General features: G+C 38.2%; 1 protein-coding gene and 1 long non-coding RNA gene across 2 annotated transcripts; both read left to right on the forward strand.

Moving 5' to 3' along the window:
* The first annotated feature begins 10,997 nt into the window (after positions 1 to 10,997).
* Positions 10,998 to 54,396, forward strand: LOC134797081 (kinesin light chain). The gene is made up of 13 exons (XM_063769305.1): positions 10,998 to 11,141; positions 24,921 to 25,134; positions 35,666 to 35,868; positions 36,315 to 36,442; positions 37,270 to 37,498; positions 40,208 to 40,341; positions 40,859 to 40,983; positions 41,577 to 41,702; positions 42,518 to 42,596; positions 46,727 to 46,836; positions 48,073 to 48,189; positions 51,835 to 51,906; positions 53,829 to 54,396. Exons 1-13 carry the CDS (start codon positions 11,113 to 11,115, stop codon positions 53,910 to 53,912), a joined length of 1,650 nt encoding a protein of 549 aa, XP_063625375.1. The 5' UTR covers positions 10,998 to 11,112; the 3' UTR covers positions 53,913 to 54,396.
* Positions 54,397 to 56,668: 2,272 nt separating this feature from the next.
* LOC134797091 (uncharacterized) lies at positions 56,669 to 60,731 on the forward strand. Its single transcript, XR_010145036.1, has 2 exons — positions 56,669 to 56,983; positions 58,706 to 60,731. It is a non-coding gene; the product is annotated as an uncharacterized LOC134797091 (long non-coding RNA).
* The last annotated feature ends 217 nt before the right edge of the window (positions 60,732 to 60,948 follow it).

Raw genomic sequence — 60,948 nt, forward strand, 5'->3', positions numbered from 1 at the left:
TTTCTATGCGGATCAGATATAACTTAATATGAAATAAATCATTATCATAGCACCTTTTAAAAACATTTTCCATGGAACATAGATTGAACAACCATTTTGAATGTGTTAAAATTTAAAAACGGTAGCACTATAATTTATGCAACCCTTTATCAATTATCATACAATCGTCAGTAGAAGATCATAACCGAGATAACTATTCCCAAGTGTGAAGTCCGTAAAGATTCTAAAGATACTATCGTACGCATCAATGGAGTCAGGAGGATCCGAAGTGTGACTCACGCGGATCAGTGAGCACATTTGTTTATTGTTTTATTCAACTGGTCAAAAACTGCAATGCTTTTGATATCAGTGCACAGTGCACGATAATATACGAGTGTGATAAGATGCAATACAATTTACTTACAAAGGACCTTATGTTTATGATTAGAAAGACGTCCGTAGAAGTAAGCATGAGGTTCTAATCTGGCACTTGATGCGGTCGCCGGGCAATATAATAAGCGATATTATTTTATTGTTATACTTACTGCATAAAACGCCTGATAAAAGATTAAAAATCTTCATGCTTACTTCTGTCGAATAGTGTTCATAAGTAAGAGAAACAATGTAAACTGCCACTCAAGTCACATTCCGAAAGCTTTTGAGGGGATCGACAAAGAAATTAATGTCCACCTCTCTGCTCAAGATTCCACTTCTAGAAGACCCTTGGAATATTTCGCTTACTCAGCTTTTAATAAAATCATAAGGAGCAAACGGAGAAGTCGTGATATCTTCTTACAATCAGGCGAACTTTACGCCTATTTACATTCATCCTCTATAACAGACACACACAAATATGATTCCAAGCATGATACGGAACGAACTTACGTAACTATTTTCTTCAGACAGTTAAATAACGAGTATTTAAAAGCAAACGTACATTGCCTACTCCAAAACAAAACCTTTCTCGCAGTCTAATTAGTTTGTCGTAATTGGAATTACGCAATTACGGCAAATGAAGACATGCACGCGGTAGGAGTTTCCAACTGTTTAACTTAAATGTCCACTGAGAATCAACCTTTGTTTACTTAGTTTTAATATATTCTTTCGTTTGTTTTATCTTTATTTATTGTGCCGTTATAATTGGAGTAACTTTAAGAATTGATTTTTGATAGTGTCCACCATTTGTATAGTACCGTCAAGTGGGTTTACTGGGGAAAGATGGGGTTTTTTGACTATGAACTGGTAGTAGCTAGTTGAAAAATGTACCCTAGGACTGGTAAATTCCCGATTCAATCCTTCATAACAACACCGCGGTCAGCCACGTCCATATTAATCCGAGGAATATTTCTTTTGTCTAATGTTACTCCTCCTTTCACCAATTTCCCACCTGACGGTAACTTTAAAAAAGTATACTATGTTGTATAGGACTCATTAGGATACAAGATAATTCATTTAATAGCAAGGAAAGACGGCGGATGAAACAACGAAACTGTCTACAGAAGTCAATTCAATTAAATGCAAGGTTTTTTTCCTTTTGCTCGAGCACGGCGTGAACCCAATCAAGATTTCCACCATTGTACTGATTACGCGATTCGATAGTGAAAGTTTTCTATTGTTACGTTGGCAAATGTAGTTTTTGATTCAATTTTCTTTCATCGATAGTGGTCCAATAATGCATTAGCTGTTTTAAACGAGTATCTAAAGCGATTAATATCTTTTGTAGAGTAGCAAATGATTAAAAGCCGTAATTTGAAAATAAATTGATTTCGTAATTACAATTATTAATTTTCGTTTAGAAACAACTAACAATAACATTATCTTGTCTCCAAGTTTGATCTCTTGTTATTTAATTGCAATGTCTAATAACTTTCAAGTACCTCCTTTCGTGTACAGAATAGCAGATTAAAGTGAGTAATAGCGCTACGTCAGACAAAGAAAATAAGGTCTAGACTACACCACAGTGCAGATGATGAATCACCCTCTCTAATGAATGAAAGTACCAGTACAGTTGCTGGAAGTAATCCCAAAGATTGCTATTCTCTCAGTACCTAAATAGAAAAGATATTTCAATTTTTCGGTACCTATTGAGGATTAACGATTCTAGAGTTTTCTTGATGGTATATCGGTATAGCAGCAGGCATGAAAAATGATACGGCATTTCCAGTTCTAATTTTTTACACTAGTCGCTTTGATATAGCAAATGTGATACTGATATTGATATAAGCAAAAGAAAAGCCTTTTCAGCCAATTCGAACGTATACTGATATCGAACGTATATTGATTGGATTAATTAAATTAACTTCGACATTTCATTATAATATTCTTCAAGCCCAAACTTGATGCGGCAGGAATGAAACATGACAAATTACATGCACTAAACTGCACCTAAGTTATTTTTATTTTTGAAGTGAAAACTTCTTTAGCGGCGCTGTGCACTTTTTGTGATAGGGAAAAAATTTTAAACTCGTAACAGGTGTCACGTGACCGTAAGACGTAAGACGGACACGTGTCCTGATCGAAAAACTGTTACAATGAGTTTTTCTTTATTGATTTAAATGCCATCTAGTGAGTTTCCCTCTAACTGGTACTAATTAATATAACTCGAGTACTAACAACAGTGATGTGCTTAGGGGTTTCAAGTAATGCGACGAAATAACGCTAGATGGCGTTAACCTCAATTATACATAGCTGCAGACATTCATTGAGTTTTCACTTCTGCCGGCACTCCCGGAGTGCAACCCGTTGTTTTTATACTTAGCAAAACAATAAGTGTTTTTAAAAGCGAAGGCCAGTTTTTGTATGTCAATCTACCAACCCTGTATAGTAGAAGAGTTCTCCAATTATTCTCCGTCCCTGACATTGATTGCTTTTCATTTAATTAACTTTCGACATCTCATCTGGTAAAATGTCCTTTAGAGCAGACTTGGTGGCGTCTATCGATTTGGCCGACCTTGTGCTTTATGTAACTACATTTGAAGGTTTCTGCGGCTTATCCCACTGGTTAGTAGCCTTAGTAAGGTTTATTTATACCTACTTTTATTGTATATATGTAAATATGTACGTCCATTTGATTATTATAATTTATAAGATTTGAACGTGTATGATTATTTTTTTCTAAATTTAATTTAACTGGCGTAAAATGACGAAACCTTTGCTACATAATTACATATATAATATCTACATAGTATGTAGTAATATCTCACGGAAGATAAGACTTAGTGAAATTCATTTTGCTCTATATTATTTTTAGGGTTCCGTACCCAAAGGGTAAAAAACGGGACCCTATTACTAAGACTTCGCTGTCCGTCCGTCCGTCCGTCCGTCCGTCCGTCCGTCCGTCCGTCCGTCCGTCCGTCCGTCCGTCCGTCCGTCTGTCACCAGGCTGTATCTCACGAACCGTGATAGCTAGACAGTTGAAATTTTCACAGATGATGTATTTCTGTTGCCGCTATAACAACAAATACTAAAAACAGAATAAAATAAAGATTTAAATGGGGCTCCCATACAACAAACGTGATTTTTGACCAAAGTTAAGCAACGTCGGGAGTGGTCAGTATTTGGATGGGTGACCGTTTTTTTTTTGCTTTTTTTTTGTTTTTTTATTGCATTATGGTACGGAACCCTTCGTGCGCGAGTCCGACTCGCACTTGCCCGGTTTTTTATTTAAGCATCTTTTTGTGGTTAATTTTGTAGTATGTAATTTTAACATACATATGTTATGCAACCGAATATAATAATAACCCCTATCGTAATCTATGAACTCAATAGTAAAATCCCGAATAATAAGCATAATTGAAGACCCATTATATACATGTAGAGAAAACTCAAATAAACTAGATTTCTTTTAGCTAGTTTTTGCAGACGAGTTTTGTGGACGGGCGCCAAATAAATGCGTATATTGTTAAGTATATTGTTAACTATCATCATAACCCCTACGTTAATTCATGTGCATGTCTTGCACAACTCTACTCCAAAAAACACAAGTTGTAAGTTTATATCAACTGTATTGTCCTTTACGCCATTTCGTTTTTATACTGCATTGCGCATGTGAAGAGGGTGGATCCACCCTCGGTTAAAGCGATTGGTAAACTAGGGCGGTTCTATTTCAGATTACAAATTTCATCGAGCTTTTTGTCACGACGGTTTCATGTTTTTTTGGATGACTTGGACGTGCACGTTTTTTGTTTGTGACGTAATGAAATGATACAGTTTAGTTAGGTAATCGTTTTGCGGCCGTTTTGATTGAGGTTTTTATGTTACTGGCTATAGTTGGTTATGAAATGATGTTTGTGGTTCTAAAGGTGTAAGCTGTTTGTTCAATTTTGATCATTGTTGTTGCTTGTCTTGTTCCGATATGAAATGAAATAGGAGTGTTTGTAAAACATATCCAAATTATAAAATACTCATAGGTCAAGATTCCAAAGCAGATGTCACCCCTACAAGTCTTACAACATAGTTAACATATTAACTTATTTGGCCAATGAAAACATCCTAATAAAATATTCACCGCCAACTTATTTATACACGATTGATAAGCAACCTTGACTAAAATATCCAACAACAACGTAGTGAATTAATCCGCTACATCATCACCATCGAATACACCTGTCTAAGCTATCGACTCGATTACTGGCGCTGCGTGCCCCGCACTATTCCACCCCGTCCCTACTCTGTCACTAGCCAGTACGCATACGGCAGCGGCCACCTCTGGACGTTTGCTCCTCGCTCCCGAAAATTAAAAAAAAATCAAGCCGCGTCCATAGTACCGCGATACCGTCCGGTTTATAGTGTCAGTGGTATATTTATTTTGCCTTGGAGGACCACGCTATCGACAGAGATTAGATTCCGATACCGTGAATTTTATTTCCACCGGTGTGTCGGTGTATTTATTTGTTTCTGTGTTGAATATATACGTAATCGCGTGTTTATGAACTAGGTCTTGTATATTTATCGATCTTGATGTTGGTTTTTTGTTGTTTGGTGTAAATATTGCTTGTATATCGTTAGAAGCCGCGTGATTCGAGTAACGGGGAAGTAAGGAATCCATTTCCTAACAATGTAAAATTCCAATAAAGATGACAAACATGTAATTCTAATAGGATTCGCATTCGTTACGCATCACCAACATTCATTCATTATCTCAACAAAATCAGTTGTAACAGCTACAGCCTACAGGTGTTTTAAGATGCTTCCATTGGGCTTTGCAATTACTTCCGAAATTAATTCCTTGCTCTCAACTGACATTCTTTATCTAATGAAGTAATTAGTCTGATTTCTCTACGGCAATTAAAATTCCTATCAACGCATCGATTGTCTCCCGTATCGACAGATTCAATCTTAATCATACGAAAGACACTAATAACATTTCACTTTTACTTTCATCTTTTAATATCAATGAAACTATTACACCCCTTATCTGAAGAGATATCCTACTTAGGATTTAATTCACCGATTACATCGCTTCTGATATCTATATTAGGTCTATAAATCTTCTTACAACATTTCTACTGTCATTAAACATGAGCCGGTCTATCCCTCCAGTCATTAATACGACTGCAGCACTATCCTGCATTTTTATGGACATCGTAATATCAACCAATTTTGAGTCTTCTGCAAACTACACCACGATCTAATTTAGCTTGATGCAGCTACGTGAAAAGTTTTAAGTCCTACCCATTTGCGTCAAAGTAAATTACTGACCAGCGAGTCGTGGTATTGGAATTATTGCTTTATAAGATACTCGGTTCCGGGGTATGAACGGCAAGAAACTCTTTAAGAAGTTTTTCCCCTAAACTAAGACAGAAATTCTAAATGAGATCTAAAGAACTCTCGTAAATTTTCCGGCTTGAACATGCTTCATAAAACTTCGAGGTTATAAAAGATAAACGAGATTTTTTTAAGAGCATTATAGATCGAGTTCAGCAACTATCACGCTGCAACTTTTAAAATTGCTCTTTTTACTGCACGTACTTAATCATATTCGTATTTACTTCCCACGAAATCACAAATTTAGTTGATCATCGCTGTGCAGATACTTGGCTGTTAGTAAAACTATTAACCTATTTCCAAAGGCTGATTTAACTTACCAATGCTAGACCTATCCTAGGCTTATACACGCATAGTGGATAAACCTGTTTGTAAGTTTACGTGTTGAAAGTTCCATCTCTTAAATCGCTACAATGGGAAACTTTGTCTTTACGTGCTCTTGGAGCATTCTCAGTTTTGCGAATGTTTTAAATTATTACTGGGATTGTAATCTCAATATCAATTTTACCTAAGTAAGCTGCTAAGCCTTAAAATATACACTGATGGAAGTGTTCAATGTATTTCTATTGTCAGTATTCCAGTCCACAATAACCAATGATTGAAGGAGTTTTGAAGCAAGGCGTACCTACATATGTTCTTTTTATTACAAAAATATATTTTCTTTTTATTTTCTTTCTTTGCTTTCTTATTTTTATAGAAATAATTTTAACAGCATCCAGCAATCCCTTAAATTTTTGACGTTTTCTTTCAACAAAGCCTTTCCAACAATCCTTTGTGTTCCATCGATTTTATGCAAACTGCATTCCCCTCTCACTTACAAAGAAAACTATCCCCAACATAAACCTCTTTAGACATCAAAGTGCTCTTTTCCAGGCTTCGCTGCAAAGCTCACTTGAGATTTCCCGCAGGACGCGTTCAAAGGATCTGTGTCATACAGTCGGTAGCAGAAGTTGTTAAGCGGGCGAGGTGTTCAAAATTACCTTGACACGCTCTTATTATCTTAACAATAAAGTCGCGTCAAGATAAATTTGAACAACTGGCCCGTTTAGCACCTGCTGCTGACTGTACATAGCCTTGTGGATTTGGTTTGAGGAATCCCCCATATTCCTCATACCAACAAGGCTTTTATAATAGGTGAATTTAAAGGATTCCAGTTTCATAATTATGAGCAAAATGTGAAGCGCGTTTTTTTTTACAAACAATATATAAAATATAAAAAATAGATGTAAATCAATATATAAGTATTCTTATAAAGAAATATAAATGTTTTTCAATGTTTGTACATTATCTGCGTAGGTAATAATTATTTATGTTTATTGTTCCCAATTCATTGAATTAGTTGTTTACCTATCAATAAGAACAAAACACAGTAGGTACATACTTAGAAAAACCTCTTATTTTTTTAAGGAAATCGTTAACATAGGTTCAATCTCCGAGCACAAAACTGTCGAAAATGTCATCGTGAAAACGAAGTTTTCGCATGTACTAAATGCCACATTTCCTCTTAAAGTTTCAGTGTGATCATTACGTTTATCGTTGCTATAACAGTAATGTTCGGTCCGTTTTCTCGGCGGTACCACACTTTTAACCGACACATCTTCGACCTTATTTCAAAGGTATAAGATCCATCGATGGTCAAAGACTTAATGAGAATTTTCGTAATTAGACCGTTGATGCGATTGAATTCGCTAGTTAGGCTATCGCGTGATTTCACACGGTACGCCTATACGCAATGCGCTTCCACATTGCTGGGGTTGAAAACAAAAACATTGACGCTATCCGGTTATTTTATTACTGCTGCATGATAGGATTGATTGATCATTGATTATACTAAGTTATTTTCAATTATTCTTTAGTAAAATTTACCTTCACGTTATTTATAGAAATGCCTACATAAACTCTAGAGCAAATCATATTGAAATGCATTTTTTTTTCTGTACATGAATATCGTCGCCCAACATCCATCGAGTATTTTCTTCGTTAGATTGTCCCCAAATCTCTTAAAGTAGTTTCTGTAATTTCGTTCTTTTACCACACAAGTTGTCACAACCAATTTCATCTCAGAAAACGGTATCTGGGATGAACACAGGATTGCAAATAGTAATCCGGGTTATAAATACCTAATTTCGTTCATATTCGATAAATTGTTTGTTGTAAAGTAACGCAACTTCGTTCCTCACAACTTTTCGCGTTTTGTATCAGAAGGGTCTTCCACATAAAGTCGTAAACACCTAAATGTAGGTTTAACCTGTTTTGTCAATGTTACCTTTACGTTTATGTCCTAGCGACTGGATCAATGAGGGCGGGATCCGAAAATAACCCGCACATACTTTTGTCGCCATGCTGTTGCGATCCCAGACACGATTCGCTTCGGAACATCGTTAGGGCATAATTAATTGTCAACGGAATGTATTGAATTCACAGTGTACATGATATGAATATGTGTGAGGAATTCAGAGCTAATTAAGTTCTACTCAATAACACGTGTTTGGTATGTTCAACTTGGATATTAGATGAAGACTGACATGAAAACGCTTAAATATGTAGATTATGTATATGCAGCACCAGTTTCATTTATATTCAAATTACATAATATGAATTAAATCAAGGAGATACCAAGATAATAACCCGCAGCTTACTGGACAAATGAAATTATCCTACTAAGATCGCAGGGAAGCCGTCTAAGGATGGTATTCCACTTATCCAATATCTTTGTCTAATGTGTTTTGCGTCTGATGCGTCTCACATTTTGCTTAATGAGAGAGTGAGACGTAATGATATAGGACAAAGAAATAGGACAGGTGGAATACCACACTAAACAGTGCACGTTTGTTCTAAAGATACCTGGCAAAGGCTTTCTCCAGCAGTTTATGTTCCGCTTTGTTGATAAGATCATGATGATTTCAAAGAAACTAACTTTTGATCGGGTTTAACGTCTGGCTTTTAAATCTATTCATTATACTCTTTCGAGCGACTCAACCAGACTTACAAAGACTAGACAGTTATTCCAATTGTTGGCCTGTAGTCTTATCAGATTGAAAACTTTCTCCTAGGAAATAAGCCAGTTCGACCAGCTGAAAGTGTAAAATAAATTTGCAAGATCATTTTCAGCACTGTAGCTCTCGAACGCTGAAAATGAGCCGTTTTAATTTACGAGTTTAGTTTATTTTGGACCGTAAATGAAATGAGTAATTGCTTTCACAACTGTAGGCTCAACAATATTACTGCGCAATGCGGCATCGCTTCAAGGAATTTGTGATAGCGGTCAACTCATACTTATATACTTTTGTTAAGTTTATACTAGTTAAATTCAACTGCATTTAATAACTACAGCTAGAATGAAACTCAGCTGAACATTCGGAAATATAATCTAAAAATAAATATCAATATGGTTTAGAAGTCTCATAATAAATTGACTTTCTACTGTCTGACTAATAGACAACTTGCTACTGAATCTGACACAATAAACAAAGTGGCTTCACAATTTAGTTCAATTTCGTATTTCCTAAGTCGTTTGTCACAAACCACTTCACAAATTATCTGCGTCCCAGACCCCTTTCAACGCGAAGGTTTTCCTCGCTTTGATTGATATGATATGATTGCTCAAAAACAAACAAACATCGATAACGGACGATCCAGGGATCAACGACACTCCAACCGCGTTGCGTAGGAGTCTCTATTTTAACATCGAGTTTGTACATCTCTCTTGCTCTGACACGCGCACATCACATATTGCTATCGCACACGTCGGAATTGAGCAAGAATTGGCAAGCGATATATTTTTCCTAATGTTATGTGCCAAAAACTACACGTGGATGACCTGAGGTAGATGGATAACTTTTACTTTTGAATTGTCAAGTTTATTTTTGATTAACAAGGGAATTGGCCTTGAGTATATATAAATTCTCTACCTCTTTTTTTATAATAGCTAAAAGCCTAAACAAATACTACTTGCACGCCTCAAAAACAGCAATGTCTGTTTTTCCAACAAATATATTCCGTCCTTTGTTAGCTAAACAAACATTGTCCTCGATTTCATTGATCAGGCTTTCAATACACTGTCCAAAAGTCGATAACAATATCGACAACCAATGGTTTTTCGTGTATTACTTTTGACTACAGACCCTGAGGGACCTGTGTGTTCAGTTTACCATGTTTAAATACTTAGTAAACTATTTTAAGAATAATTATCTACACGCACCAACACTTATAAAATAATCAAAAACATATCCATAAGTGACCTTCTCGGACGAAACTGTTTTGAATGTAATCGGGATTAGTCCTAAAATGAGAGACAAAAAGTCATTCATTGTGATTTTGAACGTAATACCAATAAAATAATCTAATAAAGAAGGATACTTTGCGAACTCTTGGTCTTTTTATGTTAAATCTTGAATGTCATTGTGCAAACTGCAAAATTCTCTTACTTTTCTTGCACCAAAGTAAACGAGGTTCTTCAAAGCTTTAACGAATCTAGTTTCCGTTGTCGACAATTTCGCTATTTCCTCGGTCAACTAGAGCACCGTCTATTAACCTCTATCTCTTAATCCTTGGCACGCTCGCTGCAGCCCGGTTTCGATCTCGTGACCTGAATGCAGTCCCAATGCTGTCAACGCTCGTTGAATAAAGCCAAAGGTACGATAGGAAATTCTAGCTTGGATCTTCAGGAAGCGAATTATAATCAGGAAATGACTTGGTAGATTTAGTTAGTTGGAAGGAATAGTTGCGGATTGATTTTATGGCGGAGATGTTCGTATCTTTTAATTTTAAGCGCTTTTGAAATTCGACATCCAGTCGCATAGGCTCTTAGAAATAACTCTGATCTTAACGAATAACTATCAAAAATACTGACAAAACAACCAATTAAGTATGCATTTTTGACTACATTAATAAAAATTCCAATTAGAGTGATCAGCCAACTAGCAATATTGCCAAGAGAAGATAAATTCTAAACATGTAAAATAACGTTAATTTCTACAAAATCTATAACGGCATTGTCATGCCCCAGCACTCTTACGTCACTTTTTAGAACGTAGTATATAAGTGAGTTACACAATTTTCACATACTCGGAATCATAACAAGTTATGCGTTGTCCTCCAAGGCCGTCAGTGCCGTTTCGTGACCAGTGCCTATTTACCTGGTTAACTATAACTACGGTATTTTCTTCCTCATGTTCTAAAAGAACGAGAACAAAATACCTTCGTTATTGTTAATGTCTGGTGCCTTATATTACAATACCCTTTCTTTTCAGTGTCTAGACGGGAATATTTAGATACTTTTTTTTTATTGTAGTAAGTGCTTGTGATACCAATACTCGTGTAGTGATGGGTGTGTAGTGGAATGGATATTTGTTGAAGCGGTTGATAATGTCGAAGACTCTCAACGCGTATAGAATGTAAGTATGAATATGAATTACTGAAGCATTTACATGTTTTCTTCCTCATTAGCAACTAAGTGCGATACGACAATGCTTGCATCAGGTCAACTTAGTGTGGGAAACGCAATGATTTTATATTATATTAACATATGCTGACCCCTTTTCTGTCACGTGCATAAATTAACAAAATCATGATGGCAGCGGTAATGTATTTTCTTGATTTGACTTCGTTTTTATACAAGATTGCCTATTTGGGGAACATCTATAATTAAATTGAAATCCTAAAAATAGAAATCCCATTTCCCAATACATCGGTTCGCGTTATTTTCGTCAAAGCTTTTAGATTTTCTCCATCATTAAGCTGTAAACTTTACTAACTGTGAGACCTTTCGGAAAGTTCCTGTCTATTTTAAGGTTCGTGATTGCCCAATTTGGCGGAAACATTTTCTACCTAAATTTTTTACCGAAAAAGAAGAGAAGTATATAGATAGATACTGGGTGCTTATGACCATGAGGCTGGATTTGGAGGATAAATTATACTTATCAACTGGACCACTGACACCACTGTGAATTGGTTTGGAAAAATATTTTAGAAGGAAGGAAGAAAGGAAGAATGTGTATGGTAGAAAAAGAAGTGGATCCTCTTAAATACAGCGGCCATGACCGCAAGTATTATAACGGATTACACTATTGCATGACGCAGTGTTAAAAAGGCTTCTGTGTAAAGAACCAGACCACTTTTACATCAACTTAAAACGTAGTGGGTTGAAGCTAGTTACTGCTGAAATAACAACCTTACTAGCTTACTTAGCCTTGCACGTTCTCGTGCAAAAATTGTCGGAACAATTTTGGACTTAGCTTTGTTTCGAGCAACCATGAATGACATTTAACTCCAGCCAATGCTCTTTTGACATTTAATTGATTAAAAGTCCATTTTAGTAAAATAGGGGTTTGATTTCTAGAAAGAAGTTAATTACGAATATGTCAGTGAAATTAAATTTTCAGTCAAAACTTTTGTCCTGAAAGTTTTCGCGTTTCGTTTAACCGCATTAAGATTTTCGTTTCAATGAAACTTTTTCTTTTACCGCCGTTTTTATTAGGTACATTTCTGGAGAATGAGACCATCCCTTTTTAACTGAGTACGTAGGTATCGACATCGGCAGCAGAGGAAACTTTTGTTTCAAAAGAGTATGTAGATTAATTTAAACATTTTGCACGCTTAGCCAGTTCTGCTGCTGACTGATAACGCCTAAAATTATTCACCAAAAACTCACTTACATTATGAGCATAATGCTTTCACAGCTACTCCATATTTATTGTGTACTTTCGCCGCCTCCCTAGTCCTACGTTATGATTATGGTTCATAATGACTTGTGGAATGTCTCATCATTAGTCTAAAATGTCGGTGATGTGACGAAATGGACGGAGATGTCGGAGATCTTGTCGTCATTTTTAAAATGAGTGGGATACATCAATTTTGATATGCTGTCTTTTGGAGCGCACTGTAATGAGTTGAAACAAAGATTATTCATTTTCAATCAGACATTTATTAATTAATATCAACTATATAGCATCGTTCGTTTTGGCAATACGAATCGTCAAGACGTTCGTATGTACAAGTACCTATACAATGCTATATTATACTGCTGGATTTAGGATTATCAACTATTTTGGTCAGCTTCTGACAGTCAAACCAGCAGTTTTGTGTCCTGCATTTACAGTTAAAGTATATTTCAGACGGCGACAGCCCTCTAAACAATACCCGTCCATGCTATATTTCTCCTCCTTTTATTATCTATTAAACTTCCCAGTTGTAAATGTCTCTTACACCAGATATCTACAGGTTTATAACCCACGTAAATCCCAATAAAGCCTTCAACCACATCTCCTAAGACAGTCCCGTAAGATCGATGTTCACTTGAAGCGTTATAATGAAATGCCTGCTTCAAGGTTGAGTTCCCTAACAAGTCTGAGCCGACAATTTCCCGGGAAAGTTCAAGGATGCCAGACCTTTTACCAAGGACTTTGGCGGTGAGGAAATATCGTTTTGTTAGAAATGCGGCGAGGTAATGAAGAATTTTCACATTAGTTTCTGTAATGTAATACTCATAGTATTTGCTTTTTTAAATGACTGATGATTTTAAATTACACTTGAATGCATTTAGTAGGATCCCTGAATTGAAGGAAAGTAAAGTTAAAAACCGGGCAAGTGCGAGTCGGACTCGCGCACGAAGGGTTCCGTACAATAATGCAAAAAACGGCAAAAATAAAAACGGTCACCCATCCAAGTACTGACCCCGCCCGACGTTGCTTAACTTCGGTCAAAAATCACGTTTGTTGTATGGGAGCCCCACTTAAATCTTTATTTTATTCTGTTTTTAGTATTCGTTATTACAGCGGCAACAGAAATACATCATCTGTGAAAATTTCAACTGTCTAGCTATCACGGTTCGTGAGATACAGCCTGGTGACAGACGGACGGACGGACAGCGGAGTCTTAGTAATAGGGTCCCGTTTTACCCTTTGGGTACGGAACCCTAAAAATGAACTGCGAACGGAATGTATATAGATATTTAAGACTTATTTAGAATTTTTTTAGAATTACGTATTCTATTATTACGAATTATTAAGGTTTCTTTATTTCTATATTATCTTATGTATTTTCTCCCAAATATAGCGAATGTGAAAGTCAAAAGGGTTCCTATTTTAGGTAGGCGGCGAATTAATTGATAGGTAAATCTTAATTTTATCCGCATTCGTTTTGTTAAAAAAAAACACGTATTTTGATGACATATTTCAAACTATCATGCATATCTCGATGATTTAAATTTCCAAATGATTTTTGCCAGTTATTTACGTTCTATTCTTTCCCAGACCCTTAATGGCTCCTCTACACGATGGGCCAACGCCGGCCACTCCAAGGGACGCATTTATGCGTTAGAGGGAGCAAGTGATATTGCTATCTCATTCTACCGCTTGGCGGCGTCCCTTGGAGTGGCCGGCGTTGGCCCATCGTGTAGAGGAGCCATAACAGTCGTTAAGGATTCACGAAAGAAAACCCCAACAAAATAAACTAAATCCTCCAAAATAGCTTTACAAATTGGCCGACCCTTACCGCTAACCATTTCCAAAGCCTGAAAGGCATAAACCAGCCGATATCCCGGCTGAGTAATGTTTAATGCTAGTCTGGCGTTGTCTAGACAGATCGATTCTCTGTCCACGCTTTAATTACGTTAGCTGTATCCTTTTACGATGATCCTAGCGAAGGGTCATTTGCCTGAATTGCCTGCTCATTCGCGACTCATTGGTTTTGAGACTTTTGAGTAATCGGTGATTGATACGATGATGCTTTACTTTAATCATTATTCAATAGTAGTCATACATAGACTATCGTTACGATTGTCTTTATCTTAGTGAGCATGAATCATTTTGTATGGACTAGATAATACATAACAACATTTTCCTTCCTAAAAACAACAGATGGACTTCGTAACTTCGTATTCTACTTTTGCATAAACTTTTTACTGGAAATTCCATGCCAAAATATATCTTCAAATTGTCGATCGCGTTTGCAATCCCGCAGATTCAATATAAACGTGTATTCTGTACACCTTTCTCTAACGTTGTTTCGCTGGCTCGTGTCCAAACGCGTTCCCTTATTCATAAAACCCACAAAAAACTGCGTCAGTAAACTCCTCTCTCCCCTAACCCTCGTTTTTCACGAGTTTCCATTTGTTACGTCTGGCTTTACCGGTAACATTTTGTTAATTGAAGTCTTGTGTTACAATTTACCTTCTCCCATTACACCGGTATTACTGTTGGGTGCAATAAACTACATTATACTTTTGAATGTACATTTTGCGGCTCATATTGCAGTCCGTGCAAAGTTTATAAATTCAGTTTCAAAATGCAGTTTCCGACTTTAGCTAACTTCTGTAAGGGGCAGTAAATCATCCTGATAAACAAGTGTGTTTTAGCGAAAACTGAAACGTGCAAGAGGGTTGTCGCCCCTCGTTGCCATGGGGACGGGTATTTTATGAGCTCCACGTCGCGCCCCCAAAGGGAGGATTCGGCGAGGCCCGTCCTAAGGCTGTTTGGGTGACTTCAGGGTTATGATAGCCGTGTTGACTTGATCTTTTATCGATATGAGGTCTCGTGTTTGTAGCTTTGTATATCCCTTGGCGTTGATTACATTTCGCCATGTTGTTTTTATAAGAATATGCGTTTGTTTTCTAAGCAATGTCGTTTATGCTTCATTTACATACTGCGCAGTTGTATTCACTTGGTTTTACTTAGCCTATTTTTGCTAGTTCAGTCCCGAATATCGAAAATGGAGAGTTCAAAGCGTGACGTGTTTTATTTTGAACATAAAAACTAAACATTAGATACTCCTACTTTTTTGACACCAAACCGTTTTTAAAAGCACTAGCAAATATGTAGAGCTTTCATGAATGAAAACAATTTAATTATTATCGGTTGTTGATAGATTTCCAACTAGCCCTATGCGTGCTCATGGCTGAAATAAAAATAGAGTTCTATACGCTAAGTGGCAGACTATTGACCCGACATTTAAATATTTTCTATAGTCGCGTGCCGCCGGCTCGGAAGCGACTAAAATTACTCTTTTGTCACGGTTTTCTCTAAGTGAAATAAGTTACTTCAATATTCTAGTACGTAGTAGTTTACTTACCGACTTAACTAGCTTAACTTACAATATTTTCTTGCTAAATTTAAGTTAATCGATATTGCTTTATTTTTGAGGTCACCTGCTATACCTATGGCCAATTATATGATAAATATATTATGTTCTGTTCCTATTTGACACGAATTAGTAACTTTAGCACATTGCTAGTGACATTGAAGACACATGAAGCCGATGGTCCTAGGTTCGAATCCCGGTTAGGGCATTTATTTGTGTGATGAGCACAGATATTTGTTCCTGAGTCATGCATGGGTGTTTTTGATGTACCAATTTAAGTATTTGAATATTACCCACAATAAAAACCTTCTTGAGCTTACTGTGGGGCTTAGTCAATTTGTGTCCTATAATATTTATTTAATATTTATCTATGATCGCTTGCAGAAATGTCGATATATCCGTCCTGACTTTATAATTCCTGTGTACTTTGATGTATTGTATCCTTCATCTATACCTTCAAGTCGTGATGTTTCAACCAGTTTTAAACCAGTATCTGTCCACCTGTCAATGTACCTGCTTGTTTTTACACAGCAGGTGCTAACTTAATCTTCCGTATGCATTCCCACTTCATTGTCGACTCTTGCTAGACAGGTGGTTACTCTATCTATACTAGTTTACTGAGAATATCTTTATATTGCTAATACTTGTCTTTCAAGGTTATTAGGTATTGAGTTTCTGTTCTATGGTGATGATGAAGATGGATATGGAATGAGAATGAGTTCTTTGCTCAAAACATGTTTTTAATGCAACGCATCTGTCTGTGTGGTATACTAATTATTGGTCTGCGATTAATGACATCTGTTGAAAGACTTGAAAGCCGCTGATTTTCTTGTCGATTATTTATAAAATTATTTGGAAATAGTCATTCCTTCACAATTTTCATACAGTAGAAATTACTTTGGTAAAATAACCTAATAAAAAGGCATACCTAAACTCAAGCCGCCGCCAAAGACGGAATTTTTAATTTACGTTGGCCCGAAGTTTTGCAAATACAAGATTTCATTTTGCTTCCAGACATGCTGAATAAAATATTAGGCGCTCAGAATATGAAAACAAATATTTCTATTCATATGTAAAATTTACAATTTAATTTTCATTTTGCTAAATTTATCGGTAATTCTTTAAAAAACAAAATGTATTAAGTGCTTTTGATGCAAAGGGTTATGTAGAATTTATTTTTGAAATAGATTGCAAAGATGTATTTGTTGTTTTGGCTGGATGCCTTATGTTCACAACGAAAAGTTACGCATTGAATGATTCATTAGGCTGTCTTGTTTTATATCCAGACTTGATATTCAAGTATAATTCCTCCCTTCCAAAGTCTGGACTTGTGTCGCCTAACTTGCTCAGAGCCTACATGTTTTATGTGGAGTTTATTCAATGCGAAAACAACTAGTAATATAGTTGGTCTCTTGTGTAAACGTCTGCTAACTTTTAATACATGGACGCAATGATATGTACTAATCTAATACGAATATAAGATGTTGCCATTACAAATATGCCTAAAAGCGGACAAGATGAGTCACTTGAAAAAACTAAAACAAATAAATATGAAAATGAGAAATCTTTCGTTTTATTATAATTTTGAAATATTTAAGGTCAATCCGAACACTTCAGTAAAACATACAAGAGCGCGGCTCTAGCTATGCTTTTTACCTGTAATTAGAGCTTCCAATACCGGGATCCCGAAATACCGGGATCCCGTCTTATTAAACGTATTTTTCAATACCGGTATTTTTAAATGCAATACCGGGATCCCGGTATTTTCAAAAACAAGGAAAATTTGCAGTATAAACCATTTATATCCATTAGAATGGCCATATTCGGCTGTATGAAGAAGCTTACTACACGTCAGACGCATCTGCCTTGCATCTAGCCCTTATTTTATTATTGAAATAAGATCGTTGCCTGAACGTCAGATAAATATTTGGTGGTTGGTGGTGGATGAATGACGGTTAATATAGTTAGTTCTTAAAATTTTATCAAAATATTTAAAGAAAAGAGCAAGGAACAAGGAACTGTAGTATGGCAAACTAATTTAGGCGGAAATTAGAAAAAAAGTTGGCTGGTGGGTTATTAGACTAAAAATGTGATTGGTGAAGTCAACAAGTTGGATAAAATTATTGCCAACCTGCGGGCTCAGCACGGTTCCATTTTTATCGACTATCACTATGTGCGTCCCTTTCGCACTTACATACTTGTTAGAAGGTGACAGGCATGGTGACAAGGGATAAAAACGCGACCGTGCTAAGCCGCCTGGAGTGTGAAATAAAATTAATGCAGATGGCGACATTGATTGTTTATTGTTCTAAAAGCTTTTAGGACATATCTGGTGGTACATTAACCCTTTTTAATTCCCCTTTTTAATAAACTATAATTTTTTAAGCGATTCATATTCAATACCGGGATCCCGGGATCCCGGTATTGATGAAGACAGTTTCGGTATTGTGAGAAGTCCGGTATTTGGAAGCCCTACCTGTAATACAATAGTAATCAACAATTATTTTTACTCATTTTCAGGGCTTAAAAACCGTCATCCTGAAATTCTCATCAACGTTGAAATATTCAAGTGGAATGCAAAATCACCGCGCAACGCCGGCTTCGTTATCTTGAAATATCCTCTATCTCGTAATGCTTCCTTTTTAACGTGCACCGCGCTATACGGAATTAGATTATACATTATTCAAATTCCATTCATTATTTCGCATATTACCAGTTAAATGACTCTGTGTGAACCCTTATGTCCCTTATTACAACATATTAAGGTCTACCATCGATCAGTCAAGTTGCTGTTACACCTTATTTGAAGTGCAAGCGGTTTGATCGGCCGCGAAACTATTAACTGTTTACTTTTTGTATATTTATAATGCGAACAACCTTGCCATATTCATTGTAACCGTTACCGCACGCGCGAAAATTATAAATATATAAGCAAATAGAATACTGATAAGATCGACAGGCAGAACGGCAGGAAGCACTATTGACCCCAATATTAGTGCGTTACAAAAACTGTTTGAATATTTATCACCTCTAAAATATGAGCACGTACGTTTTAGCATTTGCTATTCGTTCTGAATTTAAAGTACCAGGGCATCAGAGTGATTGACAGTAGTAAGTTATTAGCGCGAGATATTTCCATTACAACGGAAAATATCTTTAAGACAAGAAATAAACTGATGTGCGAATCAAGAAATGACTGAATGTCGTTTTTGTTTGTTCCTAAACTTCCAAAGTTGTATCAGTTTTATTCAATATTTGTTTTTACTCGTTAATCGAAAAACGCACCCGTTGTTTGTTGTTTATATTAGGAATTAATAAATAATAATTAATTAATATTTAAATTAACGAAACCATGTTTGTACATTAAGTTACTTAAATATGTATATTCAGTTAAAGCCCGGAAGCATAACATTAGTAACATTAAGTACGTTACGGATACTGTAGGGTAGGGCTCTACTAAATCGAGAGACGATCAACGTATCATTTAGTCCCGTTCTCACGGGGCGTTAGGGCTTTCGTAACATACATTTCCCCACCTATTTAGTGGAGTGATGAAACCGGGCGCAGCTCTTCCTGTGCTATTATGCTTTCCTGGTAGTATCATGATCGATCGTTCAAGTTTATCGATATTAAACTATAATTGATTTAGCTATGTACCATCGCTCACACTGTTATCTGACAGTTCGTAAACCTTATATTACAAAAGGCATAAGGTCTACGGTCTACCGATGGACAGTTTAGTGTTGCTGTTTGTACAAAGATATGGGTTGTCTTCAAAATATTCAAACCAGTTTTCGACCACCTAACAGCACTCGCACCATCCCACTAACCCGGGGTTAACCCGTTAAACCGGTAACCCAATGTCAAATTGTACTGGTAACCATGGTAACTCCAGGTTTAACCGGTTAACCCCGGGTTAGTCAATGGTACAAGTGGCCCCTAGTGTCCTAGTGGAATAGCACGCTTGCGTAAATGTTATGAGCATATGCTCTCAGTTCCTACGACCAAATGACTGACTTGTCACAATGAGTAGTATGACTAATTGTAACAATGATTAGTATGACTACCTCAAGAACTTCGAGGAAATTGACCAATCACAACTTCTTTCGCTTTATGTAACACAAAATCTATGCAACTAAACTATGCATGTTATCACGGAGGTTTACTACTAGTTTACTACTAGAACCGTTAATTGACGAAGTCAGAACTGAGATACAAATATTATATTCAGTTATATTTTATAGACGGCTATACTCATGAGCTCATGAGTCATATTTCAGAATGTGGAAAGCAAAATATAAATACAATATGTTCAATTTTAAAAGTTATTGGTTTATAGTAAAACTAATGTTTAATCGAGACTTGTCAACCTACTTAACAGTCAACAACTTTCTCCATTAGATAAATATCAAACTTAATAAAACCAATCTTGCTTAAATCAATTTGGGAACATATCTTTGACATTAATTTCTCCAAAACAATAGATCATCTATGATCGTGTCAGCGAATCATCGATAGTCCGACTCAAGATCTAAAAACAGTTTTTTTGTCGAATACCTACTGTTTATAATTAAATTATCTTTGATAAAGTTGACACTATAATACGACTTTCATGACGTTTCTTTTCATGTCTCATGCAATATTTCACACCGTATAAATTACAACATTAATGGACCCATCAACTTTCTCTATTAAACTTACTTATAAAGCCATCAACGTCTTACTTTGAAATCAATCTGACATTACAGTCAACAAGTCAACATCTGTTATATCGGAGCGGCGAAATGCTCAAAAATACATACGCACTCTAACGCCTTGACAATAGAGGCAGGCGTGTTCAGATATTTGTGAGCTTTGTGTGACTTTCTCTTCTTCGTGGTCGTGACCTCATGTATGAGGGACGTGACTCCTATGGGATATTCTTCCTACCACTGCTCTCCAGGCCTCTCGACTTTCGGCCATCTGCATCGTTACCTGGAGCGAAGTCTGGGTAATATTTTGGACCACATTTGACCATCTACTGAGCACTTTATTCGCTCCGATATATCTGATGGTGACTATACATTTGACATTGATTTCTACATAGAAGATCAATGCATCAGCGAGTCATCAAGCCGTCATTGGTTACAATGGACTGGGTTAATGTTGATGACGAGCGCTTTCGCAAATGCGTCTTTGCCTTTCTCTGTTCCGTTTTTTATAAATGGCGGTGAAATCTTAAAGTTATTATTAAACTAGTGTAATGCATTATACATTATAACATTTTTCTTTTATTTTACTATGTGTCTGAAGCGTAAAAATGTTCTTTATGGATGAAAAATATAAATAAGTACCATTGGCTCCGGTTAAAATCACGTCAGTCACAATACTGACTGTGGTACCTACAAAGTGTGGGATGTAGCTTAAATTCTAACGGCATCCTAGCTTAGTCGATTCGATTGGTAATCCTGCCTACGAATCGTGAGGTCCCGGGTTCGAAACCTGCTACGGGCATTTATTTGTGTATTTATTAATGTTTTCTATGTATTTAACTATTTACACAAGCCTTATTGAGCTTACTGAACAAGGTCGATTTGTGATTTGTGTAAGATTGTATTGTCCCATATTATTACTTAAATTAAATTTCGTGTCTATGCTATCGCTGGCTATAATTTATAAAGACAATAGAACTAACGTCTTTATATTGCGACCAAATGGAGTAGCCATCTCCGTCGTTCTATTTAAAGCCGTTTTGCACCAATTACAGCGTTAATCCGAACATCTGCGCAGCAGCACGTGCGCGTAGGCACTTACTGCCGGCACTAACCTAATACCACAGTTCTCTATGTGGCTTGTCGCGTTGTTTGGCTGCGTCACCTTTAATTGCAATATACAGTAGAATCCGCTTATAATTACATCGAAGAGAAGTGACAAACACGTCATACTAAGCGGATGTCATATAAAACATAGTTGTACAACTTCTTATTTTTGTTATGTTTTTAAATTATCCCTTTGTGAGAAATGAGTTTTATTAAACTTGTAACAAATATCAACTTGTCATTGAGAATCAAAACTAAAATACCTTACACGCTACGAACGCATTAAACGTCCTCGCAAGGTAAGACGTGGTGACGGCCACGAAAACCAGCGAATGTGTCAGTATAACCGGACATAATTTCATGGAAATAGGATTTTTAGGTCATAGTAAGCGATTTGTCACTATAAGCGAAGTCATCTTATCCGAATTTGTCACAAAGAATTTTATATGAAAACCAAACTTCGCACAGTAATTACGTCATAGTAAGCGGTTGGTCAGTATAAGCGGAGTCATAATAAACGGATTCTACTGTACGTTCCAAAATACATACCAGTCACAGTCTAAGGCTAAGGGTTATGCTGAGACGCAGGCGACGCAGTTCACGCAGCGCAGCGCAGAGCAGATTTTGTAAAGTATGCAACGTCCTTGCGTGCAGCGTGCGTAGCTAAAGGACAAGGACGTTCTATACTTTACAAAATCTGCTCTGCGCTGCGTGAACTGCGTCGCCTGCGTCTCAGCATACGCTTACATATACTCGTAGACACACATCTCTTTTTGTTAAATTATAAGAGAATATTATATAATACAGGATGATTCATGAGACGTGAGCAGGACTAATCCTGCACACTCAGTAACTGATAATTGATCGATCACCGTCGTATTTAGGAGAAACAACCACACTATTTCCTGTTTTTTTTACTTTTTGGTGAGGGCAAATTTAATTATCAACAATCATGGTCACCCTACAGGACCTAATTAATAAACATAAAACCTCTTTAACCGTAATGGCATTTTGATTACGAAGAAAATAAACTGTCAAACTTGAGTGAGATACGAGTTTTCAAAAGTAACCAGACCGTGATGACACTGATGACATTCAATTTGACACAGAATATCGGTAGTTTAGTATTCTAATTTTACTATACCATGCATGTCGTGAAAAAATTAATCACTTTTTTTTCAACACGACTAGAAAATTAACGTTAACCTCACTAATACTGATACGAAACAGTTGCTTATAATTAACGATATGCGCAGTGTTACTTCTGCTCACGTCTCCTGAATCACCCTGTATATCTACTTTTGATGCTGACTGTACCTAGTCTACAATAGTTTAATCTAAAATATTATTATTAACATAAACTTACGGCCTTTTGAATGTATGTTAATCTTGCGTAATCTACTCTGATCTTGTTTTTGGAAGTGATAAGCTTGTCATAGTAAGGATAAGGATTATCACATTTTTTTTACGTTACTACATGTGCTACGAAATTCGACTTTTTATATTCTGTGCTAAACGAAAAAAAAAGTTAAACATAAGGTTCAGTTTGTCATATTTGGCAGCCAAATTTTGGCTGCAGAAAACTGAAAATAGTTGAGTAGGTGAGTACTTTAAATTTAATTAAACAAAGTCGTATTTTGGCACAGATATGCAGCAGACAATTCGTAGCTGTAAAAAATGCAACAATTACCAGTCTGCTAGTCTAGTATATTATAATATAATAATTAAATATACGCGGAGAAAGGGAAACGTCGTTTCCCTTAAACGAGTTGTGTTGCGTTATGTTTACCAAGTGAGCACTTTCATACTTATTAGCCTAGACTAGAAAGGGATAATTATGTTTACTAACTACTTTTAACAACGCCTTAGCAATCTTCTTTTTTCAGCATAATCTTTCTTTAATGGCATTATCATTAAGCGAATATACCTATATGGTGTTATACCTAAATGAAAAATGTACCAAACATGTACAAAAATGTACATTTTAGGTACCAAAAATTGTAAGCCGATATAAAGTTCTCTCTATAATTTTATGGACTCTGATCATACGGTCACCGGCATAAATTGCACAACGTACCACGCAAAAGTATCTAATGAATTATTATTTGTGTAAAAGCTTATCAAGGCATTTTGCTTACTGTTGCTACAGTAGAAACTTAGAAAATGATCCTAGTTAGGAGATATTTGCCATTTTCAAAATTAAACCTCTTTCGAAGTTATCCTAATGCACCTTACACAGTGTAGGGTCAAGGCGGAAACAGTGGCTCAGTTCGAACATTGTCTGAATCGTATAAATATCGCCTCTCTCGTGTTGAAATTAGGTTGAGTCAGCCATTGTACCCGGCTTTTTTCTACCGAGCTACTACTGTTCCCTCCTTGTCTACCTATTATTAGTAATATTGTTATAGAAATTAATAAGCAATAAATATCAACTTCTGAAAGTGGATTGATCCAATTATTTACGAAACATTAAGATTTTCGAAGCGCACAATCTTTAATCGTAGATAAAGATAACACGTCTGCCTCCATTCCGCTCAATCGACCCCATGACAAGATTTATAACGTATCTAATTTGTTTTGTCAAATTACTCGGATCGCTCTTTGATTAGATCTAAGTGCAAACGAATGACTCATTCACTCACTCATTCGGTCATTGTAGTAAAATTGATGTCATCGTCGCTACGAAGGTTTGAACGATTGTGAATGTATATTGCCACACGCAATGTTGTTATAATTTAGGTTATATGAAGTTATGTCGTATTATACTTTTATCGTCATGCATGATTAGGTATCCTATTTACACGTTAAACTTGGAAGTTTTGCGCCAGGCCATTAACAAGTTTTTAGGTAATTATCGCCGAGCACAACCGAGGCGCCATTTATATTTAACGCGCTAACGCAACATATAAATAAAGCTTGATATTGAAAGTGTATTAACAAGGAATAGGAACAAACGTTTTTTACCACTTTTTACAGTTTTAGCAGTAATGTTGCGTCCTCAAATATTCGACATCTTTGTCAATTATAAGTAGATCTTTTTGACATTGCCCATACTATACGGTATGTGTATATAGGTACATGTTGAAACCAAGCAATCTACCTACCTATACCTACCTAAGCATCAAGGTTTACTCGCCTTGAACATTTTCCTTAGTCATTCGCTCTCAACAGAGTGGTCATGGATTCATGTTTCTGCAGTTAACATTTATTAGGAAACGCTTTTCAGCGACATAATAGGGCTACTAGTTAATCTTGACGTATTGGATTATTTTACTAAGCATTATTCTCTATTGTCCACAGAAAGAAGATCGAATCGCTCGGCAGGATGACGGCGATGTCGCAGGAGGAGATGGTCGCCGGCGCGCGCACCGTCGCCGCGGGGCTCGAGGCCCTCAGGGCTGAACACGCCCAGCTATTGGCTGGATTAGCGGCTAACACAGAGCATGAACATGAGAAGGCTGCGCTGGTGAGGAAGAGCATCGATGCTATCGAGCTCGGACTTGGAGAGGCACAGGTAAATACAATTTAAACAAGATTGAAGCGCTTAACAGGATTTAACGGTGGCGGGTAACGTCGCGGGATAGCTATTGACTGGGTTGGCGGCTAACACAGGGAGAATACGGCCCTCAGGGTTGAACACGCCCAGCTGTTGGCTGGACAAGTAGCCAATGCAGAGCATTAACATAAAAGACTGCGCTGGTTAGAAAACGCATCGGTAGGAACGATTGAAGCGCTCAGCTGGGTTCGTTTCGTAGTAGTCAGCGATTGATTGATTGATTTTGTATCAGTATTATGACGTCTGTGTCTAGAAAATAGGGTTGATGGTTGGGATAAAAAAAGTACACGGCATGCGTACAGTCTAGTGAATTCACCACCAATGCGCGTCTAATTAGCGCAACTCATCCGATTTTCGCATAAAGGGCTCAATTTACAGCAAATGCCCCACGCACTCGTGGCGCATTTGATTTGATTAAACAATCATAAAACGATCCTTTCACACGGCGCTGAAAGCTAGCGTCCTCGATTGCAAGGGGCCGAGCATCATTTAGGTAGCCTGCCTCAATTGCTAAACGCACCTTCATGAGTGGCCGGCAGCCGTCCACTACCCTAAGTCTCTTAACAAAATCTAAATTAAACAATCATAAAACGTTCAATTAGCACACTACAAAGCCCGGTAAACCCTCCCTTTCACATTGCGCTCAACGCGTCGGCCTCAATTGCAAAGGACCGAGTATCATTTAGGTTGTCTGCCTCAACGCACCTTCATGAGTGGCCGGCTGTCCTTGTCTCTTAACAAAATCTAAATTAAACAATAATAAAACGTTCAATTAGCAAACTACAAAGCTCGCTAAACCCTTCCTTTAACACTGCGCTCAACGCGTCGGCCTCAATTGCTAAGGACCGAGTATCATTTAGGTAGCCTGCCTCAATTGCTGAACGCACCTTAAGGGCAATTGTGCACTACAATGAATTTTACTGTCCGGCAGTCCGAGTTTTCATGATCCGATATGGCATGAAAAAAACGGATGATTGGCTTGTGCACTTGTCCGTCTTTTTACTCGCAGGTGCGGCGCAGTGGCATGAAAAAAACGGATGATTGGCTTGTGCACTTGTCCGTCTTTTTACTCGCAGGTGCGGCGTAGTAGCATGAAACACACACCCCCCTTAGCCCGCCCCCGCCCGGCCAGTGCACAAGCATAAACACGATTTTCATAGCTGTCATCTCGGACCGGAAAAAAACTGTCCGGAATGGCGAAAAGTAAAATGTCGGACGGTAAAATTACGTCTAGTGCACAAGCTACTATATACATTTAATGGCGTGCCATATCGGACCGTAAAAACTCGGACTGCCGGACAGTAAAATTCATTGTAGTGCACAATCGCCCTAATGAGTGGCCGGCGGCCGTCCACTATCCCAGACTCTTAACAAAATCTGAATTAAACAATCATAAAACGTTCAATTAGCAAACTACAAAGCCCGCTAAACCCTTCCTTTCACACGGCGCTGAAAGCTCGTGCCGGCCCCAATTGCAAAGGACCGCGAAGCATCATTTAGGTCGCCTGCCCGCGGCTGGAGAGCCTTTTGAATTTTACACCGCGCCAGATGGAAATTAACGGGGGCACTTGCAGGTGTATAATGTAGGGGCTGCTGGAGTTGTGTGGAATATTCATAGACAAAATGTTTATTCAGCGAAGGGCAGAAAGAGCTTTTAATCGTTTTTGACCGTATGTCTCTTAACCGAACCTACTAAAAAGTTGGAATAAATGTATTTCCTTGCATCTCACTAATATCTACTGGGTTTTAAATATTTGTAAAACAATAATTACTCTTAAAAATATTCAAATAAGGTTATTTCCCACATTAAATTCCATTCGCAAATTGAATGACAAAGATGGGAGGGATGAGGGGATGTTGTATGTCCAGGTCAGTTGGTAGTGCAAGGTCGTCATATTTTACAATGCCATTTATCTGCATTAGTACGCAGCAGTTATCACCGACATTGTGTCGCGTTTGCGTCAATAACCTACTAATATAAGGTTATTACTCTAATTATTTAAGCTACATACGAATTCTAGTGATACAATCCCGTTTAAAGTCGTACCAAGATTCCAAGGCACGTGTGTTGTCCTTTTGGTTTGTTTAAATAGCAAATACCTATATATACATTTTCCAAATATACGAGTACATATATTACCAACAACAAAACACGAGTTTAGTGACCGCGCACATATCTCATACTAGAGATTTTGCACACAAATGTAAAATAGAATTTAAGCACTTTTTATTTAAACAAATATTTTTTTTACCTTATATCAGGCGGTTAGGTACATAAGTTGTGCAGTGATTTTCTAGTAAAGCTTAAGTTATATGATGAAAAATAATTTTCACTTAGGTACTTACTTTAATATATTTTAAATCAGATTCATGCAGCTAAACCTTCAACTAGTGTGTGTAGCGAACCTTAATAACTTCCTACCAACCGCCTTAGTCAAATGTCTGCTCTGAAATTCAATGTTTTCTTTGTTGTTTTAAACACAACTTGACAGTTATTGCGGTTACATTCAGGCGCGGATCCACCGTTGTGGGCACGGTGGGCATGCCCACAACCCTGATAGGGTGCCCTATTGATTCCCCGAGTAGAATTACACCGATTTATGTTTCGCAGACGCTTTGGCAGAGGAACATTTGGCAGAATTTCATTAGGTATACGCAGAGTAGTCAGTTGATCGATACACAGATTTACTTTTCGTAGAATGATCGTTTTGGTGAACGTCAAAATTGCCCAAGTAAATTAACTATTGGCCGAAACACGGTACCTAGGTACTTAGTTAAATAGAACTCCTAGCTGTCATAAGTACCTACGTAGCAGCTTATTTTATATCAGCTGACAACTCAAATTATTATTAGTGATACCGAATAAACAGCATTTTTTTAAATTGTTAACTTATGGAGTCTTAAATTTAACCATTCAGAAATTTTTGTACAGTTTCTTAAAATAATTCCAGCTTTTAATTTAATTGACTGTCATAGGAGTTTTAGAGCGCAGGTCTAATGGGTATGGAAAGGCCTCCATAGACCTTACAAAAAATCGCATGCCATTTTTGGTAAAATTCCGACTACTTAAGTGTAGGGGCAAGTGCTCCATCCAAGCTCCATCCACATGTGGACATTTTCCAGATTTTGGCCTTATTTTGTTCATAAATCATAAACTATTGACAATGCCAAAAACTTCTTTATTTCTTTTGAACAATTATTAAATAGTCTATAATTGCAGACTAGTTTTATCACGTTAGCTAAATAGGAACCAGAGATATAAAATAAAGGTTTAAATCGATATTTTTGCCCATAGGTACGACTACTGTTTGCACCTATGGACTTGTATGATATTAACCCTGCTGGTTTGTACCTATAGACAATATTTTTGGTAAAACTTTTCAGCAATTATATTGTCTCCAGGGTCTACAAAGACCTCGGAATCATCGTTTAGTACGCAAAGCTTTAGGCACTTGTCCCACCAAGAGCGAGTAAGCGATTAACTATCGGCGATTTTCTCGCCCAAGAAACGAACAAAAGATTAGGATTCTGTGTTAGTAAAAGAGGCACATATATTAATAGTTCATCGCTGGCTGTTCACACTGCCGGCGAGAACACTCGCTCTACTAGTTTGTCGTCGCGATAAGATAAAACTAGCTCAGCGGTACCCGCTCGGCGATACTCGCTACGTAGTTAGAACTCAAGCTGCGAGACCAATCAGTCTGCGTGTTCGACTGTTCGCCTACGCTGCACCGCCCGAGCGAGTGACGCGAGTAATAGCCCGTCGCACTCGAACACTCGCCTATAGCCGAGCGACAAAACTATTGGAGCTAACACTCGCTACTCGCCGCTCGCCCACTCGTTTCTAGTTTATCGTTCTACTCGCTTATCGCTCATCGTCGGCGGTGGGACAAGTGCCTAAGGCGAATAAAGCTCGATTTTTCGTTAGTCAGGGTGTCCATAGGTACTACTTTACCCCCTTTTTATTAACCATACTATTTAGTTATCAACTAAACATCTGGCGCAATGCGAAAACTGTAGAAAACAACAATGAAACCTTGAAGCTTATTTTGTGATTATTTACACACTTGTATCATTTACCGAATTCACAAAAAACATTTATTTACGAGGATAAAAATTTAATTATTGGCATAACATTTTTTCAGAGCCCAATAAAAAAAATCTCCGCGTACATTTATAAATTTGGTGATTTGGTGAATAACTAATTGTTAGTAATATAAGAAAATGCATTATTTTAAGTTCACGATGGTAGCCCATCGTTTAGTACTTAGTTCTTTAAATACCGGCAGTGTCCACAGTACTTATACCTATATGTAGTGTGATCGAGTGGCGGGGACCTAATGATTCTCCGATAAAGTTTTAGCAGATCATCGATTCGCCGACAACGATTCGCCGAACATCGTTTCGCAGAGTCATTTATTTGTCAATGTAACTTCTGGTCAACTAACGTTACGTAGACTCTTGGTTCACATACCGTTCAGTTTGCTTCTGTGTAAATTCGCAGAACTATTATTGGACGATTTCCATTTGGCAGAGTAATCGTTTCGTTTAAGCAATGTTTAGTCGAATAACGTTTCACATTTTACATATAAGTCGTTATTTTCGAAACAAAAGAATGAAATAAAATATTATCATTTTTTAAGTAAATGCGTTAAGTATATGTATATAAAGTTACGAAGAAGTTAGCGAATATGTAGTGTCAAACTCGTGGTAAAGGCTACAGTTGCACTTCATGAAATTGGTGGATTTCAGGAGGAAATGCTTGAGTTACTTTAGAAAATACCGAAATCATAATACACATGCCTTTAAAAATTGAGGGGTTCCGTCAATTCCTCATGGATTACAACATCAGATCAGAACCAAAATTATTATGGGAATACCTCGCAGGTAACTTTTTTCAAACAAATAAAGAATAACTCAAATCGGACCATGGGTGCTGGAGTAATCGCTAAACATACTACTTTAAAAAAATCATCATCATTATCATCAACAATCATCATTATCAGGTGCACTTCATCAATAATTGAAATCTCACCTTATTTTATAATTGTTTTTAGCATTAAAAAGAAGGTAAGCGACGTTGACATGTCTTTTAATTGAAAAACGCTTTTTAAAAATCAGTAACTAAGTATTACTTATGAAAGCAGAAGAATAATATAAATGATCGTATTAGATTCGTGAATGTTACATATTTGCCATGATTTATTTTTAAAAAGAGTTTTTCAATTAAAAGACACGTGTAAGATTGTTTACCTTTTTTCTAATGCTAAAAAAACGAACATTAAATATTAATGCCAAATGAACATTCGACCTATTGTGTTTCGACCAATGGTTTCTCGGGTAATTCTGACAGTTACTAAATGATTATTCTACGAATAGTAAATATGCGTATCAATGTTCTGCTTATTGACTACTCTCGCAAACGACTATTATGCGTAACGTGATTCGGCGAATCGTTACTCTGCCAAACAACCCGTCTGCGAATCGTTGTCGGCGAAACAAAAATCGGCGTATTTTTTTTCGGAATATCAATAGGGCACCTCGAGTGGCACTTGACAAAAACTTCCAAAAAAGTTATAAAACGTTACTCGACTAAAGGTTGCTTGATGAAAAGAGTACTCTATCAAATATAATTCTTCTAATAATTTGGTCTGCTAATTTACACAGAAACGAACTGAATGATATGTGAATCAAGAGTCTACCAAAAGTTAGTCGACCATAAGTTACATCTACGAATAATTGACTCTGCGAAACGATTTTCGGCGAAACGGCGAATCGACAATCTGCTAAAAATTGTTCGGGGAATCATTAGGTTAGGTACCCCAGCTGAATACAGAGAGCCCTAATTATTTGCAAGAATATAGATTACCTATTTACTAACAGGGGCAATTATTTCTAGCTTAATGTCAGCTTTTAATTTACAGCCGAAGGAGTTTTTTTAGCGTAGTTATCTATCAGTGTGTATAGACTGAAATAAATCGCTTGCGATCCCTCTGCGAATTTATTAGTCAGGGAATCATCAGGTACCCCCGACTCGCACTTGGCCGATTTTGGAGTGGCTGTGCCCACAACCTTTTTTGAGGGCTGGATCCGCGCCTGGTTACATTCTATATTACATAGACACCACAGACCACAAGTAAAGCTATACGTGCACGCGAATCTAGACTCAAGTAACTACGCCACATTACGTTCATTTGGTACACGTGGCCGTATATGTCCAGATAATTTGTATCACTTTATGATTATGTTAGTAGGGAGCACTTTGGTGTGTTAAATATACATTAGGATGGCGTAATGCGTTTACTCGTTGAATGGCGGGATAATTTGTATTAATAATAATAGTTTATGAAAGGTTATAAGAATGATGAGTGATGCATTGATTCATTAGTACTGTCACTATCTTAAAAGGGAAACGATGATATATGACGGTCTACGGAACCTAACTAACCTAAGATTTACACTTAGAGCTGATTTAGACGGCGCGCGAACTCGCATGCGATTTTAAGTTACATTGCGGACAATGGGTTAAGTCCAATTCAACCGACCGATCAAAACCCGCAATGTAATGAAACTCGCATGCGAGTTCGCACGCCGTCTAAATCAGCCCTTAGTCCCGTGTTCACAGACTTAAACAAACGGATACACATACTGCTGCCACTTAACTTTCTTCGTCTGTTTGACACGGGTCTCTAGTTCCAAGATCCTCGCGTACTTGGATCTTTTTAAGAAGACCTATCTTTAGTGTTACAAAACGAAAAAAAGTTACTTCGTTTATGTATTATACCTAGTTCTTAAAGGAAGAACTAACCTTTAATAGAATATTTCATTCATGGCTTGACAGTGCCGTATCGTATCTTAGTTAAGGTTAGGGTTTGCAATCCGGATCCGAAATGTATGAAATTATCCGGATCTGGATCCGGATCCGCGGATATTCCCATACATTTCAGATCCGTCGTGCAAACCCTAGTTAAGGTCAATGTTGCTAATTCTGTCCACTAGCGTTTTTATCGAACAACGAACAACATTGATAATTTTGTCGACAAAGCAGCAATTGCTTTTAGTTTCAGCAATCAAAAGCAAATGGTTTTTTTTCTACGATTGAAAATCAAAGAAATATACGCTCGAGGCCGGAATAGCTCCTATGACGGAATTAGCCTCATTGACCTTATTACTAAGTTAATAATCATCGAAGTGCCATAGCGAAATATGAATAAAGAGCAAATACAAATAGGATGTAGTGCATAATAGTTTTCCTTCGTATTTTCTCGGAAACGTTCGTATTTGTCATGCCACTTCAATCAACCTCAGTACTTTTTGTACCGAGACTGACTGAAATAGCAAGACACATTCGTGCATTTCCGTGAAAATACGAAGGAAAATAATTATGCACTACATTGTACATGCATTGGTTGCCGCAGATACGGTAGCGCATGAAAATAAACCCGTCTAGACAGAACATTAGAATTCCTGTGGATGTTCGATTCAAGCGATGTTGATAGGAAAAGAGATATTCTTCCTTACTTGACAACATATTTTATTACAGAATAACAATATTCACAAAATCTGTTGCCATATTTAACAAAATAGAAGTTGTTCAAAAAATCGGTGCAAATTAATATTCGTCAACTATATGCCGAACCAGCCATGTATCGTGTATGTCTTTGATTAGCTATCTTCGAATTAGTCATTCCTTAAATCTAAAAAAGAACAGATGTTCCACAGAAAGAAATATTAATTAGAACATTGGTTTTAGAAAAGAATAAAACCTTACAGCATTTCGACATTTGGCAGACGTGAAAACCAATACAAAATCCCACCGACTAATCCCGCCTTTGTCTAGCCACCCTCTACTTGCATAGGGGCGCGAAACGAAGTAGCCCCCTAAATGATGACGTAGCCCTCCAGCCACAAAGCCTACTTGTCAGGCTGATGACGCGTTGCCGTGTGGCCCAAATTAGTTAGTTTTTATTCGAAACTTAGGTTTATGCAAAGAGGTTGTGTTCTGTGTTAGAAAAAAATACATTATAATTTTAATGTTTACAAGGGGACGGGAATAAGGATTGCATCTAGTGAGGTCGCCGGTTTCGTTGCGAGTTGACTACAGATTGACGATTATCTCCTAAACAGGGTTAGGTTAGCACAGGAAGCTTGTCCGGGCAGCCAAAACAGCAGCGAAAGAGACTAGAGAAATACATTGCAATTGCTCTTTCCGTCCTTCTAGTACGGAACACAACACAAGCCTTCTTGTGCTTACTGTGGGAATAAGCCGATTACTAAGCGTCTATTACTTGTTTTGCCAGGTCCGTTCAGTTCGCTTGGACCATACACCGTAACTTGCAGAATGCTGAACGCGCGACTATACGAAACGTACCTCAATATACATATGCTATCATCATATATATAAAATTGAAAAACCAGAACGGGATAAAAAACGAGGCAAGAAGCGAGATGGCGCCTTACAAATTTCTAAAAAAGTTTTTGACACGTTTCCTAAATACGACGCACGTATGATAAGAAAAAACTGTTCTAATCTATTATCTAAGTATGAGAATATAACTAGAGCATAAAAACTATCGCTTTCGATGCGTATTTAATTTACAATAAGCAAAAGAAATTTTCATAACATTCTTCATTTTACGACTATCGGCTATTTTCGGAAACTCTCGGTTGATTTCGTTTCGAACTTCAAATAACCTAAATTATGTTTGTTATGTTGGTATGCAGTGATTTCGGCCTTTTTTACTCGAAGTAAAATAAAAAGTGCTGTCAACCTCAACCTTTTACCTTAGTTTATGCCCATACGAGTGACATGCCATATAATGACTGATAATGACTTATCAATATCAATAGTAATTTGTATTTTGTTGTTTTAAATTTCTTTTTGAGTTATGTTATTCAGATTTACTTTCACAGCTTCGGCAAACAAATTCGTCCGGGGACCGGGCTGCCGAGATGGGCCAAAAATACAAAGTTGATAGCAAGTTATAATGTAGGTAGATAAAATTTAAGTGCATGTTCAGATATTTTTGAGCGAAACGACCTGGTGAAAATAAGCAAACGTACAGTCAGCAGTCGGCCAAATATCGTAATATAACTCTGTTGCTATAGAAATAAGGATGTGTTCCGATATACTGGCGGAATACTGAGAGACAAAAGTGGCTAAGCTTACATTGGCTCGGACATTTAGAGAGAATGGGAGAGGATCGTGCCGTGACGAGAGCGTACTTGGGACAACGAAATGGGAGACGCCCAATTGGACGTCATAGGTACCTACCGCTGGAACGACGTAGTTGCTCGAGATCTGCCTATCCTCGGCCATGGGGACTGGCGAGAGCTATCGCAAGACCGAGAAAAATGGTGTGTTTTGTTTTGTCTTTTCTCGGAGGCCAGGATTCACATAACCCTAGTAAGTAATGTTAGTATTCAGAAAGGGAAATGAGGAGTACGTACGTTTGTAGCAAAAGGCGATTTATGGGCGGTGGTCGTCCATATTCGTCTTAAGGCGGAAATTAATCTAATGAACGTTTTTGCAATTAGGCTTATAAAAATAAATAATAATTTTATGTTGAAACGAGTTTTAAATAAATAACTACGTAGATGAAAAAGTATAATTTTGCCTTTTATCAAATCACATAATTTTTTTCAGATATTTTGCGTATTAAGTTATCCAAATAACGGGTACAAATAAGAAATCCCTATCACCGTTATGAACCCTGGCAGGGTTGACACACTCTTTATTTCATTTACGCGAGCGGAGCTGCGGGCCCGTCTAGTTTGTTTATAAACATTGACGATCTTCTTCGAAACAGATATTTAGTTTATAGGTTATGTATGAATATATGAATATGAGTGTGTGAGTACTATAATATAAAAATGTCACCAGATTAGTCAGCACATTTCTCTTGGACCACACACCGTATAATGCTCTTGACTTGCAGAGTGCAGAACGTGCGACTATACGAGCCTTATAGACATGTGCTATTTGTGTGTAAACGTTGTCGATCCCCCGGAACAGTTCATTAGTCGCATATTGTTATCAATAATTGAGTCGCCTAACTTAACTCGGATAAATCCATTCGATCCTTTTAAGAAATATCTACCCTATTACCTTTTCCTAATGTCAAAATCTTAAAATCTGACATTTGGATTTATCGGAGTTTGAAGTTAAGCGACTCATATAAATGTGATAGGTTTTACTTCATTGTAGAAATGCGTTATATGTTCCTCAATAATGAAAGTTCAGTTTCTTTACGGCGGTTTTTTTAGTGGTGCTTCTTGATTCAAGCTACTTACGTGATACAAGGCTAATTCTTAAAAAAAAAAGACGTTCAAAACACCGTTTGTGCCCTCGGATGATGGTGCCCTCCGTTGGAGATAGGTTCCCTGCAATCATGGCCATATAATCGGGGCACGTTGTTTGGTACTCTTCTTCAGCTATGTTCTCGGGTAGTTATTAACTATATAAATCAAACCTTTATTCTGTTTCCAGGTTATGATGGCGCTAGCCTCCCACCTCCAATCAGTCGAAGCCGAGAAACAGAAGCTCCGCACCCAGGTGCGCCGTCTGTGCCAGGAGAACGCCTGGCTCCGAGACGAGCTGGCAGCCGCCCAGCAAAGACTGCAGGCTTCGGAGCAAAGAGTTGCACAACTCGAGGAAGAGAACAAGCATTTGGATTTCATGGCATCCATACGGTAAGGGTTCAATGTCATAATGTAAGTCTGTCAGAAGAACGCCTGGCTCCGAGAGGAGCTGGCTACGGCCCAGCAAAGACTGCAGGCTTCAGAGCAAAGGGTTGCACAATTGGAGGAAGAGAACTAGCATTTGGACTTCATGGCATCCATACGGTAAGGGTTTCGATTTTCTTTTATACAGGTCAGTTTTAGAAGAACGTTCGTCGCGTGTTCATAGTCACTGTAAGAATGCCTAGTTCAGTAATGCGATGGCCGCGCAGACTTCACGTTTCGAAGCAAATGATGGCACAAATAGAATAGTGGTTCAGTTTTTGAGTTTTCTTTAACCAAGGACTATGCCAGGCGATAGCCCAGTGGTTATGCTAGGTTTACGATTAAAAAAAGTAATTGAACTACGACAGTCTGACGTGAAGTCCAATCTTAATGTGTAAATTTTCATATTTCAGCAAATATGACAGCGACGTGACAGAGGAATCAGAGACGAGCCGCAGCGGCCAATCAGAAAGCAAACGTGACGACCCCATGGTCGATCTGTTCCCGGATGATGACCATGATGATAATCGCAACAACAAGTGTAAGTAACAAAGCATTAGTAGTATCTCTTTTTTTGTAGAAAGCCTACTTTTAAATAAGTATTTGATATAAGGGGCTAGCTGGTTTATTGAATGGCGTTGAAGCCATTGCAAAGGCACATTTGCTATCGTCTTAATATAATTTTTCAGTGTGTTTTACAGAATGTATCCCATACAATTTACTTTCTAATATTCTCGTAAATCTACGGGCGGCTTTATAACGGTTAAAGCGAACTATTTTATAGCCTGTGGGAAGAATGTTGGCGACCCGCTGTGTGAAAACTGCTTTACAAGGTTTAAGGCATTGCTATGTTGTGTACCTTTGAATTATGATATGATATGTGTGCCAACATAATGGAAGATTCAAATTTAGATAAATTTATTTTAATACATAGCAGTACACAATTTTCATTAATGCAGCATGTAGAAGTATTATATTAGTGTAAAATGTAGATGACACAGAATACTTGGTGGTATTTCTAGAATGGTTTTTCAGACACATAACTTATTACATTTTATCGCTTTATCGCAACTCTTGCTGTGACACCCATTTTTTGACAGTTAAAGCTTCCAGGCAAATCACTGAGTAGATTGTCAACACAAGACGTCATAACTCAATTTAAACTGTTTTACAATGACCATATATTATTATTATGACCATCCGACCTCGGATTATGACCCATTGCTGGTCATTTTAGGTATAAAACTGAAAATATTTTCGGTTTTGGTACCTGGCAACCTCTAATCGACTCAAACGAACCAACGACATGGAAGCTCGATACACAATTTTTTTTAACATGTAATTCTAATGAAATTGTGATATTTCCAGCGATGTCCCCAACCCCGCCGTCGCAGTTCGCGCAGCAGGTGACGGCCGGCTACGAGATCCCGGCGCGCCTGCGCACTCTGCACAACCTCGTCATCCAGTACGCCTCGCAGGGACGGTACGAGGTGGCCGTCCCGCTGTGCAAGCAGGCGCTCGAGGACTTGGAGAAGACTTCGGGCCACGACCACCCCGATGTGGCCACCATGCTGAACATACTGGCGCTGGTCTACAGGTCAGTTCGTCGCACAACCTCGCATCCAGTACGCCTCGCAGGGACGGTACGAGGTGGCCGTCCCGCTGTGCAAGCAGGCGCTCGAGGACTTGGAGAAGACTTCGGGCCACGACCACCCCGATGTGGCCACCATGCTGAACATACTGGCGCTGGTCTACAGGTCAGTTCATCGCACAACCTCATCATCCAGTACGCCTCGCAGGGACGGTACGAGGTGGCCGTCCCGCTGTGCAAGCAGGCGCTCGAGGACTTGGAGAAGACTTCGGGCCACGACCACCCCGATGTGGCCACCATGCTGAACATACTGGCGCTGGTCTACAGGTCAGTTCGTCGCACAACCTCGCATCCAGTACGCCTCGCAGGGACGGTACGAGGTGGCCGTCCCGCTGTGCAAGCAGGCGCTCGAGGACTTGGAGAAGACTTCGGGCCACGACCACCCCGATGTGGCCACCATGCTGAACATACTGGCGCTGGTCTACAGGTCAGTTCGTCGCACAACCTCGCATCCAGTACGCCTCGCAGGGACGGTACGAGGTGGCCGTCCCGCTGTGCAAGCAGGCGCTCGAGGACTTGGAGAAGACTTCGGGCCACGACCACCCCGATGTGGCCACCATGCTGAACATACTGGCGCTGGTCTACAGGTCAGTTCATCGCACAACCTCATCATCCAGTACGCCTCGCAGGGACGGTACGAGGTGGCCGTCCCGCTGTGCAAGCAGGCGCTCGAGGACTTGGAGAAGACTTCGGGCCACGACCACCCCGATGTGGCCACCATGCTGAACATACTGGCGCTGGTCTACAGGTCAGTTCGTCGCACAACCTCGTCATCCAGTACGCCTCGCAGGGACGGTACGAGGTGGCCGTCCCGCTGTGCAAGCAGGCGCTCGAGGACTTGAAGAAGACTTCGGGCCACGACCACCCCGATGTGGCCACCATGCTGAACATACTGGCGCTGGTCTACAGGTCAGTTCATCGCACAACCTCATCATCCAGTACGCCTCGCAGGGACGGTACGAGGTGGCCGTCCCGCTGTGCAAGCAGGCGCTCGAGGACTTGGAGAAGACTTCGGGCCACGACCACCCCGATGTGGCCACCATGCTGAACATACTGGCGCTGGTCTACAGGTCAGTTCGTCGCACAACCTCGTCATCCAGTACGCCTCGCAGGGACGGTACGAGGTGGCCGTCCCGCTGTGCAAGCAGGCGCTCGAGGACTTGGAGAAGACTTCGGGCCACGACCACCCCGATGTGGCCACCATGCTGAACATACTGGCGCTGGTCTACAGGTCAGTTCATCGCACAACCTCATCATCCAGTACGCCTCGCAGGGACGGTACGAGGTGGCCGTCCCGCTGTGCAAGCAGGCGCTCGAGGACTTGGAGAAGACTTCGGGCCACGACCACCCCGATGTGGCCACCATGCTGAACATACTGGCGCTGGTCTACAGGTCAGTTCGTCGCACAACCTCGTCATCCAGTACGCCTCGCAGGGACGGTACGAGGTGGCCGTCCCGCTGTGCAAGCAGGCGCTCGAGGACTTGGAGAAGACTTCGGGCCACGACCACCCCGATGTGGCCACCATGCTGAACATACTGGCGCTGGTCTACAGGTCAGTTCGTCGCACAACCTCGTCATCCAGTACGCCTCGCAGGGACGGTACGAGGTGGCCGTCCCGCTGTGCAAGCAGGCGCTCGAGGACTTGGAGAAGACTTCGGGCCACGACCACCCCGATGTGGCCACCATGCTGAACATCTGGCGCTGGTCTACAGGTCAGTTCATCGCACAACCTCATCATCCAGTACGCCTCGCAGGGACGGTACGAGGTGGCCGTCCCGCTGTGCAAGCAGGCGCTCGAGGACTTGGAGAAGACTTCGGGCCACGACCACCCCGATGTGGCCACCATGCTGAACATACTGGCGCTGGTCTACAGGTCAGTTCATCGCACAACCTCGTCATCCAGTACGCCTCGCAGGGACGGTACGAGGTGGCCGTCCCGCTGTGCAAGCAGGCGCTCGAGGACTTGGAGAAGACTTCGGGCCACGACCACCCCGATGTGGCCACCATGCTGAACATACTGGCACTGGTCTACAGGTCAGTTCATCGCACAACCTCGTCATCCAGTACGCCTCGCAGGGACGGTACGAGGTGGCCGTCCCGCTGTGCAAGCAGGCGCTCGAGGACTTGGAGAAGACTTCGGGTCACGACCACCCCGATGTGGCCACCATGCTGAACATACTGGCGCTGGTCTACAGGTCGGTGAAAGTAAAGTCAAAACTTTTTGTCAAACCCTCGTTTTTGCTCCATAAAGTTCTAGGTATAGTTATCTCACAACCTCGTCATCCAGTACGCCTCCCAGGGGCGATATGTAGTCGCCTTCCCTTTGGATGAATTGGAGAAGATTTCCGGACACTACCACCCTGATCCCACCATGCTGAACATACTGGCGCTGGTCTACAGGTCAACCATCTAATCCAACATCTCATCCTTAAATTTGACTTCCATCGCAAATTGCAGCAGTATAAATTGAACTCTAGTGGCATAGATAAAAGACGACGAGGCGAAGCGTATTTTTATCCAGTTGAATACTTTTGCACATAAAAAAAAGCCATGTTACCTCCGGCATCCAATAACTAATTCATGCATGCAATGCGGGGCTATTAATAATTAAAAAAAAGTAAAGGTGTATTTTAAATTCATATTAAATGTTACAGGGACCAGAACAAGTATAAGGAGGCGGCGAACTTACTGAACGATGCTCTCTCCATCCGTGAGAAGACGCTCGGCGAGAACCATCCCGCCGTCGCCGCCACACTCAACAACCTGGCTGTGCTCTATGGCAAACGAGGTAAACTATATGAACTATTATAGGGACTAGACCACATATCCTCAACACTGTCAACTGGCAATACGTAAACCCCTATTAAAGTGGCATAATCCACCAATGGTTAGTCAAGAGTATTGTTAGTACAAAAGCGTTGATTACCTGAACGATGCTCTTTCCAGCCGTGAGATGGCGCTCGGTGGGAATCATCCCGCCGTGGCCGCCATAACGCTTAAGCCGGCCACTGACTAACAGTCCGCCGGACGATATCGGCCGGTCAGTTGTTCGGAACTGTCAAATTTTTGTTCTAACTGACAGGCCGATATCGTCCGGCGGCCTGTTAATCAGTGGTCGGCTTTATGTGTTCATGGCGCTGGGGACACGAAAAGTTAAGACGCGTTTAGGTGTTCTTGGCGTTCAACGGTTAACCGGTTACCATTTGACTTTCCAATTTAGAGATGTAAGTAGGTCTTAGGATTATTCCGATTTGGCAAACACTTGAGAATAAATAGGTGTTTGATGTATGTGTTGTTTGTTGTAGGCAAGTACCGCGAGGCGGAGCCGCTGTGCAAGCGAGCGCTCTGCATCCGCGAGGCCGTGCTGGGCCGCGACCACCCCGACGTGGCCAAGCAGCTCAACAACCTCGCGCTGCTCTGCCAGAACCAGGTATGGAATATTAAATCATACTAGTGCCTTTGTGACCAGTACACATCGCGAATCCTCATAACCCCACGTTTTGAAAAAAATCCGAAAATTTAATCGATAAAAAAATCTATTTAATCATCGAACCTGCTCACAAAGCTTTACTAGAATCGGTCGAGAATTGCGACCTGTAGAGGAGAAAGTATATTTGCCCAAACTGATACGGAGACCTCTGCTAACGCTCGGTCAATAATGATAAACGCTAGCTGCTTAAGCCAGTGCAGGTCATCGTTATTCTTACCAGGCGGCTTAGCACGGTCGCGTTTTTATCCCTTGTCACCATGCCTGTCACGTTCTAACAAGTATGTAAGTGCGAAAGGGACGCGCATAGTGATAGACGATAAAAATGGAACCGTGCTGCGCCCACTGATGACCAAACCTTACCGCCGTATGACAAATAAGTAAGGTTTACACAACACATCCATCTTGTTACACGCGATACGAAGAAATGAAAAGAATACCATTTATTTTACATTTAAAACCCTTCCTAAAACAATGAAATTACCAATTTCTCATTTTAGTCATGTTTTTGAAGTAATTACCATTATTGTTTACAGAACAAATATGAGGAAGTGGAGCAGTACTACCAGCGCGCGCTGGAGATATACGAGAGCAAGCTCGGCCCCGACGACCCCAACGTCGCCAAGACCAAGAACAACCTCGCCTCCTGCTATCTCAAACAGGTACACCTACCCCATGTGCTGGACCAAATATATGTTCATTAAGATGTGTAAAATCTAAGACAATAGGGTATTATACTGTATTTAAAATAAATTATTTTACACCATGCATGAAATAAAGCACCAGATAATTATTAGAAAAACACAGATAGGAGTTATTTTGAAACACAAGTTATATTTAATAAATCGGATAGAAATATAAAAAGTAGGTGAGTTGACCGTGACGTCACGATGTAATGTTTCATATAAATTCCATATTAGCAAATCGTTTTGACAGTTCTAAAAAAGTAACTGATTTGACTAGTAGGAAAATACCCTATTTCGAATTTGACAGGTAAACGAGGTGGCGCTGTATAACATTTACATTTTACGGTAACTCCGATTGTCAAAAAGTTGACGTTTGACAATTCAGTGACCAAAAATCATATGGCGCAGTAAAGCGCCATCTGTTTTGATCTCAAACTAAGGGGCACGTTTTTTTCATGGACTAGACCTCTCTATTACAAGCAATTCTCTTTCTTGAAGTAAGACAAAGTCTATAACAGACGAAATGGGCAGACAGAGTTGATCCCATAAAAAATCCTCTATCAAAGTTGTTAACTGCGGAACACTACTAATAAAACAAACGAAATAAATCTGATGAAACGTTTTTGAAAACGCTTAATAATGGTATTCCATCTGTCCAATGTGTATTTGCGTCTCACATGTTGCTTAATGAGAGAGTGAAACGCAATGCACATTGGACAAAGAAATTGGACAGGTGGAATACCACCATCACCATCTTCTTTCTTTTAACAAACTTTTTTTTTATTAATCAGGGCAAGTACAAAGAGGCGGAGACGTTATACAAGCAAGTGCTGACGCGGGCGCACGAGCGGGAGTTCGGAACCATCGACGGTAAGTCCGTCATACGATCTTAAAATTCTTAAACTATTACTGATACTTTCTCTTGTACTTGTTTACACTGTATAAAGACCTCTGTAAAGTGGCGTTCAATAGAAATGGCAACAGAAAAAAACAACCCTTTTAAGAATTTACGTTTCTGTAAACAATGTATACATTCAAATCTTGGATAATATTCATGCTGGTAATTATTCATATTCCAGTACAAATGTGTTTAAATATATTTAGATTATGTATCAAATGCTTTGCGTGTAGTATAGTCTGCCATATTTGTTAGAAATTTTGCCATTTTTATTGCACTCCGTTTTAAAACGGGACCATGTATTAAATGTTACAGTAGGTGTATAAAGTTATCTTTATATTTTTAATTATTTTGTTCATAAGACAGGGTTGGGGTAACAGAAACATGTCAAAGTAACTGCAAGGTACTCTAAAGAGTCTTTTACTTTTATATTGTTTCTTTTGCACTACCTGACAATAAAATTTACCTTTTAATTCCGCTTATATTATTACGTTGCTTATTTTTAACGTTTATTTTTACCATTTCAGAGTACATAGCGTCATTAAATAAAAAGCAAAAAAAATAACCCGAGCTATATTAACGTAAGGACCGGCCGGAACATTCCCAATTGCATAATACGAATAATACTGAACGCTTGTTTAACTCGACTGTCTCGAATAGGGAATAGGCGCTAGGCAGGTTACCTAGGTTATTAGTAATTACTAAATCTTGACTCTTAGCCAATTGTAGACTTTCGTTTGGATTGGTCAAGGAATGGTCAACGTTAACCAGTTAGGATTTAAGAGAATTTATATATGTTTACGCGAAAAAGTCCAAACTTTTAGTAAAATATAGGCGCAGAATGTTTATTGATTAATATTAGGACGAATTAACAATTGCGCAACGGGTACTTAAGTCTCGAGTGGTAACTATTAGGTCATTACCTATGAAATTGGCGTTTTGTTCGGAGAATTTCAACGAAACACGAATTTCCATACAATTAATTTTGCGGATATTTTTTTGATGGCTAATTCAAACCAAACAAAATTTTTCCAGTAATTTTTGACACCTTTAAGGTATGTTTTCAATATCTCCATTTCTTGAAAATTGGTACCATTAGAAAAATATAAGTAATTTTAATACTCGAACCGACAGCACATGAAAAGACCTATTTTCAAGGCTTAATTCTGAACACTTAACAATAAAAAATAACAATTAATTGCTGTCAAGCAGTTTGGCGAAATCATATTGTAGTTTTATTGTAATTGTGTATGTACTTTTGTAAAAAGAAAAAAACTACGATCAGACTTATATCTATGAACAAAAACGCCAATTTCATAGGTAAGGACCTAATATAATTATTAGTCTACGAAGTCATATTCGAGAAACTTTGCGCGCACCGTGCTATTTAGTATATTTATTTTACTATGAGTCTATATTCTTGTTGGAAACTAATCTTTCCTAACCGGTTGACTGTTACCATAGACAGTTTTTATTTAATTTAATAAGATAAGATTTTATTTGCAATTAATTTTGGCTACGGGGTGGAGGTTATTTTTATACTAAATACAGAATACCGATGCTCAAAATCCCAATAGCATGATTGTTTTTTTTAATAATTTTAATGTATTTTAGTTTAATTATTATTTTATCGTATTATGTTTTATTTTTTTGCTACTTGGGTTTTGCGCGAATATCATTGGAGGCTGTTATTAGATATGCAATACTAATGAGTTGTTGTATATAGTAGAATTATATAAAAAAATATAAAAGCAAAAAATATTTGCATGATTTCGAATTAATTTGAAGTTAATAAATGTTCAATAATGATATGGCTGTAAGTTGGACGAAATTTGGTGCAAAATTGATAGTTTAATGCTAAATGATTATTTTATTTTTGTGATTGTTTTAAGCATAATTTTATTCAGTTCAATGCTGTTCCAGTTTTTAAATATTTTTGTGCAATGTTCTTCTGTCTTCTAATAGATCTCTTGATGCATTTTGTCTCGAATGTTGGCAGTTCGCTTTTAGTTGTTTGATTTAAGTATTTAGCTTGCCATTAGTGATTTTAGGAAGATTTTTTAGACAATTTAGTGCCTGCATTAATAGACATAACTCAAGAAAAATAGGCACCTCTCCTTACAGCTTGGCAAAAAAGAGTCCCTTTCAAACCAATATGTATAAGAAAACGACACGAGAGTGTTGCCACTTTTTAATTTCTACTCTTTTTTGCCAAGCTGTATGTTGGCTAACAACATGGGTGTAGTATTTTCTTGGGTATATAGTTTATTAATATGGGTCTTAGTTTAGGTAGTGTATTGAGTTTCGCAATAAGAAGCTTTTTAACTATAGCTACTTGATTTTATATAAAAAAAACATCCATCCATACTATAATAGATGCGAAAGTTACTGAATATAATTTTGATTAAATTTGGCATGTAGGGTGGACAATAAAAGCTATTTTAATTTGGAAAATTCACTCCCTGGTTCAGACCAAGGAAATGAAGGAATCCACACCTCCACTCGGATGACCACAGATATTATGTATTATTGCGTCCAAGGTGCCGAATAAATGCATACTAATTCTACAGAAAAAAAAAACCGGTCAAAATTATTATATGATTTTCAGAAGGTTAGAATTGTTACAAGCACAATAATACATAATAATATGGTTAAAATGTTGTTATGCAGAATTTCTTATTATAGTTAGGTTTCTTTATTTCAAATACTTACGTTGTAAGTTACTTTCACTTGACTTTGAACTTACGTTCGTAGAATCAAGTAAAAATAAGTTAAAATACAATCTCTGTTGCCTTTTCTGGATTAAAAGGGAAAGCAGTACGATTGTATAATTGTTATACAATAAAAATAGTCCAATGATTGTTGCCAATGTAGTTGTAAGTAGAAATGTGGCAGAAATAGTGCCTTTTATTATTGTATACAGGGTTCCTAATGAAAATGACAATACAAAATGTTACTGTTTTATAAATATATATTTGCTTTGTTGTTTCTAGTATTGATTTGGGGGTGAAACATTGAAAATAACTTTTCTTTCCATCTCTCGGCATCAATTATTCACCACACCAACGCGAGGAAAATACTAAATGTTTTTAACATTACAAATCAAATTCAAATGAATGTCATTAAATATTTATCATTCAAAATCATCACTTAAAAGTCAATTTGATCAGTTCAACTTATTTATCAGTTTTTGAAGTTCAAAGAGAACCTTTACAAGCTGGTGTGGTGAAAAGAACATGGTCCATTTTAAGTATATGTATAAAAATAGGATATTTTTTCTACTATTGGTCTTATGATAAAAGTAAACTCGTCGAAATCTAGTTCAAATAATTATTATATGATTTATATTATGTAAATGTGTACTCGCTCCCAACTCAATACAGCAACCATTACAATTTTATTATAACAATTATTTTATATCCTAACAATTTATTTTAATAGTTGATTTTATAATTTTTATCCGTTCTGGTCATTAAACAGAGGTCGTAAACACGTTTTATTTTCATTTCGAAACAACCCAAGTAACGAAGCAGCTGGTGGTTGTTTAAAAATGAACTTTAGGTAAGTGGCACAAGTTTGGATTTCGTGTGGCACAGGTAGGAAAGGCCATGATACTTGTTAATAACTGTTTGTTACCTATTATTATTAGTATTTTATCTTTTATTCTCTTTTATGTCTATCTGTGTCACACCTTCCCGACTTGTGTCACATTTGTAGATTTAATTGTGTAAAAATATAACTTGTATGACATAAATTTCATGTAAATTATACACTTTTTGAATTGCACTAATTTTATTCTTACATTTTAATACAGATTGTATCTCGATCAAAAACTCCTACAGTGAACTTACCTTATTTTTTAGATGTATCTGTTTTAATGTTAATCCATATAAGTTATCTTTTTCACATGAAAATTAATCGTATATTTTCATAGTCTGATCAATGAGACAATTATATTCCATTTTACAATTCTTCAGTTTACAATTTAAATCTACACTTAACAGTGTTAACTTAAATTACTAAATAAAATATCCCTCCAAACTTCATTGATCGGACTACTACCCCGATCAACACATCCTTCTAACCAGCTAAAACATTTCAGGCGACAACAAGCCCATCTGGCAAGTGGCGGAGGAGCGTGAGGAGAACAAACATCTCCAGAAGGAGAATGCGCCGTACGGAGAATATGGCGGCTGGCATAAAGCTGCCAAGGTATTCCACAATGTACATATTACTTTCTATCTTTATTAGAGACTAATGTGTGTGTAGTTGTGCTTTGTCTTTATATTGTAGTCTTATAAGAACAGACATCTGTAAGGAGAACGCGCCGTACGGAGAATATGGCGGCTGGCATAAAGCTGCCAAGGTATTCCACAATGTACATATTACTTTCTACCTTTATTAGAGACTAATGTGTGTGTAGTTGTGCTTTGTCTTTATATTGTAGTCTTATAAGAACAGACATCTGTAAGGAGAACGCGCTGTACGGAGAATATGGCGGCTGGCATAAAGCTGCCAAGGTATTCCACAATGTACATATTACTTTCTACCTTTATTAGAGAATAATGTGTGTGTAGTTGTGTTTTATCCAATAATAGTTGCGAAAGAAAGTATTATTTAACAAATACCCTAAAATTTGGCCATCTTTTGGGGCCCGAGCAGGAAAATATCTTCGAAATTAAAACAAATAAGGCAAAGTAATAAATGTGCAAGTAAAGTAAATAAGGCAGCTGCTATAGAGCTTATATTTCTATCTTACCTACCACCTTGTTTAATGTGTTGTATAGTTGTGCTTTATCCATTGTAACACTAAGTACATAACAGTTTCGCGGGAAAGAATATATCTAAAAGAAAACGCGCCATGCCGAAAATATGGTGACTGGTATAAAACTGCTCAAATTTTTTTGGTTGACTTGAAAGGGTCCTTCACAGTTGGTTTGATAGTCATTAAGTCGGGATCTAATGATGGGATCCTGGAGACATCGTGGGAATTCTTTACGTGTAGTGATTTGTGTATTTTTATAGTAACATTTTCTCTCGTAAAGCGACATTTGGTGAACAGGGACTGACTGATGAAGACCATAAAATATTGGCATACTGTTTGAAGTCGGGTCATATTTTACTACAAATTATTAATCTTAGTTTCACCTTGGGCATACTTTCGTATGTCTGTCCGATTGTTCTTTCTACACGTCGCATAATCTCGACCAACTCTCGTGAAATATTGTGAGTTTATTGATATAATAGCAAACATGCGCCAACCTCGCACAATCTGTCGCTAAGTTACTTGTGCAGACCCGAGATTATATCTTTTTTTTTCTTCGAAGTTGGACTACACAGTGTACTATAAATCGGTGTACTCGTATACTGTTAACAAGGTGACAGAACCACTAGTTGTCGTGAATAAGAGTTGAGCCAGTGAAGCTACATATGTCACGTTCCCCGCAGGTGGACTCGCCGACGGTGACGACGACGCTGAAGAACCTCGGCGCGCTGTACCGGCGCCAGGGCAAGTACGAGGCGGCAGAGACGCTCGAGGACTGCGCGCTGCGCAGCAGGAAGGAGGTACGCCACGCACATATACGCTCACAATACACCCGATACGCATTTACGGGTGCAGCCCCGCCGACAACCCGCTATTCCATACTGCCTAACGCCATTTGACTATCATTATTCTTTCATTGATACGTGTTAACTTGTATTGTACTCGAGAGTAGGCCAAAGGTATGGTGTAGTCTTTTCGAGCGATGGCGCCATAACCTTTGGCGCACAGTCGAGTAAATGGCGTTAATTTCAATATTTAACAAATTAACACATATTTGTAAAATAATAAGGATCAAAATAAAATGGCGTTTTAACAGTTTTCATCTTTTGTCGAAAGATAGCAGTAAATTTACAGTGGCTACATAATTTACTTTGACAATCCGCCTCAATACACTCTTCTCTTTGCTCCAACGAAGGCGTAATTAAAGTGACAGAGAAAAATGCCAGCAATTTGCGAACTTCGATTTTCGCGGTGATAGCCCTGGACACCGTGGAAGCAAAACGCACGCTCGATGCTGACGCCGAACACCATACGTTTGTTCGGTGTGGACGTTCGTTCGTGCACGCGAAGGGGGTACGTTTCGTAACCGAGGCGTAAGTGTGCAGCGTTGTGTAAAACGTTCAAATCCCTTACATTAACGTTTGTTTAACATGTACGGACGCGTTGGTTAAGTGCAATCGCGTGGGTTGCAACCTCAAATGCGTATGGGCTTACAGATGTAGTGCGTAATTGTTTTCCATCGTACTTTCTCGGAAACTTCGTATTTGTCATGCTACTTCAGTCAACGTCAGTACTTTTTGTACCGAGACTGACTGACATAGCAAGACACGTTCGTACGTTACCGTGAAAATACGATGGAAAATATTTATGCACTACAAGTGTACATGATGTACGATTCACATTACGTCTTTGAGTTAAAGGAATTGAAACCTTAGATACAGCAGATGCAGTCATTATTTTAGTGACACTAAAATGCACTTCATCCGATTGATGTAAATCGTACATAAGAATAGCATTTCACATTGCCACATATATAACAGTTACTTATTGCGATGACGTACGTGACCTTGTCAAAACAAATTAACGTAAACATAGTATAAAATTATAACGGGCAATTTCTTAGGAATTTCAGCAAGTGAAGTGCCATTCTTCTACATCACAGGAAACAAAAATTTTTTTTTAAACTTTTTACACTCTGTCTTTTTAGCGAACTCCATAATCAATATATTCTTTTTTATTTACATTTTAATACACAATTATATACTTTTTTATATTCCAGATTTAATTAAGTAAACATTTTATTTATGCTTCCCAACACGCAATATATCTTCTTATTATGTATGTACGAGTATAATACGTAGTTCGCTAGCGACGGGGCACAGTTTAACACGATTTTATTTTACGCTGCCAGCAAGTGGCGCGTGTTCAACAAGTAAGTTCTGTGATAGAGCTACCGACACTTATGTATCGTCCTTAAAATAAGTTTTGAGTTTTTTTTTGTATATTTTGAGTACGTTTTTGAGACTAAGGGCTTGATGCGAGAACTCGCATGCGAGTTTCATTACATTGCGGGTTTTGGTTAGTGTCCGACCGAAACATGTTTTTTTGCCGAAACCGAAACCGAAACCGAATGTTCGGCTTTGGCTCTAGTTTCGGCCGAAACCGAAACCGAAACCGAAACTTTTGAAGACTTGTTAAAATCGTTGAATAAATGTCATAAAACCGCTTTTACAAACATATTATGGGGCTGTCAACACCCAATGTCCTTGAAATTGATGTTACTTAAGCAGTTTTTTAAGAAAATTACTAGAGTTAGACCAAGATAATTCTGCAACGATTTTGATAACACATGCAGTGCAAGTGTTACTTTAAACGTCAAAACTTCTATGAAATTATGACGTATAAATAACATTTGCACTAGTAGCACTGCGTATGCTATCAAAATCATTGCAGAATTTTCTTGGTCTAACTCTATTCATTCACCAGTCAAGCTAACGTATAGATACAGGGTCAACCAAAAAACCAACCAAAAACGCGAGCGCAGCGAGCGCAAAATTTTTTGTTAATAATATCGCAAGGCCGGGTACCGATCTTCACCTGGGCCTAAAAGTCCGAAGTGCCCCAGTGAGGCGAACTTTCATGTGAAGTCAAAGCCGTGCTTCAGGCTTCAGGATAAGTAGTTAAGCACAACCAATGTCCATTGTATTAAAAAGCGAGACCGCAGGCCGAGCATGGCGCAGCGAGGCCAAAGGCTAAGCTGAAGTAGAGGACATGTGGAACACAAACCAATGGTAAATTGAGGTAAAAAGTGAGGCTAAGGTCGAGCATTTGTATGAAAAACTGTACTGGGGACACTTATAAGGGTTTTTTCTTCGTTTTAATCAATAGTCAGCTGTTCATGCAGCTTCGCAAAATATTAACTATTGAGAAAATCAACTTTGCGGCATTAGTTGAGCGTAGCCTTTAGCCTCGCTTAAAATTTGCCATTAGAGGTAGATAGAAAAATGACTGAATAAGTGAGTGAATAAGAGCGAAAAAGACATCGTTAGACTCGGGCCGAGCTAATACTCGGCCAACGGCTACGTGCGGCAGTGCTATCTCATTCACTCCGATACAATTAGACAGTTTGCGCGTTATAGGTATTGACAGCCTCTTAAGACTGCGTCGACCGTCCAGTGGCGCTCTCATTAGTCGAATTGTGTTTTATAATAAACCAATTAATTTCTGTACTTATACATGAATCAGTATATGTAGGTATGTATTAATATTGTTGTCCTACTTATTCCCCAACTTTTGGTCTTTGTCCGAAGTACTATTTCGTAAGTTTCGGCCCGGCCGAAAGGTTCGGCCGTTTTTTGGCCGAAACCGAAACTACAGCCGAAACATGATTTTTTGGCCGAAACTGGCCGAAACCGAAACCGAAACCGAACCTTCGGTCGGACACTAGTTTTGGTCGGTCGATTGAATTGGACGTACCTAAACGACAGTCCGCAATGTAACTAAAATCGCATGCGAGTTCGCGCGCCGTCTAAATCAGCCCTTAATACAATTTGAGACGTCAGTGCCATTTTCTCTCTCGGTAGATATGTCAAAGGTGTACTGTAAAAGCGGTGTTAACTTTTATAACATCTATAACAGGGAAAATGGCATAATTAAAACTGACCTGATCACCTTTGGCTAGTTGAAAACTTTAGTGGGGTAGGTAGCTAGACTAATCAGTGTAATTCCTACCTACGTGACGTGTAAATCGTGCCCTGTAACAATTTATTTAATTCTTACTCCAGTCGTAGGTAATTTAGTTTATCGTTTACTCATAGATTCTTCTAAATACAAGAATATTTTTGCAGTAGATTGTTCCTTGTGTAGTTATTTAACTCCTTAACTTTTATTTCAAATTAGGGTGACAGTAATTCATAAAGAGTTAATTCTCCCTAGGTGAACAACTTTTAGTAATTATGCTATTGTTTTGTTTAGGAAGTCTGGAAATTCGTTTATCATTATTTTACCTCTATATAATTTCTAAAATGTTTTAATAAATTCAATGAATTTTTCTAATGTGTTGGATGTTTGAAATTGTCAAGACTGTTCGCGTCAGTTATTACTCGGTTGTTCGACGACGTATGTCATTGTTCTATCTACCCGTGTAACACTGGGGTTGTGTTCAGGCGTTGGACATCGTGAAGCAGTCGCGGCGTCGCCCCGGCCGCGACGAGCCGCCGCCCGACCACCACGACGAGGTTCGCGAATAAACCTTCACCGCGCACGCAACGCAACACATACGCACTGTTTGACTGTTCATGTCATACTTTGGTCGGTTTTATTACGTGAATTATAATAATTCTTACAAGTCAGTATTGACTTAACTTTTGGTACGCTTTAGCACTGACTTAAGCATGTTAACATGTTTTGACCAGCCATTTGACTTTAGTTATTAATACCAAAAGTGCCTCAACCTCGAAGCGTATCTCTAGATGCACACATTTTCGTGTCTAAAATTGGTGTACTTTAAATCAGTGTACCGAAGAGAAGAATGATTATAATTCACTGTAAAGTCGACGTAAATAAGAAAATTTTTTAAGTTATAAATATGTTAAAATTCAAAATTCAAACGATAAATTTTGCTTCGAGTGACACAAAATGCTTTTGGTTTCATCTATGAGGAAAATTGATTCTACATATTTGTTTTATTCCTTGCTTATTAGTTTTCCTCATATTTTTGAAGTAAAAATAGTGTTATGTGTTGGTTCACGTATGACGTTGCGTTGTGTTGCTGGATGAAGGCTCAGCTGTCGCGTCTTCTGCTCGTTGCCGGATGTTTGTGCGGTGTTCGCTTTCATTCTGTCTATCTGTCTGTCACTTTGTTTATGGCAGAAATTGTACGAGCTTTGACTGTGTGATAACCTAAAAACTGATGTATAACGAGATTGCACATAGCTCATTTGCTAAATAAGCTCGGTTTTTACAATGTAGAAATTCAAGACAAATTCGTGCTTTGAATTTTACAGCTAATAGATGGCGCTGTACGGCTCCGTAGACTATACGGTAACTCTTGTCAAAAGTTGCCATTTGACAATTCAGTTACTTATCACAAAACATAACCGTACAGCGCCAACTACTCTAGCTGTAAAACTCGCAAGCACGATTTTTTCTGAGACTACTTATTTCATTTGGTGTTTAGCAAATGAGGACATGTAGGTATAACATTTTGCACACATGTCAGAGACTCACTTTGGGTTTAATGTATCATTGTTTGAAAAAATAAAAGATAGATAAATACATTAACTGGGGTGATAATACGCATGACAGCACTGTATGATCAATAACAATGAAAACACACTATCATTGTCACTAAAACATCACGTTATACTAATAAAAATGTACTTAACAGAATTAAAGCGAACTAACTGTCATCATTGCACATGTTTCGTCTCATTCGTTCCCAGCACCGTGGGTCGCACCGTCTCTCTCTTATCGACCTTATCGTATCTCATGAAATCACAGGACTTTCCGATATAATCACAAAACCATGGTCACCCTACACCGCTGGTCTGATTATAATGTGTACTTCATTATCGTAGTGCTTTTATGTATATTCTCTATTTATAATTTATTTGTGTTTCTAATTTATTATTTCGTTTTATAGATCTGGTTGTGCGAAATTATTCCTTTTATTTAAGAAAAGATTGAGCTCGAATGTTTTCAAGTGCTATGTTAGATATTATATATTTTCGGCTCTATTTGACCAAACTGCAATATAGGCCTCTATTTATCATTGTTAATGTGAAAAATCTCTCTATATTAATTAGTTCCCACTATTTTTATTTTTTCATTTACCCTCCTTATTCCAAATTAGTCAAATCCAGCCTTAAGATCTTTTAAATATTTTCTCCTGTAAACACAAAACTATGACCGAGTTACTAGATTCTGTATCTTTATATCCCCTTTGACTCCTAACAGACTATTATTTCTAAACTGGGTATATGTGGCTTTACGTATATAAAAACCTTTCCATTAGAAAAGGGTCCTTATCTCTATGTACATAAGGTCCCTTGCGGAAAGCCACATTTTTAATTTCGCACTATCAACGCACACACAACACCGTTTACTTCCACGCTTCCACCTTTAATTTGCGTTAAACTTTATGTTTTGTTTGGTATAGGGTGCGAACCCGGCGAGCGAGCCCCGCATGAACCTAAAGTCGAAGCTGTTCAATGCGCTAGGCATCAACACGCAGCAGCCGTAGTTAGTTAGTTAGTTAGTTAAGTTAGTTTAAGTCACGCTTGGACGCGGGTGACGCTTGGCGAGGTGTAAGTTACATTACCCGACTGCGTGAAGCAGAGGAGGGTTGTGAATGTGTTCGGTCGATTCGGCAGGAAAATATTGTATACTTAAGCACTTTAAATTCGCAATAATACGACAAAATTGGGTCGAATATACTTACTTAAATACGCCAGCAGGACAGTTTCAGATATTTTTGACCTGATTTATTTTTCTTCGTTTGAATTACCAGTCGAGTCGATGTAATACACTAATCACTAATGTAACGGTTTTGGTAAGAGCTGACTTTTGGTAGCAATTTTGGATGCTGATTTTTTAATATTTATTAATCCAATATACTAAGCCTAATGGAAGAAGGAATACTTACCGAATGGCGCCGAAAGCCAGTAGGACAATCTGAGCCCACGTACGCGACGTATGCAATGCATTGCGAAATCTGGACCCTAAAATTTGTCTGCTTAGAAACATACTTGGCATGCGTTGCGTTTGACAAGTGTGTTTCTAAACATACAAATTTCAGGGTCCAGATTTCGTAATGCATTGCATACGTCGCGTACGTGGGCTCAGATTGTCCCTACCTTTATGGAAGTGACAAATTGTGTTATTAAAATGTCATTCTATGGAACTTGCTATGTAAACAAACCGCCATATTCAAATTGTCTCTGAATTATGAATTTACTAGTGACTTTTGTTTACATAGATAGCAAGTTCCATAGAATGACACTTTACACATGTATCTTTTTGTTACGAAATCAATGTTTCAAAAAGAAAACCGGGCAAGTGCGAGTCGGACTCGCGCACGAAGGGTTCCGTACCATAATGCAAAAAAAAAAAAACGGTCGCCCATCCAAGTACTGACCACTCCCGACGTTGCTTAACTTTGGTCAAAAATCACATTTGTTGTATGGGAGCCCCATTTAAATCTTTATTTTATTCTGTTTTTAGTATTTGTTGTTATAGCGGCAACAGAAATACATCATCTGTGAAAATTTCAACTGTCTAGCTATCACGGTTCGTGAGATACAGCCTGGTGACAGACAGACGGACGGACGGACGGACGGACGGACGGACGGACAGCGAAGTCTTAGTAATAGGGTCCCGTTTTACCCTTTGGGTACGGAACCCTAAAAATTACAGTGATACTTATTGTATCGCGGACTTAAATGTGTTAAAAATTAGGCCAATTCAATTGTCACTTACACCTAAGCACTCGCTCATTATAAAGCAACCCGCGTCCCATTATGTCGCTCACACGTTTCATTTTGTCGGGCGCGGAGCATGCACCCGCCGCGCCAACACAAAATAAACTGTGCTAGCACGTCTACTAGCTTAGATCTATTTATGTTAGCATGCTTAAGAATAATTTTATGAAACAAATCGAAAAATATATAAAAAAAATATGTAACAAGAGAGATTTTATCGAAGATGAACCGTCCGGAGTATTGCAAATTTATTATTTAAGGTGCGGATTTTAACAAATTTTATAATTATGACTTTAATAGTCGCGGTTATAAACTTACCCAATTTTTTATTTTATTCGTATGTTTCGGCCGCATTTTACCAACATAATTAAGTTGAAATTGCATTTATTTAATTGTGGTGTGGAATCAATATTATAATTAACAACGATTTTATTTTTATTCACTTTCGATTTTAATTTGCTGATACTTCCAGTGCTCTTTGAAGAAGAACGCATGATTGTGTTATTTTGTGAACGTTTTATTTATTTTATTGTTTGCGATGCAGAATCAAAATGGATACCTATTTAAATTATCAAATTATCAGTTTTAATAAATAATGCTTACATAATGTCATTCCAATGTTAGTGTGTATCGGTCTAAGCTTTATGTTATGTGAGAGTAAGTGATATAGTATAATATTTTTATATACATTGAAATGTTTCTATTTGTATGTGGGTGCTGCTTGTGAATGCAATTTTTTACTCTATGTACACTAGATATATTTTACAAGAGACATGCAGATTTAAAACAATTCTAAATACCAGGAATCTCTAGTACATTGGCGCTGTCACAATAATTTAAATTATTGGTTTCTCTTTTATGTCTCGATATCACATCGATCTTAATTTTGGTAATTTTTAAACTGTTAATAAATATTTATGTAACATTTTGTTTAGTTTTTTTTCTTTCGTTGTTAAATATAAAAAAAAGTCTCGTAAGTTAAGAGTTCGCAAAAGGTGAGTCTACAGTGTTATGCAATTTATAGCCCACAGAGTAAAATATTCAAAAATAATTTACACACTTGTTTAACCATTTGACCGCGAAAACTGACGTGGCGGCTACAGCCCAATATCAATTATCAACCTTCGTACATTCTAATAAGGTTCACTATCGTCGCGCACTATACGCGTTCAAATGATCAAAAACATTTTTCTTCATTAGGTACTCAACACACTTAACGGCTTTCGCTGTTAGTTGTAGAAGCATGTAGGCACCTCAAATCATTTCCATGATTTCATATCAAAATCACACGCTACATTACATTGTAGTAATAGTTACTTTACATGTTGTCACGTAGTTTGAATCATTGGTGTTTTACAATTGGACTTCGTTTCTTAGTTTGGAAATTAATTAACTCTTTTTTTTTATGACATGAAAATAGATAAGTTTTTCATTTGGAAACTTGATAGTAAAAACATCAAGTATTACTTGATTTATGGTGTACTTACTTTTTTTGTACTGCCACCTTCATAATTTTAGAACATCCCCATAGACTTGAGATGTAAGAAGGTCAAATTTTCTCTAATTGGAAAAAAGTTGCCTCCCTTAAAGTTGTTGACCTTGAAAATTCTAACCTCAAAATGGAACCTAACCTTAAAAACCCATACGAATTTTTAGTTGAAACAAAATGGAGTGTAAATTGCATAACACCGGCGCGGCAGGAGGGGCGGGAGGGGGAGACGGGTTTCTCGAAACTGCGCGAGTCGCTGCGGCGGTCGTCCGCGCGCTTGCTCGGCCGCCTCGCCGGGCGCCACTCCGCCTGTCTGCCGGACGTAGACTACACTGATCCTGAAAGGTAAACCTTGGGTGTGCTGGTTCACAGACAAGACATCCTCCAGACTGAGCATAGTAGCTCTAACCCCTCTGCCACGCATACGGTAGTTTTACTCCATTTTCGAGTCGAAAGTGTCTTTGTGTGATGTCCGTGTCTTTGAACGGACCAATCACGGCACGGGACCTCGCTCACCTCGTCCCCCGCACCCCCGTATTTTTGGCAGCATCGGTTTCATGAAATAATTGCTCTAAACTCCGTCTAGAGGATTCCTAGTCTATGTGCTGGTTAAATGGGGTTGGCAACTGTGAAAGGTTTTTTTTAGTGTCAGCAGGTTTCCTCTTTTGTTTCTATGAGATTTGGTTTAAGGTTATCTCAGATCCATTAAAAAAAAGATAATATTGTTGTAGATGGTCAAGCAAATCTTGTCAGGCGGCAAATTTGAAAAATGTAGGTGCGAAGGGATATCGTCTCAGAAAATTTGAATTTCGCGCCTTTTTTAGGGGAAACCTATGCTGGCGCCCTCTGATAAAAAAACTTCTACCGACCAACCCCATTAAGTTATGGCCATAGCAGTGGTATAGGTAAACTCAAATTGTTCAAGTACACTCGGCTCTCGACACGATTGTTTCGAACCGTCATTCAAGCTGGTTTCACACGGGGACAGTAGAGTAGAAAGTATGTAATAATTTGAACGCGCCTAACAAAAGCGAAGCCGTGAACGCGATTCGCGCTCGAGTATGGAGTGGGCTTTCCGTTCTCTGCTTCAGTCTTCTGCTCCAGTGTGAAAGCAGAATAAGGCACAATATAGTGAGCGAGAAAGGGAAAGTGTCATATGTTAGAGAGGGTCAACATAATTCGTGACCTTCCACTGTCTAACGTCGAGTTTCTGACTGAGAATCTGTAGGTACTTACATATGCTATCTATGTCTAGATACTCTAGATTATCATGCTATGGCCACACAAAGAAACCAACACAGCACATAGTTATATCGTGCTAACCTGTGGAAAGTTTGCACGTCGAATGGTAAATTTTACAATGGAGGTGTGCTGAATGATATATCTGCATATATATCATAACACAACACACGACAATTTCATGGGTTAATATTCTATAGTTATAGAGACCACAGATTTGTGAGACCAAGAAAAGTCTGCAACGTTTTGATAGCATACGCAGTGCAAGTATTATTTATACGTCATAATTTCATAGAAGTTTGACGTTTAAAATAACACTTGCACTGCGTGTGCTATCAAAATCGTTGCAGACTTTTATTGGTCTAACTCTAACCGCTTTCGAATAATGGACATGAAAGCGTGTCATACGCAACAGCAGTTTGCTGTGCTATCTCTTACCCTCTACTAGAATACGGGGCTGACATATTTTAAAACCCTATAAAAGGGATATTTTCCCAGTTTAGCTGGTTTCGTATTTCCGATTACTTATTATAAATATGCTATGCTAATGAAGGTAGAAGTTTTACAAATGTAATTACCTAACTATTAAAATTATAGATAACTTTGGGAATGTGCAAGTTAAGCGTAAGCAATGTACCTACCTACGGCATGGCTTGCATTTGTTTCGTAATGTTCCTTCTTGGAGTTTCTTCCTTTCTTCACAAACATTTCAGTAAGTTTTTTTTTATTTCGTTTCTTTTCATAACAAACTTTTGTGTACCAAGGAGTCTAAAATGTTTCTTTATTCAAAAACAAAAGACTGTTTTAAACTAATATTGAATTTCACAGCATGAAGCGCGCAAGCTCCCTATCCGCGCTCAGTAACTCCGAGACGCCAGACAACCGCCGGTAGCAAGCGAGCAAACTGCGCAGCGTAGTCAGCTACACCACCCTCACGTTCGTGAGGATTTTGGCTCTACAGTCGTGACCCTTAGTCTAGACGCGGAAATAAAAAAATAACTGTCAAACTTGGCGGGAATTTGCGTTTTGATACTGCATATAAGAATTTTAAACTGCCGGGAAGTTTTATTATTTTTGAACGATACAGACAATTATAGTTTTTTTTTAATTGAGATATTTTTTTTATGTTTTCAAAAAACAAATTCCAGCCTATGAAACCATTCTAGGAATAGGTTATAGTTAGTTTATAAATGAATATTCACGCTTGTTACAATAAATGCATTGCGTTTTTGAAAAACGATTTGAAACCGTTGCGATTTTTTTAAAGTGGCGAAAATTTAATTCAATGCAAAGTATTAAGTACCTATACTTTTTTGTACAATAAAGTGAACATTACTACTACTAGACTAGGTACTTACCTACTTAAGTAAACAAATTATTTCCTCACCCCTACTGTTTGCTGATTAAGGTTTAAAATCGTTTGACAAATCTGTGGCATTTTTAGCTTTAATACAACGCAATACAAGTGGAAACATGAGAGATATGAGTAGGTAGAGTCTGTTTAGTGTGGTCGTTCACATCGAAAAGAACCTTACTACCTTTTTGTACCGGGCGAAAATGGACCTTACTGTATAAGTAACCTGCACGACTACCACGAGTTGGCATTTGACATATACATTAGCGACTGCGTGAACTCGTTCGCATCCCCTCTCCATCTCACCAATACATCAGTGCGAGCGAGATGGTCTGCGATCGAGTTTACACAGTCGCTCACGTAAACGTCAAGTGTTGACTCGCGGTACGGCTACTAATAGGAATACTGAGGGCCTACCGCGAACCACGTTCGACGTGTTGCCTCTCTGTCGCACGTGTAAATTCGTACGTAAGTGTGACTGGGAGGCAACACGTCGAACGTGGGTCGCGGTAGGCCCTCTGGACTGTAAAACAAAATATTTCTCATTGTTTTAAGTATAAAAAGATACAATAATAGCCGCTTTAAGGTGCTTCTGGATTTGAATGATCATAATATGTAGTTATTTACAATACAAGTGCGGAAAAGAGGAAATTCGAAACGAGTGGCGATAAATTAAAACACGACCGAAGGGAGTGTTTTAAATCGACACGAGTTGCGAATTACCTATTCGCACGTGTATCGTACAACATTTTACAGTACATAATAATGGCCCTTTAAACTTTTGACATACGCACGAAAAGTGCTATTTTACGCACTAGTGCGGGAAAATAGGACCATATGTACTGTAAATAATCTTTTATTGCTGAAGAATGCTATTTTAATAGGATCTTGTCGAAAGGTGTGGCTTATCTAAAGTGATCGCCTTTTTTTATTCACTCGTGCAAAGCTTCTAGTAAGTAATATAATGATATTTTCACCCACTCCGTTTTTCACATTGCGTTGGTTTCATTCCGTAGAGTTAGGTAAAGCCTGTGGCGAAATGTAGAGTGTTTATTAGTAATTTTACTTTTTAAACCAGTTGCTTTAAAGTGTCAAACAAATGCTAAGCATCTTGCATATTATATGGTTATCAAAGTATTAGGTAACTGAAATAAAATTCCTCAAAAAATCGATGGCTAGCTAAATAAATAGACAGGATTTTACTTTTGCGAGTTTACTTAATTTTATAGTTAACAAATGCACACAAAATCAGTCTAAGTTTTATTTCGTACCTTATAAAACTATGATAATCTTCAATGTCGCTTTAGGTACCTACGAGTATACATTTGGTAAAATCACGCAAAGAATTATAAAAGAAAAAATATTAGTTCCTAGGCATTTCTAATTATGTGTATAATTTATTCTTGAGTAGTTAAAAATATGCTGCTTTTGTGACACCAACATTAATGGATCTCGATTTTTTTAGTATGAAAAATTATTTTAAATAAACTGTTGTATGAATGTCGTATTTTCTTAAATCCCTACAGCCTTTTACAGTAGGTAACACATGGATGAATTCAGTCTACTTGTGCATGCAGTAGGTATTAGGTAAGTACCTATTTATATTTAGGTACCGTAAAATGGGGTGAGTAGGGTCAAAACTGAAATTCAAACCTCGATAACATTTTATTTTTACATATGAAAACTGAATGGTGTATATAATAAGTGTTCCGGACGT

Source organism: Cydia splendana, chromosome 14, assembly GCF_910591565.1.
Source record: "Cydia splendana chromosome 14, ilCydSple1.2, whole genome shotgun sequence".
NCBI lineage: Eukaryota > Metazoa > Arthropoda > Insecta > Lepidoptera > Tortricidae > Cydia > Cydia splendana.

Excerpts from the sequence above, each read along its gene's own strand:
- LOC134797081 (XM_063769305.1), top strand. The coding sequence starts at position 11,113 with ATGTCGAAGACTCTCAACGCGTATAGAAT. Across the intron at positions 11,142-24,920 it reads ACTCTCAACGCGTATAGAAT|AAAGAAGATCGAATCGCTCG; the intron begins GTAAGTATGAAT and ends TATTGTCCACAG. Across the intron at positions 48,190-51,834 it reads CGCTGCGCAGCAGGAAGGAG|GCGTTGGACATCGTGAAGCA; the intron begins GTACGCCACGCA and ends GGTTGTGTTCAG.